General features: G+C 43.5%; 2 protein-coding genes and 1 pseudogene across 9 annotated transcripts; 2 read left to right on the forward strand and 1 right to left on the reverse strand.

Annotated features, from left to right (window-relative positions):
- Nucleotides 1-4171: 4171 nt before the first annotated feature.
- Nucleotides 4172-13621, forward strand: znf507 (zinc finger protein 507). Of its 2 annotated transcripts, XM_023995290.2 has the most exons (7): nt 4172-4267; nt 5706-7834; nt 8300-8417; nt 8824-8935; nt 10820-10924; nt 11404-11538; nt 11701-13621. In XM_023995290.2, the coding sequence occupies exons 2-7, from the start codon at nt 5708-5710 to the stop codon at nt 12119-12121; spliced, it is 3018 nt and encodes a 1005-aa protein (XP_023851058.1). In that variant the 5' UTR covers nt 4172-4267; nt 5706-5707; the 3' UTR covers nt 12122-13621. The 2 variants fall into 2 exon arrangements, with proteins under 2 accessions (XP_023851058.1, XP_070301482.1); XM_070445381.1 differs by lacking the exon at nt 11701-13621 and having other exon boundaries at nt 10820-10964; nt 11404-11493.
- Nucleotides 13622-24164: 10543 nt separating this feature from the next.
- dpy19l3 (dpy-19 like C-mannosyltransferase 3) lies at nt 24165-54352 on the forward strand. Of its 7 annotated transcripts, none has more exons than XM_023995294.2 (19): nt 24165-24273; nt 25433-25553; nt 32707-32834; nt 36953-37043; nt 39167-39288; nt 39397-39542; nt 39854-39977; nt 40200-40334; nt 41499-41630; nt 41783-41884; nt 43898-43971; nt 44284-44442; nt 45396-45524; nt 45913-46024; nt 46309-46365; nt 46642-46724; nt 50591-50723; nt 51950-52108; nt 52861-54352. In XM_023995294.2, exons 2-19 carry the CDS (start codon nt 25442-25444, stop codon nt 53071-53073), a joined length of 2211 nt encoding a protein of 736 aa, XP_023851062.1. In that variant the 5' UTR covers nt 24165-24273; nt 25433-25441; the 3' UTR covers nt 53074-54352. The 7 variants fall into 7 exon arrangements, with proteins under 7 accessions (XP_023851062.1, XP_023851061.1, XP_023851064.1 ...); XM_023995293.2 differs by having other exon boundaries at nt 24172-24286; XM_023995296.1 differs by lacking the exon at nt 24165-24273 and adding an exon at nt 24293-24438.
- Nucleotides 54353-58677: 4325 nt separating this feature from the next.
- Nucleotides 58678-72089, reverse strand: part of LOC111969271 (neural-cadherin-like) — a 224035-nt pseudogene continuing 210623 nt past the window's right edge.

The raw sequence follows: 72089 nt of genomic DNA on the forward strand, positions 1-72089 counted from the left end.
CTACAAACAAAGTCATACAGTGGACAAATCACCACCATAAACAGTGTATGATAAAAGCCTGGAAATGTAATTAAAACAATAAATCCAGCCAAGGCATTACTGGACCAACTCACGTCCTCTCTCCTCAGCCCTGTATGAACGTCGCTCTCTAGTGACCACCAGCACTATGCTCAGTCCAGTACACGCCGAGACACTAAATCACTGGATTGGCTGGACCCTGAGACTAGGCCTTCGTCTGCAGCATGCAAAACCCCACACACTCAGATGATCTCATTCATATTTTACAAGAAGCTCAAGGGAAATAGATGTACACTGAACGAACACCACATCAGGTAATCCCGTTGGACCATGCTATCCAATCCCTGGACAGCAGGACCACGCATTTTTTACCAGGGTCGGGGTCAATACCATTTCAATTCCAGTCAAATCAGGAAGTACACTGAAATTCCAATTCCTATTCTCTTCAATGCTTTTCAATGAAGAACATTTGTAATTGAATTAGGTTTACTTTCTGAATTGACTGGAAATGTAATTGAATTGACCCCAACCCTGATTATTACATAGACGAAAACCTAAACGTCCCTTGTTTGTCAAGAATGTTGAATACAAGGTTTTTGTCTATGTCATAATGYGTGGCCCTGCTGTCCAGGGATTGGATAGCAGGGTCACGTCAGGACTACACATCAGGGTACACAGACCCATGTGACATAGACTGTGTTCACTCACCCTATGGACGTCTCGCCGCTGCAGGGGTTCCACTGCGCTATTCAAAAACTCACCCAACAGCATGGTGACCCAGGCCTTGACCAGCAACTGCAAGTGTCCACAGTCCTTCTCCACAGCCACTCTGTTTATTGATAGTATTGCAGTTAATAACAAATCCATTGAATCTTTCCCTCTTATTTCCTCATTTTAAAATCTAGATGATTTTTGTCAGACAGGCCATCTCATATTTGAAATAGAATAATATTTATCATATAACATGTTCTGGTATCACATCGATATGGGATTGGCCTATTTTTTCATGTGCAAATATATGTGACAGTGGTGTACATGTGTAGCCAGCTCTCGAGAACMCAAGGGGGGTATACCCAGCCTTTTAGTTCTCAATTGAACGTACGGACCACAGCTGGATCAATGGACTGCAATTCCGATGCATTGTTTTAACATTTAGAAACTGCATTAATCCTCGCTAGCAATACAGTTTTGGAAACCTTTGGAACTTAACTTTTATATAAGCTTGAAAGAATCTTTCAAAAACAACATATACACTTACTGAGTGCAGTTTAGCAAAGGTACAACGGGCTTTATTCACAAAACGCCTCGGCTATGACACCCTCTCACCTTGCCTAATAACTTTGATACAGATTCTTGGTACACAGTCTGAAACGAAGCACTGCAAAAATCATGGACATTTTCCTTACAAGCCAGAATGTTTAAAAAACATTATATTGGAACTTCTCTGTGCGGTTGGTCCTTTAGCAGCTCGAAGTTGAAATTTCTATCACCTGGCATATGCACAAAACCATTTAAAAACCTGTTAGTATGCCTGCATCGCGTGCATGTACTTCCGTCTTGCGCACGTGCCTTCAGTCATGAGCAAACACATCTTGATTGCCACACACATAGATAGACCTGTGTTTTAGCCCTTCTGCTTTGCTGAAAATAAAGTATGTCATTGTGGTATGGGTCAGATTGACCCGCACACTAAAATAATCAAGTAAAAACAGYCCAAACTTCATTTTGTCTTGTCAGACTTTTCAGATAGAAGAAATACAAGAACATTTGATTTCAAAAACTCTATTTTTAAGAACTATTTGTTGAACATATTTCCTTTCTCACAAACAAGCGTTTTCTGTTTGGAGCTCATTTTTGCATGTCTGTGTCAGAGATCTGCTGCTCTCGCACTGAGAAGGAGAAGCTTGGGAAAGCTCCTTTTCACCCAAACATAATTATAAAAGTGCAACCAGAACCAGTCAAACAAAATACATCAAAGCCACGTGTTTATTTTGGACCTGTGCAAATATCTATACACATGAAAGCCTCTGGGTCAAAATGACCCACAACATCATGTTCGTATACAAAATCTACACAGACATTGCAAAACACATCAGTATGGCCACATTTTGAAGTTAGGTTCATGACCCTAAATGAGGAAAAGTAATTTAATGTCATGGAGAAAAAGAGAGGTTAACTAGTATTTTAGACAACTCTAAAGTAGAAATATCCACTTTCCTGTCGACATTTTGTAAAAACTTTTGACCAGCTGAAGGACCAAGACCACGGACAATCGGCAGAGTAAGTTCAAATATTAATTTTGTATTCAACATTTGTATTGTATTCAACATTTGTGACAGACAAGGGACGTTTAGGTTTTTTGTAAATGTGCGTGGTGTTTCCTACACAATTGAAGGCATTGCCACGTTTAATGACTACTTCTCACCTTGCCCTCGCATTTCCATTGGACCATTCCATTCCACATTTTTGGCTGAATCACGTGATTTTCCTAAACTGGGTAGTGTATTTTTTAAATAAATAAGTATGACATATATTAAATATGAAAGTTAAGTTCCAAATGTTTCCAAAACTGTATTGTGTGCGTGGCGTAGTAGGCCATTTGCGTTTCGACAGAGCATTTGGGCAGGGTCGGAGCGTCTGGCCATTCCCCTCAGTCCAATAATGGCTTCAATGGAATTGGAGTCATGAGTAAGGATAACTTTGTATGGAAAGCCGTTTTAACATTACATTAATTTCATTTTTTACATCAATTGTATTTTTTGTTTCAATAATTGAGTTTTGAAATGTTTATATCGATATTAGATTTTTTTTTWWATCAACACTTCAAATATTTTGTATCAAAAATTGTTTGGTATCAAATATTTCACATTTTTGATATCGGAAATAACATTTTTGAAAAAATATATATATTATTGATATTGATAATTAAAATGTTTATATCAATAATTGTCGAATGACGGATATATTAGCATATATTTAGCATTATTAAGACTGAAAACAAATCAGCTTCAAGAGCCTTGAGTGTCAATTAAGTATTTAAATTATATATAAGGAAGTGGCAGGATGGCCATGTTGCTCACCTGTTACTTCCTGTCAGTGGGAGAACCTGTCAGGAGCATGCAAATGTGATCCCGCCCTCATGAAGGGCGGGACCTATGTTTGTTTATATAAAAAATATATATATATAAAAAATGAGAATTATTTATGTAGATAATTGAATTTGATATAAAACTGTGTAGCCTACTTTTACAACTATGAATTGAAGACATTCAGCAGGTCTTGGAGGACAGTGAAAATTGATAAAAGTTTGCCAATTGTTAAAGGTAAAATCAACGCGTTTGCGTTTCGGCCCTAGGATTTCAAAGTCCTCTTCCTCATTTTTGTGTTTCATGGCGGTGTGCAAACAATGTCAAGGTGGTTAAGTTATTCAGAGAGATTAACGAAGGAGGTTTTTATATATATTTTAATGGCCTACCCAAAGTCGGTCCTGGGTGCATGTTTTTGCCCTAGCACTACACAGCTGATTAAAATATTCAAAGCCTGACGTGCACCAAGGGGGGTCCACAGGACCGACTTTAGGAAACCCTGGGTTAAGGACCAATCACAATGGGAATTACAAACAAAACATTATGCGATTGGTAAATTAATTGGTAAATCTGACCTATTGGCATGCACGCAATTGAACAAGCTTTTCAATGTCATTTAAAATGCAGCAGATGGCAGCATTTTATCATGTTAACACCTTTGCGCGCGATACAATTACAGATTTACACAAACTAGTGGGATGAATGGTGAATAGAAGTTGAAGAGCAAGTTTTAGATTTAAAATATATTTGGGAGAGAAATGAAGGTCATGATGCACGACATAGCACATTTAACATAAACTCCTCAGTGACAGAGTTGCACCTGCACTTTACCTCCGTTTGATATGCGTTTACATTTTGTGCTTAATTGCATTATACTAAGTCATATTACTTGTGAATTTACACATATTACACACTCATAAACCAATTCTGTCAGTAACTGTTCAGTGGATTTTTTGGGGGGTCCTGGTTCCACCCGATGGTTCTGTCTCTAAACACGGATTCCATGTTGGCCACCTGACCATTTGGGTTTGAGTCACGTGATCCGTTCTCCATCCTCGCCATTTTGCAGTGTGAGAGACAGAGGCCACTTTTTACTGCTAAAGGATAAAGCACAGTTTTTTTAAATGTTTTGAGGCCAAAGATCACTCAGAATTGCCGGATCAGTAAGTACTTAGCTAACCGACACATAAAAGTCGCATGACCCGTTGTCATTTATTAAACGAGAAGCCAATTAAATAGCTAGATGTCTTTTACAGTGTGTGTGGGGGACTCGTGTGCTAGCTTAGCTTCAAGTGGTTGGCTTGTTGTCATGTACAGTGCATGTCCTGTCCCTTTTTCCAGATTAGGAATGTATATCTCTAGCGTTGGACTCCATTTTATCGACACACCTACGCGATTATTGTGGCTATGTTACCCGGCATTTAGCTAGCTATAAGGTTTTACAGATCATTATTTTGCTTTCGTCAACCATCCACGCCTCGGTGTATGACATTTTATTTTTAGCCGGTTATGTCAGAGGGCATTCCCCCTAGTCATGCACACATATCGATATCCCTGGTCAACTAGTTAGCTAGCTACTAAGCCAAAGTGGTCAGCTACCAAACCAAAGCGAAAACCTTAATATTTCTTGAAAGTCTTTGATTTTAACAATCACTTAACTTACATTAGTTTGTGGATTGTGCAAACGGGTGGGTATAATTTGTGGATCGTTCCAACAGGAATCTGTTCCAAAAACGTCGTAAAGTACGTTGAACTAGTTGACAAATAGGCATCAACTCACCACGTAGCTTATTCTTAATGTTTTGTCCATGGGCTACCAGTGTGAGGACATACATTTGCCCGAATAAACGTAGTGAGTGAAAAAAACGTATTTAAATAGCCCACTCCATACCTGGTATCATATTCTGCCGCTATACAACTTTGTATGCGTTGTTTGTTGACAACCTTGTTATTTACGAAGTTTTTGGAACTTGCCTACCCAAGACCTTTGTCACTTTTGCAGAATGAACACTAGGTAGTACAGTACTGGAGAAAGTTCAGGGATATTTAGGCATAGGCTATTCCTTAAAAGCAGAACCCAAAGAAAAGGGAACCTGATTGTGGTCAGAAAGGGGAAAGTGTGGTACCAATTGCAGACGTAATGTGCTTAACCACAGGAATGTCTTCCTCTAATGTGGCACTGGTAAATAATCATTCATCCTTATTAAATTATCATTGATCTGCTTGACTGAATTATCAAATAAATTATCAAATGTTTTCTATCAAATGTAATTATTGGATTTAGGAAGGGTAAAACTAAATTAGGACTTTGATTGGGACTTTCAAAGTTCARTACTGTACTCTGTGTGTACTCTGTGACCACACTTGCCCCAGCCAGGTCATGAACCTAGTAACACAACAGGTTTCTTTCTCAGTGTAGGCCTAAACAGATTTAGTCAACATTTGTTTGTGTGTGTCTAAGATGGAAAGAAGCACATTTGCAAAGAGAGCAATACGATATTTGTAAGAGACATTAAGAGTTTACTAGCCGTGGTCATATTCCTGTGCTATGCATGCCATGCTGATTGTGGTAGTTTAACAAGCTTGTTTTGCTTCCTCCAGGCATGGAGGACAGCAGTGGAGTTGCCATCCTGCTCCCCCTCTCTAGAGGCCAACAGGAGACTGTCTTCATCCCTGAAAGGGTGGAAATGCCCCCTGGTACCCTGATGGAGCCTAGGGATGATGACCAGAGGCAGCAGCAGGCCGCAGACTCCCTCATCGAGGTGATTGAGAAGCTCAGCAAGATCGTGGAGAAGCGCCCACGTCGATGTACCCTGGCTGGGAAGAAGAGAGCCCTCATGTCATGTGCCTCCATCAGAGTCCCAGAGATCAGGGAAGGCAGTGGTGGGTCCTCCCCCTGCAAGAGAGTCCGGGAGTTGGAGGAAGAGGTGAAAGAGCAGGAGATCCAGCCAGACAACAGTGCCCCYGCTGGCAGCAGTAGGACCATCACCTGTTACCAGTGCAGCCTGTGTCGGTTCCTGTCCCCGACCTTGAGCCTGCTGAAGGAGCACCTGCGGCAGCACGATGAGCAGCACAGTGACCTCATCCTCATGTGTTCTGAGTGTCGCTTCACTTCCAGCCACCAGGAGGAGCTAGAGGCCCACGTCAGGCTCCACTTTGACGGCAGCAACTCTAACAAGAACCCTGTATCCAGCCAGCARGCCAGCGAGGGAAATGAGGACTTAGGGTTAGGGATGGGGGGTAGTGTGGAGGAGGCTGTGTTCAAAACCGCCATGGACTGTGCTGAGGAGATCCCTGCTAAGAAGAAGTGGTACAGCTATGAGGAGTCTGGGATGTACCGCTGCCTGATATGCAGCTATGTGTGTGGACAGCAGCGAATGCTAAAGACTCATGCATGGAAGCACGCAGGTCTGGTGGACTGCTCTTACCCGATCTTTGAGGACGAGGCAGTGGCACCTTTCAGACAAGAAGCACCAGCACCTCCTGTAGTTCCTCCTGCAGAGGAAGCCATAGTGGTCCTCACCCCGGTTCCAGAGAACTCCCAGAACCTCAACAAGATGTCCACCTTCCAGATCGACCTCTGTGCCCCTGTGGCGGAGTGTAGGAATGAGGCCAGGACAGAACCAATCACAGAGGAGAGCCCAGTGGAGAGGCTATCTAAAGACTCAGAGCCAATGTTGGAGGTACAGGTGACCACAGAGACGGAGGTGGAACTTGTGCAGGACTGTCATCAAATTACAAGCACAACAGACAGCCTCCTGTCATCAGCCCAGAAGATCATCAGCTGCAGTCCCAACAGTGYCGGCCATGTCAACGTCATAGTGGAGCGACTGCCGTGCGCAGAGGAACCCGTGGCCACCCAGCCCCTCCTCCCCAGCCCAGAGGTGGGTAGAGACGAGAGCCTGTTGGCTGCAGAGGAGGCGGGCCATGTGGAGAACCAGCCAATGTTTGCTTACAAGGACGAGCAGCAGGAGGTGGTGATTGGCTGGAGCAACAGCGAGAGGCAGCAGACCACCACGGACCCTCCACGTGACGAGAACGCTCCCCCAGCCCGCAGGAGGACCCACTCTGAGTCTCTGAGGCTGCACTCCCTGGCTGCTGAAGCCCTGGTGGCCATGCCCATGAGGACCGCGGAGCACATCAGGAGCATCGTGGGCCCTGACACGGGCCAGAGGCTCCTGGAGATGGCCACGGCTGCAGCAGTTGCAGCCGACAGAGCCCCTGCAGCGGTAGAGGAGCTGGCAAGCGTGGGGTCAGCCCTGGTAGACCTGGAGCTRCAGGGGTCCAGAGAGGACGGGCTGGCCGAGGGCCCCACCAAGGCTGGCATCAGCCTGTCCCTGCTGACGGTCATAGAGAGGCTGAAGGAGCGCTCGGACCAGAACGCCTCAGACGAGGACATCCTGAAGGAGCTACAGGACAACGCCCAGAGCCAGCACGCTGGGGAGGTCAGCGACTGTGTCGGGGGGGACCCGGGTAACCCTGGTGGGGGTCTGGTGGACTACATCCCTGGCAGCGAGAGGCCCTACCGCTGTCGCCTTTGTCGCTACAGCAGTGGGAACAAGGGCTACATCAAGCAGCACCTGCGAGTACACCGTCAGAGACAGCCCTACCAGTGTCCCATCTGTGAACACATCGCCCTGGACAGCAAAGATCTAGAAGGCCACATGATCAACCACTGCAAGACCAGGGTGTACCACTGCAAGCAGTGTACTGAGGCCTTCTATTACAAAGTGAGTAGAAGGACTGAAGAGAGCGGAATTAGGACAGACTGTGCGCCTCAATGTCCCTGGGCAGGAATGTATTATTGAAGTGGCTCCTCCTCTAGGAGAGAATATTGCTCTTGAGTTTTTATTTCTCCATGACCCAAATGACAGTCATTTAAGATGAACTGATTGTTGAAGTGAGAGTTGAGATGGATGTTTGTCTGGTTGGTGCAGTTGAATAAGTTTAGTTTGATTCAGGGAGCAGAGAACTAGCCTGTTGATTTCATTACTTTCATGAGACACCTCGTCCATTTCTGCAGACGTCATTAAGTCCGTCATAACATTCTGTGGGKTTTTTTCGGACTCCATAGATATCAGAGATCATTTTTTTAGAGAGGGGAGGGTAGCCTGTGTGTTTTTTCTAGCCCCAGAAGATATCGTTACGTTTTTTTTATTTTTTACTGTTGGTTTTATTACTGACCCTTTCCACAGAGTCAGCTGAGGAACCACATTAGAGACCAGCACGGGTTGGGCGACACCAACGCAACACTAACCCCTGTCACTGAAACCACGGCAACCATGGAGGAATCTGAAAAGATGACAGTTGACGGTGAGGAATTTGTCAAATGTATTTTTCAATGGAAAGAAGTGGAGGGCGCTCGACCAACGTGAGTCGAGGTGCAACCCCAAAAAATGTTTTATTAATTGAAAAGTTAAAAGGGCACGCTCACCATTAGAAATGCATTTTATTTAGGCGACTATTAAAAGCTTGATGTTTCAGCCTTCATCAGAACCGTCAAGCCTTTAATAAAAAGCTTGAATAACATTTTAATGGTGAGCGTTGCGCCAAGTGTGTTTTTCAACTTGACCAAACACGACCTGTCTTTTTACTCTAAATCAAAGACTGTTTCTCACTTATTATCCTCTCCGCTACCCATTTTGATCGTTTAATTTTATTGGCACCTCATCCTTTATCCACAATATTTAATGAGTGTACTTTTGTTTCCGCTCTCCAGATTCCGTCAGTTCGCAGAAGGTGTACAGATGTGACGTGTGTGATTACAGCAGCTCCACGTATGTTGGAGTTCGGAACCACCGGAGGATCCATAACTCTGACAAGCCTTACAGGTTGGTGCTGTGTGTCTACGGTCTGTGTTTTTAATCATGTCAATAGGATTCATCGTGATTGCAATCTGGATTCCTTAGGACTTGACATTCAAGTAAATTTGCCAGTGGCACACCAGGCCAGTGCCATCTAAAAGCTACTGGCCCGAATTGGGGGGGGGGGAATACTGGCCTGGGTCAAGATCTCACAGGATAGTGGATGATGTGTGCATAATTACAATATCAGGTGATTTTATCTTTCATTTGTGGCATGAGCAAGCTAGCCTGTAATAACCCACCCTCCATACACAAATAATACAATTTTAACTTCCAAACAATATCATGTTCACATTGNCAATCTCAAGAAGGGTGTTATTGTTAGCAATTTTGAACAGTCAGCAGGCTACAGTTGTAGGGTCCTGTAAAATCAGTTTAATATTTTGCTTGATATCGTTTTTGTTTTTCCGGGTTTCTGAGTTTGTTCAGGTTTTCATTCTCAAGATCACACTTTTTTAAAATAGAAGAAACAACAACGATTGGATGTTCCATTTTCAACAATGATTAAAGCAGGTCTGGTAAATATTTTGGGGAGGGTGTAGTTGCCCTTTTATTCAATTGTGCATCTAACAAGAGACCATTGTTTGCCTAGTGGTATTTCTGTACTGTACACTGTAGGCCTCCAGTGTAGCCTGCACGTGATGGCAGAGTTTGCAAAACCAATGCCATCCCGATTGATACTAATCATCATGATATCATTCTGCCAGGTAGGCCTACTTTGCAGTCACCATTTTAATTGGGAAGTTTTTTTTTTTCAAATTCAAACAGCCCATGATGACTGGATTCAACCAAGACTTCAAACCTTGTTAGCATACCCATTGCTGCCTAAGTTAGCAGTCACAGGTAGATATAAGTAGAAATATCTTATCTACCTACCCTACCGGCGTCGTTCTTCTGTGAGGTGCTCCACGCGACAACCAGTTGAGAGCTGCGTGCTCTTGCTGTCCGACAGATGATACCGCTTAAACTAGATTAGGTTAATTTTAGTTATCCAGTAATTCACTTCTTTCCATTTTACCGATGACGTAATCCTGTTGCTTACTCAAATCCATTAACCAAGACACTGCATCTCAGTGCAAGAGGCGTCACTGCACTACCTGGTTCGAATCCAGGCTGCGTCACATCCGGCCGTGATTGGGAGTCCCATAGGGCGGCACACAATTGGCCCAGCATCGTCCGGCGTAGGCTGTCATTGTAAATAAGAATTTGTTCTTAACTGACTTGCCTAGTTAAATGTAAAAAAAAATATAGAATCATGATGTTATGATACAGATTTCCAGCAGGGGCCAGTGAGTGTTAAGTAAAGATCAACCTTGGCTGCAGTCTACAGCTGGAGTATTTCTCTCAACGCAGCACCCATGTAAGCGGATCGGCCCTGCTCTGTGTACACACACTCTCGAGGCGGCGTCTGATGTCTGAGTGGGGGGGGGATCTTATTCTCTAAGGCCACACACATCTAGTTTGTTTTCATTTTTTCCCACTATAGACCCTCAATAGAGCCCTTTCATGCAGGGGAGTGCAGTCTTTCTACTCTTGTGCTTTAGTATCCTTGACTCACTTCAAGCCACTCCACAGGGAAGCACACGCCTTTTAACTAAGGCCATCTTATCCATTTGAGCCACACAGTGTATCGCATCTCTGAACATTGTGCTGCCAGCTACACTTTCAGCTTAGCCTCGAAACAAAATAGCCGTCAAGACAACAATATGGCCCTCCGGGCTTTTCCTGCTGTACCAGCCAAAACAGAATAGTAAACAGAGCATAAACAGCCAAGCACAACATGAACTGTCTAACAACTAGGCCTGTACAGAGATATTCCCTCTAACTCTGGCCAACTCTCTGGTACCCTAGGTGCTGCAGCTGTGACTTTGCTACGACCAACATGAACAGCCTGAAGAGCCACATGAGGAGACATCCCCAGGAGCACCAGGCTGTCCAGCTACTGGAGCAGTACAGGTGAGGACCGGGTCAGGGTTCAGCTTCTGGAGCAGTACAGGTGAGGACCAGCTCAGGGGTTTGAGGGGAGACCTGGGCAGGGGAGTGGGAGAGGTAGAGAAAGTAGGCCTATGTGCTATGAAAGAGTCTGGGGATGGAGGAAAAGCTAAAGTGTAAGAAGAACCCATCTCATCGACCATCAGAAAGAACTCCTAATGAACTCTCCTTTTAGTGTCAATATGGAGGATGTCTGGGTATATAGAGTTGGCTGGAGCATGATGTCGAGCAGTACAGATAAGCGGTATCAGAGCATGTGTGTCACTAGGTCTTTCCCTGAGGAGTCTTTAGTGCTGCTGATCCCTTTTGATATAATGGAGTTGAGGGGATTAGTGGACCCCAAGCAGCATATTAAATCAGCTGCTTCTGCTACAGACTTGATCCCTTTCTTTTCTCTCTCCCTCCCTCTTCCCCCCCTCTCACATACTCCTTTCGTTTTTCAGGTGTTCACTGTGTGGCTATGTGTGCAGTCACCCTCCGTCCCTCAAGTCTCACATGTGGAAGCACGCTGGCGATCAGAACTACAACTACGAGCAGGTGAACAAGGCCATCAACGAGGCCATCTCCCAGAGCGTCCGGTGAGTAGGGGGTGATGGGGGTTTGGAGTTTTAACGGTCTGCCTTTACCATCTGTAAAGCTTCTAGTCAGACTGAAGCCTATGTTTGGGTCCCAGTGAACCAGGATGTGTAGGGTCATGTCTCTGTCTTGATGGTGAGCCTGCTCTCTCTCCCTGGCTGTAGTTCCCCCAGTGCCCCGCAGAAGGTTTCAGCAGTGGCAGAGCAGTCTGGTGTGGTGCAGGGTGGGAAGAAGGAGAGGGTCTTTGTGGACCCAGCCCCCCTAGCAGAGGTTCCTGTGGACAGTGTGGTTGGCGGTGGCTCAGGGCCAACAACGGAGCTCATCCAGTGGTCCTCCAGAGAGCAGGCCCCACAGAGCGACACCCCCCAGCACAGCCCCCAAGGGAAGGAGGGGGTCCAGTCCCGGGCCGGCATGGAGTATTGTGTGCTGCTGTTCTGCTGCTGTATCTGTGGCTTTGAGTCTACCAGCAAGGAGAGACTGATGGAGCACATGAAGGAACATGAAGGAGACATCATCAGCATCATCCTGAACAAGGAGCAGCAGCAGGGAGCAGCCCAACCAGCAGAGGGCAGCACAGCACARTGAGACAGCATTTACCCCCCACCTACCCCTCCCCTTACCCCAACAAAGAACCAGGAACCTATCCACTCACTTACACTGAGTCTGATTTTAAAAGGGAAGTACTATACCGCGCATCTTGTTTTCTGGTTCTTAATTTTATGTACTTAACAGAAGGTTACAAAAAGTGTATCAGTTGGAGCTCAGACATACAGAAAATTGGAAAACTCCAATTTCAAGGCGTTGCAGTAAAATGTTCAACCTGAACAAGTTCAGACACATTTAATACCTCAGAAAACAGACATTTCCATATTTTCAAATGGAGCTCAGTCCATTCTACTCAGCAAACATATATTGACCACATGGCAGCTTWTGTATTAAAATACTGTAATATAATTTAATATATTTAATCCTTCACATTTATAGTGTATCTGTGGCACCTGCACTAGGCAATACAGAGATGCCATCTACTTGCATGTTGTGTTCATCATAGCTATATTCAAAATGGGTTAATACAAGCTGGTCTCAGAGCATTTCGTATTATTCTGTAAATTTGTAACGGCTAATGTTAGCCACCTAGCTAGAATTCGTAACATTGCGTACGTTTAGCAAATTCATAACATGTTGTGCATTTTGCAAATTCGTAACCTTGAATACAAATTGTAGTTCTTAACATATTATTACGAAGTGTGTCTGTGTGACTTCCACAAATTATGTGTGACTTCCACAAATGAATACATACCATACGAAATGTAACATATCATACCAATTTGAGTGTCCTGGATTTGCGTTTACGATGTTACGTCTAGTCTATGAGACCAGGCTGGTTAATACTATGTATCAATGTAGGCCTATGCGTGTTGGTTTCCGTTATGTCGAAGCAAAGGAAAATACTTATTTTTATTTAATTCACTGTTTGATTCTATTTTGACCTATTGGACCTCTGGTACGTTATGGGTAATGATGGGTCACTTGAGAGTGGTTTCCTAAAGCTGTAGGATAGATAGGCTGGTAACAAGTTGTTGTTTTACCAACAAGGCTTCTTGAGGCAGAACTAGGTTAGGGAGGAATTTTTAAGGTATGATCAGTCAATTATGGTGCATATTAGTGGTCATATTAGACCCAGGTGTTATGGTGGAGAGATGGTAAATGGACAATCATTGAACTTTGATTGCAGCCAACACCCAACTGTGTTTAGCTTAGGCTACTTGTAGTTACTTTAGTGAACGTATTACTATTCTGATTACGATAATCATTTCTAGATTCATGTTTTAGCAAAATAAKTGCATAGTTGATCACTTGAATATGTTAAGCAGTTTCCAAAGTTTCTCCATATAGGCCTAGCACTTGTAGATAATGGATGGCTGGAGTGATTGACATCCTAGCACAGAGCGGTGTGCTAGTATACTAAACCTATTCACGAACCTGCTATTCCTATCTCTGTGTGCTGTATTGACCAATAGCGGAGGGTGATACAGTGGGGCAAACAAGTATTTAGTCAGCCACCAATTGTGCAAGTTCTCCCACTTAAAACAGATTGAGAGCCTGTAATTTTCATTAATAGGTACACTTCAACTATGACAGACAAAATGAGAAAAAGAATCCAGAAAATCACATTGTAGGATTTTTTATGAATTTATTTGCAAATTATGGTGGAAAATAAGTATTTGGTCACCTACAACAAGCAAGATTTCTGGCTCTCACAGACCTGTAACTTCTTCTTTAAGAGGCTCCTCTGTCCTCACTCGTACCTGTATTAATGGCACCTGTTTGAACTTGTTATCAGTATAAAAGACACCTGTCCACAACCTCAAACAGTCACACTCCAAACTCCACTATGGCCAAGACCAAAGAGCTGTCAAAGGACACCAGAAACCAAATTGTAGACCTGCACCAGGCTGGGAAGACTGAATATGCAATAGGTAAGCAGCTTGGTTTGAAGAAATCAACTGTGGAGCAATTATTAGGAAATGGAAGACGTACAAGACCACTGATAATCTCCCTCGATCTGAGCTCCACGCAAGATCTCACCCCGTGGGGTCAAAATATCACAAGAACGGTGAGCAAAAATCCCAGAAACCACACGGGGGGACCTAGTGAAGGACCTGCAGAGAGCTGGGACCAAAGTAACAAAGCCTACCATCAGTAACACACTACGCCGCCAGGGACTCAAGTCCTGCAGTGCCAGACGTGTCCCCCTGCTTAAGCCAGTACATGTCCAGGCCCGTCTGAAGTTGGAGAGCATTTGGATGATCCAGAAGAAGATTGGAGAATGTCATATGGTCAGATGAAACCAAAATATAAATTTCTGGTAAAAACTCAACTCATCGTGTTTGGAGGACAAAGAATGCTGAGTTGCATCCAAAGAACACCATACCTACTGTGACGCATGGGGTGGAAACATCATGCTTTGGGCTGTTTTTCTGAAAAGGACCAGGACGACTGATCCGTGTAAAGGAAAGAATGAATGGGCCATGTATCGTGAGATTTTGAGTGAAAACCTCCTTCCATCAGCAAGGGCATTGAAGATGAAACGTGGCTAGGTCTTTCAGCATGACAATGATCCCAAACACACCGCCCGGGCAACGAAGGAGTGGCTTCATAAGAAGCATTTCAAGATCCTGGAGTGGCCTAGCCAGTCTCCAGATCTCAACCCCATAGAAAATCTTTGGAGGAGTTGAAAGTCCGTGTTGCCCTGCAACAGCCCCAAAACACACTGCTCTAGAGGAGATCTGCATGGAGGAATGGGCCAAATACCAGCAACAGTGTGTGAAAACCTTGTGAAGACTTACAGAAAACGTTTGACCTCTGTCATTGCCAACAAAGGGTATATAACAAAGTATTGAGAAACTTTTGTTATTGACCAATACTTATTTTCCACCATAATTTGCAAATAAATTAATTAAAAATCTACAATGTGATTTTCTGGATTTTTTTTCTCATTTTGTCTGTCATAGTTGAAGTGTCCTATGGTGAAAATTATAGGCCTCTCTCATCTTTTTAAGTGGTAGAACTTGCACAATTGGTGGCTGACTAAATAACTTTTTTGCACACTGTATATGAACAGCTTTTCAAGTGATGGGCCTATGTGACTGTAGACTGACATTGAAAAGTGTTTTCCGTTTGACACCTCTGCTAAAGTATTCCAAACTTCACTCACGGTCCATTTAGTTTCACACTAAACATGCTTGGTTGCAGAGTGGTGACTTGGAAATCATTTCCATGCCCTTACTGTTTTTATGTAGACAGATAGGTGTAGGAAATTATGATCAAATTAAATATCCATAATTCATGGGATTTCTGGATTGCGTTGTTGTAGCTCAGTGTATCAAATAAATGAAATCATTATCTGCTGCACGCTGAATTTCTCATTATAATGGCAGATTATTCTCACGTTAATTTACAATTCAAAATACTAATGTCAGGAAGACCGTGACGGTCTGCATTTAACCGCACTTAACCCCCCCCCCCCCCATTTACATAGTTTGCATTTTAATGAGTGGTTCAGTGAATTAAAGCAAGAGACAAGCAAGCAGAACCTCATGCTGATCATAGGCCACTTTCTACTTTTTTTTTTCACTTTCAGGGTTTATGACAGCAGCTTCATATGATTCTATTAGTTGACGTACTGTCGTGCAGTTTCTTACTGTATCTTTCTGAGGGCCTAATGATCTTCTTACCGATGCAGACCATGAGACAGGGGGGATACAGTGGGGGAAGGGAAGTGACTATGGGCCTAAGTGAATTGATTGGTGGTTTTGGGTCAGATGTGCAAATAGTTTTGGATAGATCTGACATCGTATTTCTTGTGGGAAAGCTTCAGGTTATTTTAATGTTCATTTTACCCATGCAGAGTTGGCAAAATGTCATTTGTGAAGCCAGTTTAATCTTTCAGGAGGGCTTATCTTTTGTTTGTTTTGTTCACTATTTACGTTGTCACATGTAGGAACTTGAAGCCTTAGATCCAGGACTAAATCTGTTCATTTTATGAGTGTTGAGTGTGAAAAACACATCGGCGTTGCGGTTGTTAACACTCAAACTGGTGCGCCTGGCACCTACTACCAGACGCCGTTCATAGGCACTTAAATATTTTGTGTTGCCCAATCACCCTCTGAATGGCACACACACACAATCCATGACTAAATTGTGCTAATACATTTGTTCGGTAGTTTATGTCCAGTCTGCTGGCGAAATTGCATACTCAATTAGATATACTACTATGCTTATTAATCTCTTATACTACTTGTTATTTGTCTATTTGATTTGGAAATGTTAGATTTCAGATGGTGATGCATCCATGTGAGTCTACCACTCTGGCTTTCATTTCAGAAATTAGGCGATGAACTGACATGAGAACCTGGACGGGAGGGAAAAGTTCTTATAGGGTCTGTGACATCTGACGTGGATGATTTTGACATGTTCTTTGTTTGACTTAACCAACCCGTATCCCCAGGTCCCTACTCATTCAACTACAGGGTGCCATGTGATGGGGAACCGTCAGCGTACACTGTACACTGTTAACGCTGTTCATTGTGCATTTTCAAAGACATTTTAATGTGCTATTTTTGCTCATCCTGTCAACGTTTGTGCCTTTTTTTGATTCGAGTCTCTAAGAGAGTCTCTCGTAGTCATTAGCTAGCTATTTGTTATAGGCTATGTCTGCCCCGGGGGTGCTGTTGTGCGCCCGTCTGTTCAGAATGATAATCCAAGGAGGTCATGGGTGTTATTCAGTCAAAGCTGAATAGCCTCTGTAACGCCACCCCTTGCTCTGTGATGTATCCCACACACTGGTTGGAGCAACGTTGTCTCCACATTTCAATAAAATTACATTGAACCAACGTGGGATAGATGTTGAATTGACGTCAGTGCCCAGTGGAATGGATCTGTACATAATTAGTTGAAATACTGTAGTATTGCAAACGGACATTTTTTTAATATTCTATTTTTTAAATATATTGTAAAGAAAAAACACTAAGTCCATGTTTTTTTTGTTGTTGAAATAAATACATTTTCTAAAATGTTGGAAAATGGGTGTGCTTTTTAATTGGCTATAATGTATTTCCGGGGAGTGATATTTTAATTAATTTTTTACACTGAGCTGCATGCATTTCAAGCCAAAGGAGAGAAGGTGATGCCTCTCACTTTTACACTGTTAACGCTGTTCAGTGCTTAACTTGTTTCAAGTTCTGTGTGTATTTGCTCCGTAGGCCACAGAGCGATGCTTGCTATCTATTTATTTTGTGCATCATAGACAGTATTATGTCATAACTTTGCCAATGTATTTTTGTAATAAATACTTTGTGGATGAACTGTGGTTGTTTTTCTATTGGACAAGTGTATGGGTCATTCCATATGATTTTTTTAATCACTTTTTGACTGTACCCCTTTTGATTTGAACGAAACCTTCCATACATGTTTGCCCATGGTAGAAGTGGTCAGAAAGGGACATGTTGGACCTGAATACCAAAACATTCAGGAGTTAAAGGTGCTAAAAGTTGAACATTTTGCATACCCCACCCTACCATGAGAGTCATGTCTTCATTACTGAAAAATATAAACGGTTGAGTTTGATATCATTTGAAAGTTTACAAACAAGGTTGTCAAACTATTTTATTTATTGAAAAAGTTTTTAGTAAAATTGTCATTTTTTTACCTTTATGCATTTTTTGTTAATTGTTACTAAACTTCAAAAAATTTGTTTATATGATCATATGCACAGTGTACAAACTATTAGGAACACCTTCCTAATATTAAGCTGCACCAATTTTTGTCCTCAGAACACCCTCAATTTGTCGGGGCATGGACTCTACAAAGTGTCAAACGAGTTCCACAGGGATGCTGGCCCATGTTGACTCCAATGCTTCCCACAGTTGTCAAGTTGGTTGGATGTCCTTTGGAAACCAAGTGTGAAAAACCCAGCAGTGTTGCAGTTCTTGACACTCAAACCGGTGCACCTGGCACCTACTACCATGTCCCGTTCAAAGGCACTTACATCTTTTGTCTTGCCCATTCACCCTCTGAATGGCAAATTATACACAATCCATGTCTCAACTGTCTCGAGGGTTATACATTCATTCTTTAACCTGTCTCCTCCCCTTCATCTACACTGATTTGAAGTGGATTTAACAAGTGACATCAATACGGGATCATAGCATACCCCTGATCAGTCTGTCATGGCTTAGACCCTATTTTACATCGTCAGAGGTGTTTGTTTTGCCCCCACCTTCGTTTTAGACACAGCATGCTCTTGAATACAGGGTGGGTGTCATGTTCTGCATGATGAATACTAAAATGTGAGCACAATTAAAATGTTACCTTTCAAATGATATCACAAAGATGGTTGGAGGTCCAAACGTCAGATAATGTTGACTTGAGTGAGAATATCAATTGTTCAAATTATACTGTCACTCTTCCTTAGGAAACCTATTGACATAATGGAAATATAGATCATATATCAATTTCCTTTCAAGTTGACATTTGACGGTGGGTGTACCAGCAGCCATCTTTCTGGTAGTAATTGGAAGTTTATATTTCAATTCAATTTTAATTTCAACAGTGTACCTGCTAAATTGGAGTGGTCTGAAGGAATATGTCCAATCAATTGAATTTACCACAGGTGGACTCCAAGTTGTAGAAACATCTCAGAGATGCTCAATGGAAACTATGGGTAAGGGCTATGACCAAGAAGAAGAGTGATGGAGTGCTGCATCAGATGACCTGGCCTCCACAATCACTCAACGGCAACCCAATTGAGATGGTTTGGGATGAGTTGGACCGCGGAGTGAAGGAAAAGCATCCAACAAGTGCTCAGCATATGTGGGAACTCCTTCAAGACTGTTGTAAAAAGCATTCCAGGTGAAGCTGGTTGAGAGAATGCCAAGACTGCAAAGCTGTCATCAAGGCAAAGGGTGGCTACTTTGAAGAATCTCAACTATAAAATATATTTTGACTTGTTTAACACTTTTTTGGTTACTACATGATTCCATATGTGTTATTTCATAGTTTTGATGTCTTCACTATTATTCTACAATGTTGAACATAGAAAAAATAAAGAAAAACCCTTGTAAGAGTAGGTGTGTCAAAACTTTTGATTGGTATAGTATATATATATATATATTTTAAACAGAAGTCATGTTTTTGACTGCACTGGGCCTTCAAAAAACGTTTTTTCATTAAATTATAAAATAGTTTGACAACCTTGTTTGTAAGTTTTCCAATGATATCAAACTCAACTGTTTATCTTTTTCAGTAATGAAGACATGGATGTGTCATGGTAGGGTGGGGTATGCAAATGGGTCAACTTTGAGCACCTTTAATCCTGAATGTTTTGATATTCAGGTCCAACATGTCACTTTCTGACCACTTCTACCATGGGCAAACATGTATGGAAGGTTTCATTCATCACTGGACCTACTGCCTTAAAGTGGGAATTGCATTTTTGTACTTTTAAATGAATGACATGTACCCATTGATTCTTAAAGAATATACACTATACATGCAAAAGTATGTGGATACCCCTTCAAATTAGTGGTTTTTGGCTATTTCATCCACACCCATTGCTGACAGGTGTATAAAATTGAGCACACAGCCATGCAATATCCATAGACAAACATTGGCAGTAGAATAGCCTTACTGAAGAGGTGAGTGACTTTCAATGTGGCACCGTCATAGGATGCTACCTTTCCCACAAGTCAGTGTGTCAAATTTCTACCCTGCAAGAGCTGCCCTGATCAACTGTAAGTGCTGTTATTGTGAAGTAGAAACGTCTAGGAGCCACAACGGCTCAGCCGCGAAGTGGTAGGCCACAAAGAAGGGGACTGCCATTGGACTCTGGAGCAGTGGAAACGCGTTTTCTGGAGTGAGGAATCGCGCTTCACCATCTGGCAGTCCAACGGACGAATCTGGGTATGGCGGATTCCAGAAGAGCGCTACCTGCCCCAATGCTTAGTGCCAACTGTACAGTTTGGTGGAGGAGGAATAATGGTCTGCGTCTGTTTTTCATGTTTCGGGATGGCCCCTTAGTTCCAGTGAAGGGAAATATTAAAGCTACAGCTTACACTGACATTCTAGATGATTATGTGCTTCCAATTTTGTTGCAACAGTTTGGGGAAGGTCCTTTTCTGTTTTAGCATGTCAATGCCCCCGTGCACAAAGTAAGGTCAATACAGAAATGGTTTGTCGAGATCGGTGTGGAATAACTTGAATGGCCTGCACAGAGTCCTGACCTCAACCCCATCGAACACATTTGTCATGAATTGGAATGCCGACTGTGAGCCAGGCCTAATCGCCCAACATCAGTGCCCGACCTCCCTAATGCTCTTGTGGCTGAATGGAAGCAAGTCCCCGCAGCAATGTTCCAACATCTAGTGGAAAGCCTTCCCAGAATAGTGGAGGCTGTTGTAGCAGCAAAAGGAGAACCAACTCCACATTAATGCCCATGATTTTGTAATCAGATGTTCAACGATCAGATGTTCAACGTGTCCACATACTTTTGGTCATGTAGTGTAACTTGTAAATACCTCATGAGCTTAGTTCAACTGTCCTACCCCATCAGAACCCAAAATATAATCTTGTAACAATGTAATTGTAAACAAACACTGCATTGCCTCAAAACATGGTTGAAACTATACTTTTGATACAATGGATTGTCAGTCTTTGCCTCCATACCACTGAATTTGAGAGTGGCTTCATTTCTCCAGCCCCATTCCTCAGCTTTTTACCAAAACAGGGGCAGGGTGTCGCATTGTTATTGTTTCTACTGCAGACTGTCTTTTTAAATTCTACCACAGAAGCTACATGTTAGATAAGCACATCCATCAACATGGGTGGTCCCCATCTCATAGTGGTAACACTAGTTTTGCACTACAGAGGGAAGAAGCAAGCTGACTGTATTGCAAGGTGCTACCAGTGTTATTTTCAGGTTCACATTTAGGCTAATTCAATCCTAGGCTCACAGACAGTGTGGGGGTATCCAGACAATATTAAACTGTAGATGAGCATAGCAAATTGATCTGGAATTGAACTCAATATGGTAAGGGAAGCTTTCTTTTCATATGGTTGTGCTTCTCCCCTCTAAAGTGCTGTAACCCCGGGCTGCTAGTGTAGTGATAAGCAGAGGATGGATTCTCCTCATTGGGAATCAGAATGTCTGCTTTTATAATCCCTTCATTTTACATGAAACCCTGACCACCTCTCAGAGCAGCTAAGAAAAATAATTTCACCAACTCACTCGTTTACAAGATCAAGCTTTTACCTAAACCTTTAATGGGCCCCGTGAAAGTGAAGATCAAGAGAAAATTGAAAAAAATTAAGAAAAGAAGGACTCTGGATTCACACTCAATTCAAGTGACTTTTAGGCCTTTACAGTTTAGGTCCCAAATTGCCAAGCTCTAAAACCCCTCTTTTGTGTTCAAGTAAGTAAAAAGAAGAAATCACAGAGAATGTTCTATCCCATGGCTTAAGCATTCCAATAGGGTCTTCTGGGAAAGATGAAGGTTTAACTTTTATAGGCCAAGGCCTTTCACTCGCAGTCTTACTTCTTGAACTTCCCAGAGATGGCATGAGTGAGTTGGGGAATTGAGAGAAGATGGAGCAAGGGAGAGAGTGCGCAACCTACTTTTCCTTTGTGCTTATCAAGAAAGAAACCAAGACAAACAAGCACCTTCCATGAAAAAAAGGATAGCCATTAAACATTTACGCCTTTCTTCCCCCATAATCCTGTGCTCCTACAAGCGGCAAGCCAATTTATTTTCTTAAATCTCTTTGATAATCTTCAGCCCTTTCATGTCAGCAGCTGCACTTTCTATTTTTTCCATCTGGATGCCCAGAGATTTCTCTCTTGTCCTCTACAATGTCTGATATCTCAAAGAATTTATATGGGGTCTCCATACAATGTAATGATTCAATTTGGACTTGTTTACTCCCCATCTTGGAGTGACATAACTTGATCTTTAAAAATGTATATGTCACAATAAATTACGGAGTGGTCATTATTTCAGATCGATGTAGTGAATATTGGGTAATGTAAGTATGAGATGTATTCTAATGGGGACTTTCAGATTAAAATAACAACCAGGTCAAAGAATAGGCTATGCGCTGTCCTGGGGTTTATGCATAATTCATTTCCACCAATGGGGATGTATTCATTTTAAGGATAATAAAGATGACATGCAATTGAATTAACTATTTTCATAAGGAACTGGTACAGTATTTAATAATAACTACCCAACAATATACAATAAACTAAATATATCAATATCAAACCGAAAAACTTGCCCTTTGCAACCAACAAATCAATGTATAAAAAATGTGTGACAAAGTGTGTGTGTGTACGTGTGTATGTTCTCTGCATAATTCTGACATTTAAAGCACCTAAAATAAAAACACATGCTCTCCCTGTAAAAATAAATAATTCAATAATATAATATTAGGGATTCATTGCACTATTCATAAATAATTAGTATCAGCATATGCCTCACAACCATAAGCATACATTTATTTGCTACTATTATCATCACCTGTTATCTGTACAATATTTACACATACCATACAAGTCTAAATGTTTGGACACACCTACTCATTCTAGGGTTTTTCTTTATTTTTACTATTTTCTACATTGTAGAATAATAGTGAAGACATCAAAACTATGAAATAACACATACGGAATCATGTAGAAACCAAAAAAGTGTTAAACATATCAACATTTGAGATTCTTCAAAGTAGCCACCCTTTGCCTTGATGACAGCTTTGCACACTCTATGCATTCACTCAACCAGTTTCATGAAGTAGTCACCTGGAATGCATTTCAATAAACAGGTGTGCCTTGTTAAAAGTTAATTTATGGAATTTCTTTCCTTCTTAATGCGTTTGAGCCAATCAGTTGTGTTGTGACAAGGTAGGGTTGGTATACAGAAGATAGCCCTATTTGGTAAAAGACCAAGTCAATTTTATGGCAAGAACAGCTCAAATAAGCAAAGGGAAACGACAGTCCATCATTACTTTAAGGCATGAAGGTCAGTCAATACAGAACATTTCAAGAATTTTGAGTGTGTAGTTGTAAAAACCATGTGCTATGATGAAACTGGCTCTCATGAGGAATCAAGCCTTCATGGTTGAATTGCTGCAAAGAAACAACTACTAGAGGTTTCACCAATAATAAGAAGAGACTTGCTTGGACCAAGAAACATGAGCAATGGACATTAGACCGGTGGAAATCTGTCCTTTGGTCTGATGAGTCCAAATGTGAGATTTTTGGTTCCAACCGCCGTGCCTTTGTGAGATGCAGAGTAGGTGAACAGATGATCTCCACATGTGTGGTTCCCACCGTGAAGCATGGAGGAGGGGGTGTGGGGATGCTTAGCTGGTGACACTGTCTGTGATTTATTTAGAATTCAAGGCACACTTAACCAAAATGGCTACCAGAGGATTCTGCAGCGATACGCTATCCCATCTGATTTGCACTTAGTGTGACTATCAATTGTTTTTCAACAGGACAATGACCCAACACACCTCCYGGCTGTGTAAGGGCTATTTGACCAAGAAGGAGAGTGGAGTACTGCATCAGATGACCTGGCCTCCACAATCACCCGACCTCAACCCAATCGAGATTGTTTGGGATGAGTTGGAACGCCGAGTGAAGGAAAAGCAGCCAACAAGTCCTCAGCATATGTGGGAACTCCTTCAAGACTGTTGAAAAAGCATTCCAGTTGAAACTGGTTGAGAGAATACCAAGCTTGTGCAAAGCTGTCATCAAGGCAAAGGGTGGCTACTTTGAAGAATTTCAAATATAAAATATATTTTGATTTGTTTAGTGGTGGTGGTACTTAGGCTACATTCTGGATGTAAGATGTATACAAACTGTTTACAACTGTGTGAGTTGCTGTCTTTTTTAATTGATGTTGACATTCAGGTTAATAATGTGCTATTGTGTGTTCTGTGTATCGATTTTTGTAGGACTAGAATTATACATATTTATTTATTCATTTATACATAAAAAAGTAGCAGTTTTTCGTCTCTGCATATTAACCAAATATTTTTCCCCCCTTTGTTTCAAGTTTCTCTCGTTGTTTCAAGCCTGTATTCGACTAAACTATAGACTCTACGCATGTATCGAGTGTCCGTGGGAGGGAGAGAGTAGAAACCTTTGGACATCCGATAAGGGATTGCAAGCACTGTCGAGGGTGAGGCTTAAATGTATGAACAAGTGTAATCAAATCCTTTTTGTTGCTATCAAAAGCGAAATTCATTATCGAGCGAGCATGAAACCGATGCTGATGCTGTCCATTCGAAGAGACCGAGATTAGCGAGTGATGGGATCTGATATTTCATTACATTCTAGCAGCGGCGTGAGTAGGAAATGCCGCTGCAACCCAGGCCTGTGTGAATGAATGAAAACAGCGAATGAATGAAAAGCATGAGACAATTGTGTAGTTTGTTTTGCGGATTTTCATGGGTTACCACAATTTTTTTTGTGTTTAGTTGTTTTTCTTTTTGCAAAATTGTAACGGTAGCATAGGACGATGGAGACGCGACACACTTTCGATAGATGACATCGGGGGACACGTTGAATTTGCAGTCCGACCCATGGGGTAACGGTGTAAACATTGTTTGCTGTTCAAATTAAGTCAATAGTACCTATACAATGACACATGATAAATATGAGAGATGCTTTGCATTATACATTATGATTCCAAATCCATAGCCTATATAGGATGGGATATCATTGGACAATAGCCTACTGAAGGAGGCAATGAGCCACATTCAGTCTCGCAGCATCACACTGATGTTGTTTTAACTGGTCTTTTTTTWAAAATTGTGTTTGAATGGATGGTTCCCTCTTAGCATGTTAGGCATTTAAATGTACGTTCTGCTCTCTCTCTCTCTGTGTGGTGTAAATTTACATTCACTTACTATGTACCTATGTTTGTCCTCTTGTTGTGTGCCTTTCTTTGTTTGCTGAAATCCATACTTTTTAATAAAATGTTAATCAAATACAACTGAGTTGAGTGTCAATTCGCAGGTGTGCCGAGTTGCTATCTTAGAGCAACAGCAATGAGGAAACCGTCTGATTGTATTTGATTAACGTTTTATTAAGAAGTATGGATTTCAGCAAACAAAGGCATTCAACAACAGGATAAACATAGGTACACGGTAAGGGTTTAAGAATTAAACATGTTTATGTATCAGCGCATAGCAATTAGAGAATCGAAGGAGTCAGAGATATATATATATTTTTTTAATCTAGTCTGGTCTCAACTCCGTGGAGGAGTTCAGGTACTTGGTTGTGTGTGTACGTCCCTATCTTGTGTGAAAGACTAATAGCTGCCCCTCCTTTTTCAGTGAGCCACCATGACTGCCCTTAGGCAGAGGAAGGGCAGCAAAGGAAGTAAGGAGCCTGGTCCAGAAGTCCTGAACCAGAGGTTCAACCCTTCAGCAGAGCCTTTAGAGAGGTCTTCAGATGGTTAGTGTCATGCTCAGTGTTTACATTTTGCTGATGGAGCCATCCAACTTGTACCTTAATGCGTGTCTCCACCCATTTGAATGTTGTCAAGGAGGGTGGTCACGTGTGTTGCGAAGCAGAGGTTCACTGGTCTGAGACCAGTATGGGGCAGTCGGACAGTGGAGGAAGCTAAGCTGTTAGCAGCACAACGATCCCAGTTACATATACACATCATATAGAAATGAGGACATGACACATTGCTTTTGTTTCTTATAACCCATACATAACTTTATTGCTGAAATACTATCTTGCCATTTGTTCTCATCATTTCTCTATGTTGAATGCATGCTTCATAGCTTACATTGTAACAGTCACTGGTATAATTTAACTCCATCTAACTTTAATTTAACCGTGATTATCAACAAACAGTAAAAGTTCTAATATAATGTCTTGTTTACCGCCGTGTCGCTGTAGTTACGAGCACCATGTCTGCACAGCATGGATGCCGGCCGTGTTCTGGTAAAGGTCAAAGCGGAATTCCAAAACTGAAGTATGGTTCCAGAGAGGCGTTGGGAAATGCTAACCCTCTATTCACCGCGGGGGAACTCTTTTCCCTTGACGTGTTAAAATAGCAATAGCAAAGTACCTTTCATTCATTGATTTTAATGCTAAAATAACTATTTAAAATCTGATCAATATGTTTTAAACTTTAGCTCATGACGATGTGTATTTAAAATGAATGTTTTGCGAACCTCCCTTCAGGTAGAGAATGGCAATGGCTACTCCCCATATATTCTCTCTGTCCCTTGTCAGTTAAGCTATGTACGTTCTGTTCCTGCACCTTAGATCTGCTGGGGTTTTTTAAAAGTTGAGACTTAATTTATCCGGTTTGTCTATTTTAAAGCACTTTGGTTTATTTTCTCTAGTCATCATTTGTATTTAGCAAATTTGAAAAATAAAACCCTTACATTGTTTCCTCCTTGGTCACCCCTAACATGGTGGCAGTGGTGGGACGACCAGTAGAAGGCACTGAGTAGAGGTAGTTTAGCTTAGATACATTTTTTCTCTTTTTGTTTTGGACAAAACAAGAGAACTAAACCATGGGACCGAAAAGGGACAAACCAGGACCGGCACCACCTCTCCATGTGGAAGGTGTGGCCAAAGACGGAGGTGAATGAAGAGAGCCCATACCAGACAATCCAGGTGGGACCTCATTGGAGGAGTTGACCCTCCTGTTCAGGTGTGCGACATCAGGCTGGATCGGGAGGCCGATCGACAGGCGCAAAGGTGGAAAGCAATGCAGCACCAATTCAGGCTTCTGCAGCTGGAGGAATAGAGCAGGATGACCCCTGTCCCTGACCAGGCACTGGGTGGCTCTTCTGAGGTCGATGGCAGGGACACTGACCTAGGAGCTGCAGGCTCCCTCCCTGGTGGCCCTCTGGGCCCTGATGACCTTAAACCCGATCAGACTGACCAGTATCCTTCCCCATCTCACCCAAGTCCACGTACAGGTCCGTATCGGGTCCAAGAGTCCAGGTTAAAGCAGTTAAATGACAATGATGACATTATCTAACCACTTTCGAGAGATTTACAATACTATGTCGGTGGACAAAAGCAGACAGGGCAATCAGATTGATCACATTGCTTACTGGTAAGGCTAGGAGTGCTTATGTTCACATGGACATTACTGAGTCACTAGTCAATGCTAAAGTTAAAGAAGGCTGTCCTAGCATAGTACAGTATCAACCCAGAGACCTACGGACAGCTTTTCCGCTCCCTGGAGGTAGAGCCAGAGGAGACGTCCAAGGAGCTCTATGTCCTTTTGAAGGACTTTAATGGGAAGTGGGTGCCGCCCGCTAACAAGACTGATGCAAGTAGGAAAGACTATTATCCTTGAACAGCACCTCCGCATGCTGGAGCTGTATGCGTGGACCAGGGAGCATGACACGGCAACCACTGCTGAATCTGCAGCCCATGCTAACACCTTTGTGGTCGCCCGATGCCGAGACCAACCCTGGAGTTATGCCAAGTGGCAAGCAGCCAAAGAACTTCCAGAACCTAAAGACTACTCCAGCCATAGGCAAGCCTATCACTCCTGGGGATAGTCATTTTATTCAAGGCCCTATCTCTAGGCCCCCAGGCAGAGCTCCCATGTGTTACCAGTATGGTCAGGAAGGTTTTTTGTACATAATGTTTCTGCAACCGTATATTACGGCAAAAAAGAGCTTCTGGATATCAGCACAGCGATCACTCACCTCAGATTAGACAAAGATTTTTTTCTACAACAAGACATTCTCCAAACACCCCACAGGGCCAACATCCCCGTTATTTGCAAGAGGAAGCGACGCAGGTAAAGAGGACAAAGAGCCGGATGCCTGGTCAGGACCCAGAGAAGGCGACCGGGAAAGCTGCCGTTACCGTCAATACTACTTGCCAACTTACAATCATTGGACAATACATTAGACGAGGTACGATCACGAATATCCTGCCAACGGGACATCAAAAACTGTAATATTCTATGTTTCACGGAATCGTGGCTGAATGACGACATGGATATTCAGCTAGCAGGATATATGCTGCACCGGCAAGATAGAACAGCACACTCCGGTAAGACGAGGGGGGGCGGTCTGTGCATATTTGTAAACAACCGCTGGTGCACAAAATCTAAGGAAGTCTCTAGATTTTGCTCGCCTGAAGTAGAGTATATTGTGATAAATTGGTCCCGCACCATATTTTAACATACACAAGGCTGCGGGGCCAGATGGATTACCAGGACGTGTGCTCCGGGCATGTGATGACCAACTGGCAGGTGTCTTCATGGACATTTTCAACCTACTACCAAAGGCTCATACATTTATTGTCTTGCCCATTCACCCTCTGAATGACACACATACAGTGGCAAGAAAAAGTATGTGAACCCTTTTAGATTTACCTGGATTTCTGCATAAATTGATCATAAAATATTATCTGATCTTCATCTAAGTCACAACAATAGACAAACAGTCTGCTTAAACTAATAACACACAAACAATGTATGATTTTTAATGTCTTTATTGAACACCGTGTAAACATTCACAGTGCAGGTTGGGAAAAGTATGTGAACCCTTGGATTTAATAACAAGTTGACCCTCCTTTTGGCAGCAATAACCTCAACCAAACATTTTCTCTAGATGCGTATCAGACCTGCAGTCAGGAGGAATTTTGGACCATTCCTATTAACAAAACTGTTTCAGTTCCAACATATTCTTGGGATGTCTGGTGTGAACTGCTCTCTTGAGCATCTCAATTGGGTTGAGGTCAGGACCGACTGGGCCACTCTAGAAGGCGTATTTTCTTCTGTTCCGGGCAGATGGCAGACAGCGTGTATGGCATTGTGTGGGCGAGCGGTTTGCTGATGTCAAAGTTGTGAACAGAGTGCCCCATGGTGGGGCAATGGTATGGGCAGGCTTAAGCTAGAGACAATGAACACAATTGCATTTTATCGATGGCAATTTGAATGCACAGAGATCGTGATGTGATCCTGACGGCCATTGTCATGCCATTCATCCAACGCCATCACCTCATGTTTCAGCAAGATAATGCACTGCCCCATGTCACAAGGATCTGTACACAATTCCTGGAAGCTGAAAATGTCCCAGTTCTTCCATGGCCTGCATGGAAGACATGTCACCCATTGAGCATGTTTGGGATGCTCTGGATCGACGTGTACGACAGCGTGTTATAGTGCCCGCCGATATCCAGCAACTTTGCACAGCCATTGAAGAGGAGTGGGACAAGGCCACAATCAACAGCCTGATCAACTCAACAAAAAAAAAAGGAGATGTGCCGTGCTGAATGAGACAAATGGTGGTCACACCAGATACTGACTGGTTTTCTGATCCCTGCCCCTACCTTTTATTTTTTAAATGCATCTGTGACCATCAGATGCAGATCTGTATTCCCCGTCATGTGAAATCCATAGATTAGAACCTAGAGAATGTATTTCAATTGACTGATTTCCTTATATGAACTGTAATTCAGTAAAATCTTTGAAATTGTTACATGTTGTTCATGTTGTTGTTATATTTTTGTTCAGTGTATTTAGGTAATAACATTGCTAATAACTATTGTTATTCTTAGATTTTATTTTCCCTTGACATGGTCAAATATCTCAAACATAGATTGGTTACTTTTGGCACACACAAACTAGAGACCATGAGTGACTTGGTCAGAATGGCACCGGTTGGCCTTATACCTGGTGCTGTTTATATGCAGTCTCACTTAAACCCTCATATCTGCCACCCTGTTTGACCTATAGACTTTAAACTTAGTATGTAGGTGTCTTTCCTCATGATGCACACATTTGCCTTAAGGTGCGTTGGGATAGATTTTGGGGAAAACCTTTAAAAACTCATGAACCGTAAGTCCAAATAACACCAATAAATACATGTAAATCCACTTCACAATGGCCTATTAACTTGAAACGTGTAAAGGTCATCAAAGACTACCGCGATGAACCATGTTAAGTTTGGCATTGATATCTTAAAAAATAAGGAAACTATTAAGAATGAACCTTTTTTGACTATAACACTAATGCTTAAAAAAAAAAAAAAATCAAACGTATTCTCATGGACTAAAAGTAATATTCATTCCAAATGTGGTCTTTGGACTCATCACAATAGTCCCTAAAGAGTTTGAGAAAATGACGTGTTCCGCTATACCAGTAGATGCATATTAGCTAAAAATACTTATTCACATGAACCATAGGACCAAATTGTGGTGCCATACAACTTCAATTAATAGTGCAGGCATTTATTTGCTTAAATCACTGAACAGAAGTGTTATTGCAGACAGGCTTCTATTTCCTCAATGCACACAGCTTTTGCTAATTTGTTTAGTTAATTGTTGAATTCCAGAATTCACTTCCAGCATTTTAATCAAATTCTTCATTTCCTGCACTAAGGTGTTATCATTTACACACTGTGACGTTTCTTTTGTGTTAGTAAGCCTCTATTTAAAAATATATATTTTCCTTGACAGAATAATTATTGTTCTCTGTGCGTTTTCGGCAGATCTTACTTTCACCACTTAAGTTGTAAAACTGAATGCCTTCAACTGAAATGTATCTTCTGCATTTAACCCAACCCCTCTGAATCAGAGAGGTGCGGGGGGCTGCCTTAATCGACATCCACGGGGAACAGTGGGTTAACTGCCTTTCTCAGGGGCAGAACGACAGATTTTTTTATTTGTCCGCTCAGGAATTCGATCCAGCAACCTTTCGGTTACTGGCCCAACGCTCTAACCACTAGGCTACCTGCCGCCCCATTTTCTGTACTCCCGAAAGTGTTAACTGTTTTTGTGTTTTTGACATGCCGTTTGGATGTCACTGAGCCCCTGCCACCTTTCAGCAGCTCATCAATCAGGTACTATCCGGTCTGTCAGATTTTGCTTCTGCCTACATCAATGATGTTGTCATCCACAGCTCCACCTGGGAAATGAATCTGAAGGTGGTCTTTCAGCACATCCAAATATGCCTTTGCCAAGACTGAGACTGAGTACCTTGGGTATGTGATCGGGAATGGCATCATCAAGCCCCAGGTGAAGAAAGTCCAGGCCATTGAGATATGTCCTCTCCCCCAGACCAAGACCTCTGAGTTCTGGTTGTTCCATGGAATGTCAGGTTGGTACCGCAGATTTGTCCCTACCTTTTCTGCCAGAACTGCCATTCTTACAGATCTGACAAAGAAAACCTGTCTAAACAAGGTCCAGTGGAAAAAAGAGGCGGAGACAGCCTTCAAGGATGTCAATGAAGCTCTGAGTAAGCAACTTGGGCTGTACAGTCCTGATTTTGACAATACTTTTACCGTGCAAACCGATGCCTCTGAGTGTGGTGCAGGAGCTGATATTCAGGGTGAGCCGGGAGACTGCCATCCTATTGCCTACATCAGTTGTTCTCGAGAGAGGCTCTGTTTTCGACAGTGGAGAAGAAGTGCCTGGTAGTCAAGTTGGCTCTGGATTCGTTTAGTTTCCATCTCCTTGGAGTTCTCATTGGAGACGGACCACCAGGCTCTGCAGTGGATGGACAGGATGAAGGACTCGAATGCTCTCATCACCCACTGGTACCTTTCCGTGCAGCCCTACAGGTCCACAATCAGCCAAGTCGCTGGCAAGGACAATGCCACGGCTGATTTCCTTCCCCCGGTGGCCCGACAGCTGGAGGGGGAGTGTGTGAAGGCCACACCGAGGACAGCGCAGTAAAAACTCCTGCCGAACAAATATCCTTTATAATTTATGCACGTTAGCACTCACTTTACACTATACACATGTTGATACACATAATATAGAAATGAGGACGTGACACATTGCTTTTGTTTCTTATATACCATACGTAACTTCATTGCAGAGATGCAGAAATACGATCTTGCCATTTGTTATCATTGTTTCTCTGTTGAATGCATGCTTCATGGTTTACATTGTCACTGGTGTAATTTCACTCCATCTAACTTTTATCACTTAACCATTATCATTATCAACAAACAGTAAAGGTTCTATATAATGTCATGTTTACCTCCGTGCGTGTCTCTGCGGTTACCGGCTCCATGTCTGCGCATCATGGATGCCGGTTGTGTTCTGTTAAAGGAGGTCCGAGCTGAATTTTGATACTCAAGTATATTTCTGGAGAGGCGTTGGGAAATGTCAACCCCCTGTTCACTGCGGGGGAACTCTTTTCCCTTGACGTGTTTAAATAGCAAAGTACCTTTTCATTCACTGATTTTGTGTACTGCTAATGCTAAAATAACTTTATGTATTTAAAATTTGATCAGTACATTCACACTTCATATCATGTATCATGTGTATTTAAAATGAATGTTTGCAAACCTGCCTTCAGGTAGAGAATGGCACTGGCCACTCCCTATATATACTCTCTGTCAAACACCTTCTTGTCAGTTGATATATGCACACTCTCTTCCTGCACTTTTTTTTTTAAGTTGAGACATTTTTCATTTCAATTAATTTATAATTTGTCTCTATTTTAAAGCACTTTGGTTTCTATGCACCCTATCACCCTGTTAGGCAGGGTGTCACATTGGTCAACGTAACATGCATACAGACGAGAACCTTGTTTAGACAAAGTTGTATAGGCTATCAATGGAGACATTTAATATTGTTTTGTGTTATGTTATTCTCTCTTCAGGCGTATGGACATGGAGGACAGTGCTATGGGTTGCCATAGGTTGGATTGTGGGAATTAGTCTTGGCATGCTGTGCTGCATCTATGTGGCTACGCTGCACGAAAATGACCTGTGGTTTTCCAACATTAAGGTGAGAATCCCCGAAGATTACCCCGAAGATGGCCTCTCTGTATGACCGTTGTTACTTGACTGTCCTGCACCCCACCCCTCGTCAAGTTCACGTTGGAAATCAGATAGTCAAGTTGTTAGCAATAACGAATTTGGTTTAGAAAGGAAGAGATCTTGATGAAGTGTAACTTATATGATAAATCATGAGTTATGATCTATGTCCTTCGTTGGATTTCCTAATGTCGTAAGCACCTCATGCTGAAACAGACAGATGGATTCTCCACGTCTTTCAAATCAGATCGACTTTTCACACCTTACATAACCAAAGTCATGAAATTCAAGCCAACGGTTGTTACCAAATCCACCCTGAGCCAGTAAAAGAACCTTCCAGAACAGTATAAAAGAACATATGATTCTGTCCAAAGCTAGTATGTCATGTTCAGTCTGACGTGAAGTGCCTTTCCTGTGGTCTGGGACGTCATTAGATGGACCACATTTTGAGCTTATTGTCAGGCCTCCCTCCTCAATAATTCTCGGGCGTTGATTTTGTCATGAGCCGTGGTATTCAACAGGTTTTCCATCACGTTGCTCTCTTCTCCCGGTGCTGTGTTTTCTCTGAGAGTCCAGGTGTATACCTCCCACACAAATGCACAGCCCGACTCAGCTCACACACGCATCCAAGCTGTGAATAATTTGCCAGTGTGTCATGGAAATCTAAGCGCACACCTAATTGAGCTAACCTGCGTGGGATTCACACATTTGATTCTATTCGGTTTCTTGTCTTTGTGTTGTTTTCCAGTTCTCTGCCTCTGTCTATCTGTGAAGGTAGAGAAGGTAGACAGATGTTCTCATTTATAATAAATGCGGGTAACTTTACAGAGCTGGCAGCAGCGACTCCCCTGTATTCAAACTCCATGTGTTTATTTAACACAGTGTTCAGGAGGATGACATCACTGCACATTGTGAGCCTAGCAGTTTCCCAGAAAAGTGTGTGTGTGTGTGTGTGTGTGTGTAAAGCCTGATGCCTGTTAATGCTATTCTAGTTGTGGCTTTCTATTAAATCCACACTGGAAAAAGCAACAACACTGAACAGCCTAGACGACAGTGGTATCCTATGACTACCGGGACTACCTTATATGATTCATGCTTTGTTCTGACGTCGGGTAGAGATCACCATGACCGGGATAAACAATGCGATAAAGACATGATCCACTTTTTTCCTCTCCTTATGTTTCATCAGCTTTCCTCAGGAAGCCTCTTGACTGAATCAGGGTTTAGTGGGGACTAAAACATGCTGGTGATTCATTTTCATTTCTTGGTGCCAGTGGAGTCAGTGGTGATTGTTGCAGTTAATCTATTGTGACTTCAGAGGGCTGCATGGGAGAATGCCGGCCATGTCTGCTTTGTTTGGTAGTCTGCTCGTTTTGAAAGAGACCGAGTCTAATGATTCCATATGGTTTTTAAGCACAGTCCACATGTTGGGTCAGTTTTGGCTCAGCGTTGACTGAATGTTACGGTAGTGTTTCTGAAATGCAGGCGTGTCACTTAGTTATTTCCTATGGGACATCGCTGTTCACAGAGAGGCAGCTGCGTCCAGGCCTACTAAATTCATCACGTGTGAAGTCATGTCGGTGACAGTTATAGCACCTACCGGAGCTTATTTCAGTCCACTTCTCTCTCACTCCGCTTTTGGAAATATTTAAGCGGTCTGAAAAAACATCTTAACATTTTCCAAATGGTGTTCCAGGCTTTTTGTCTATGGCTATTTCCTTTCTCTCTCTTTTTTTATAGATGTGCCGAGAGGTCACAAGTTGTGGGTTGATTCGCCTTCCCTATCCGGCAATATCAGTTTTCTTCTAGATCACGGACCGAGCTGGTCCCTCTGACGTGTTTGCTGCAGATTGTTTTGCTTTTAAGGGCTTTTTAATGACCTTGTAAAACTAATCTGATTGCTTTCTTTTATTTTTTTTAAATCAACTGGTTATTAGACAGATTGGGCAGTTAAAAAGAGTGACTGGGAAAAAAGAAACAGAGTGAGTGGCCTGTTTTCCTCAGACTGTTTGCTGGACCGTGAGAGGAGTGAGCTTGGGAGTAAACCTTGGTCACATGGAGAGGTTCTTATCGTGACTCCACCTGGGTACGTTCTCATCAGTGGGTGACTGCTGAATGTTAGAGACAAGACGTGCATGAGAAACCCTGCATCCAGACATGGAAATACGCAAGAGAGGACTGAGCAAGCTGGCGAGTTACTGGGGCATCTCTCGGGATGATGTGTCTGCTGAAAGTTGTGGTGAAGCAAGAGGGGGTTTAAGGGTCAGTGAAAGAGAAGACTCTGGGAGAGATTCCCAGAATTGGTACCGTCTGAGCATTCCACCTCTGTGGCCTTGGCAGACTGTTGTCATAGCAGCAGGGTTGGTATTGGCTGTGCTGACTGGGCTGGCTCATGCCTGGTGTGTTTACTCCATACATGAGAACCTGCTGTGGTTTTCTCACCTCAAGGTAAGCTGTGCTCTGCTGATGTCATCAACCCTGACAGGGAGCCCGGTACACCCCTTTTGTATAATGGGATGATGTTGCCTTTTCAGAAAAGTACTTGCAATACAGGTTAACATTCTTTAAAATATTAAACTGTTGAAGAAATGGTCATTGGCAAGATAATCTTTGTTAACCCAGAACTAAAATATTGTGAAATGTGGTTAGACGCTCGATTTGGTCAGATACTCGACTGCGGTACCATTTATTTAAGTGATAATGCCAGAAAAGCCGGTGCTTGGGAGATATATTGGCAGGGGGGTTGTTAGGCCCGAGACGAAGTCGAAGGCTGGCAAACGGTGCCAATATATCCCCCCAAACACCGGCTCTGAGGGCATTATCACTTTTATACAACGGGTTACCAACATATTCAAATAATCATTTTACATATTTTCATTAAAATGTTATTTTGATGAATTTATTCATACTATTTCATCCTTCCACAAGATATAGTCCCGACACAAATCTAGGGTTGCTACTCAAGCCTGCTGGTTGTTTGTTCTATCGGTTCGGTTGCCATACTGGCTGGCAACGTTCTTATCCTTTTCTTGCTAGCTAGCAAACTACGGCAAATTTACAGTCAAGTCAAACAGTGTAGCCATAGTAACAGCAGAGTAGCTGCATTTTCGTTTGTTTAAGCTGTTTTCTAGTGACATTTATTTGGATACATCATATAACATGGAGCTAATGATGCTTGATTTCAGCTGGCAAAGAAAATGTGCTCTCTCTTCAGGACACTGTTATTTAGAGGAGCTAGCAAACAACACAGCTAACACAATCACTCTATTGATAGTTCTTTGTATATATCCACAATCATGATGCTGATTCATGATTTCGACTGTCTGGAAAAAAGAAAAAAAAAGAAGTTCCCTGCCTGTCTTTTTAAATGTATTTTATTTAACCTTTATTTAACTAGGCTGTCTCATGTCTGTCATCCTGACTCCCAGTATTTTCGTTACTATGTGGCCACTGGAGATTGTTTCAATGTTGCAAATGTTGGAGGGGCTGTATTGTGGTTACGTTTTCAGTTTTTCTTTTTTGAATTCTATAAGGTTCTTTTATATTCTTCCCGTGTGCGTCCATTAGCAGGCCTCATACTATCTGTCATTTCCCACAGGACGTCAGTAATGTAGCGTATCCAGCACGATGTCTCAGGGGAGGACGTTATATTTCACTTTCTCATTCTTAACCAAACATTTTTACTGCACCTGTCTATTGTAGTCAAAATGTTTATGGCCCAGATGGTATTAACGGCTGTACATGCATTGAACATTTTTCTGTAACGTTTTGCCATATACAGTGCATTCGGAAAGTATTCAGACCCCTTGACTTTAAATGTGATATTTCAGTTTTTTATTTTCTATACATTTTTAAAAATCTTTAAAATATGTTTTGATTTTTTTTATTATTTTTTGTTTGGGGGGGGGGGGGGGGGGTGTTTAATCAATTTTAGAATAAGGCTGTAACATAACAAAATGTGGGAAAAGTCCAGGGGCCTAAATACTTTCCAAATGTACTGTACCTGTTTTTCAAATGAGGAACTCATCTTTTGTTTTCTATATTGTTTCATGTTTTGTTAATGTATTTCCATCTCAACTTATATTTCAGGAAGTTGAGCGTGAAATCTCCTTTCGTACAGAATGTGGCCTGTACTACTCGTACTATAAACAGATGTTGAGAGCTCCCTCCATACAGCAAGGTATGGTACGATGACCGTTACTCCCTGCACGCCACAGTAGATATAGGCTAGCCCCCCCCTACTCCCACATTCCCCTTAGGATATTCTACTGGTCATCTCAGGGGAAAGAACACAAAGGCCACTGAGAATCATAACCTTTTATGGTCACAAGTGCTCTTTCAGAACTCAATGCCCTGGAAATGAGCCCATTCACTTTTTGAACATTTCGCTCTGAAACTGGACAATCATCTTTTCGCCCTCATGAAATTAATTCTCCCTGTTTTAATTATGCAGCATTTGCTGAAATAAAGGTCCTTAAATAGTGAGACAGAGGGCATTGGCATACCCCTTAATCCACATGTCTGTCTGGTCGGGTCCCTTCATCATTATGTAATGGGAGAGGTATTTGACCAATGGCTTGTTGTGTAACCATGGTAACAAAGCTAGTTAAAATGGAGACAATGAAATGGCAAATGGCATTGTAAGTGACCTTAGTCATACTTTAATCTTTTAACAGGACCTCTCAGGATGGGGTGCTGTTGTATTTATGCATGGATATAGCTCAGTCATTTTTGCCTGGCTCTAATCAAAAGGCATACTCAAAGTTGTGATGACATTGCCAGGGCTGGAGTGAAACCTCAGATCTTTATTGCTATTTTCGAGGTACTGTTTGCTGAAACCAAACATAATTCAATAACGCTCTTGCCCAGCAGACTGGAAACATGATCACACTTTGTTTACATGACTCCATCTGCCCAAGTTAGAGTGATCTTATCCCGGCATTATGACTCAGCAGAGTTTATGTAAGATCCCAAATGTGACATTAGTATCTCAGACCCTATAACTCTGGAGAAGTTAGAGCCTATTTATTTTTGAATGAGTTGCTGTATTAGACTACATACTGAAAGTGGACCAGTCACAGAAAGTTTAAAGTTACTGTCCAGTGAAAATCTCACTTTTAAAAAGTTAGACCGTCCCAAAAAATGCTTGCTATTTCCTCGTAAAGGATGATGACATCCTCCTGAGGAGGATGAGCTGGCCAATCAGTAGTCTACTTACATTCATATTTTGAATGACCGGTTTATACCCACACCATAGAGTAGTGAGGAGGAGCTCCGCTGGCCGTTCGTGTCCCAAGTAATTTAGCCATTCATTGTAGCCATTGGCACTCTGTAGAGTTGCGATTTTTCTCTATTTTCTTGTGTCAATTATCTTGTGACATTCCTGGATTACTTATTATACTAAGAAAGTCAAATTTAATCAACAAATACGATAGTCATTTTAGAAAAGGTTAAGGGTACAAGACTGTATACATATATGGCTGTGTTGGCAAAATCACTACATATCCCATTGAGCCAAGCAGGGAGAGGCTGCCCGTTGTCACGGTTGCAAGACCAGTCAGAAACGTCCAGCTAACCCTACGCCAAAATTTTACTTGGATCCGTGCTAAGTAGCAATGATATCCTTCGCCGCCATTGTTTTACAACACAACAGGTAGCTCAAACCAGTCATGACTATTCAACAAAACAATAAATCAGTTTCAAATTTCTTTCCAGCGAATTTCTTAGTTACGTGATTGTACGTTTTGAAGTTGAGGGTGCAGTATTTGGCAATGAGGACAAAAACTAGTAGCGTACTTCAGCTAGTTTAGCCAGGGAAAACCGGGGAAAACGAGCCCGGGACAGGATATACTGTTGCAGGGCACAGATTGTAGTTTTTATGCCCTGATATCAGGAGCTGGCGGCCAAAAGTTTGAACAATTCAGAGACTGAAACGAATACATCAGATGACAAATATTTAAGGAGAGCGAATCGATATACAATCCCGAAATCAGCTGTCACTGTCAATAGTGAAACAAAGCTTCAAATTATGTTTGATTGAAGCTGAATCCAGAAATGAATGGTGAAGTCACTTCCGGACACGGTAGACTCCTCCTCCTCACCACTTTGTTATGTTGTTAGTGTACACCTATACCATTCCAACACAGAAAAGCTGCCTTTTAACATACTTAATTACCATTTTTGGGGGGAAGGAGAACTATTTCACTTCTATTGTAAGTAATTATAGGTCATCATTCATAGAAATCTGGAAACATGGGACAGTTACTTTAAGAAAGAACCTCATTTCTGTCTGTATGTGATCAGGTCTTTCAGAGCTCATCAATGATAATGCCACTGAATCCAAGAGAACCATCAACCTCCTGCGACGCATGAACATCTATCAGGAGGTGTTCCTAGGTGTTCTCTATAGGATTCTACCCATACAGGTAATACAGAGAGCACACATCTACTAACATGGCATTTCAAATAATAATGGAGATGATTGATGAGATGATTGGTCATTATCTCATGGTGTGTGTGTGTGTTTGTTTCAGGCCTACCTGGAGCCAGTGTATTTCTATATCTACACAGTGTTTTCCCTCCAAGCGGTGTATGTCATAGCCCTATTCATCACCAGCTGGCTGCTCAGTGGTTCCTGGCTAGCAGGGGCTCTCACTGGAGTCTGGTACATCCTCAACAGGTATACATCTCACCATGCACACCCAACTAATGATTCATTGTAAGGCTAAACGTATTGGCCTGGTCCCAGATCTGTTGGTGCTTTTGCCTACTTCATTGTCAACCTAAACATGACACAAGTCCATAAGGACTTGGCAAGAGAGCAGAAGCAGACTGGCATACAGTTTATACAATTATAACTACTGGACAAACTTGATGACCTACTGCAAGCTGTCACAAGTCCAATCCTAAAATGCCCCCTTCGACCTGAGATCTGAATGGACATTTAAATGGTGGTGGTCTGAGTGTTCCATATGTGTGATTGTGTTCCAGAGTGGACACAACGCGGGTGGAGTTCACCATCTCTCTCAGGGAGAACTGGTCCCTGCCCTTCTTCGCTCTCCAGATAGCTGCCATCACTTGCTACCTGAGGCCTCACCTCAAACCCATCCAGCAGGTAGACACTCACCTAGCAGAGGACACCATCTCCTCTGTTCTCCACACATACACACACACACACACACACACACAATTAGACCAGAATAGGAGAATGAAGAGAAAATCTGTGGAAATAGACAATGAATCACTATCAAACTAAGTATCTTATAAGTTGTTTTGAGGTCTAGTGGCTGGTTATAATGGGATCTGTGTTGTCCGTCTACTCCTTTCCTGTGAGCAGAAGGTGGTGTTGTGGCTGATGTTCCTGGCCACGTTGTGTTTCTGCCTCACCTGGCAGTTTAATCAGTTCATCCTGCTGGTTCAGGCTCTCATCATCTTCACCCTGGATTGTCTGGACCTCATCTCCACAGAACAGGTCTGTGACATCATTCCTCTCTCATCATGCACATCACCATCACAGCATTCAGACATATATATATGTATATATATATATATATATATATGTTGTGTTATTTTGTTATTTTGATTCAATCCGTCACAGATTAAGGACCTTTGCATGATGAGAGACCACGTTCCCTGTGGATGGCAGCTAAAGCAATCACAATTGAGGGTTAGAGTTGAGCCGGGATGTGCACATGAAGCTAGGTTCATGGTTTTGGTTCAAATACAATTTTACATGCCAAATAAAACAGGTGTAGACTTTTCTGTGAAATGCTTACTTGTGAGCCCTTTCCCAACAATGCAGAGTTAAAAAGTTTTTAAAAACATAGTATGTACAAGGAGTTCTGGTACCGAGTCAATGTGCAGGGGTACGAGGTAATTGAGGTAATATGTACATGTGGATTGGGGTAAAAGTGACTAGGCAATCAGGATAGCTAAAAAACTGAGTAACAGCAGTGTGTGTACGTGTGTTGGAGTGTGAGTGTAACGTGTGAGTAGAGTCCATTGAGTGTGCATAGAGCCAGTGCAAGAGATTCAGTGCCCCCAAAAAATGGTGACAATGGAAATAGTCAGGGTGGCCATTTGATGAACTGTTCAGCAGTCTCATGGCTTGGGGGTAGCAGCTGTTCAGGAGCTTTTTGGTCCCAGACTTGGTGCTCCGGTACCGCTTGCCGTGCGGTAGCAGAGAGAACAGTCTATGACTTGGGTGGCTGGAGACTTCGACAACTCTTAGGGCCTTCCTCTGACACCGCCTGGTACAGATGTCCTGGATGGCTGGGAGCTCGGCCCCAGTGATGTACAGGGCTGTACGCGCTACCCTCTGTAGCACCGTACGGTCTGATTCCAAGCAGTTGCCATACCAAGCGGTGATGCAGCCAGTCGAGATGCTCTCATGGTGCAGCTGTAGAACTTTTTGAGGATCTGAGGGCCCATGCCAAATCTTTGAGCTATGGTTAGGGTTGAGCCAGGGTATGGACTTTGTAGCTCTGTTGGTAGAGCAGGGTGCTCTTAATGCCAGGGTAGTGAGTTCTATTCCTGGGACCACCCATACGTAAAATGTATGCGCACAGGACTGTTAGTCTCTTTGGATAAAAGCGTCTGCTAAATGGCATATGTTATTACCGATTCCTCTCTCCAGGTGACCTGCCTGTACCTAGTCCAGGTAAGCAGCCTGCTGTCCGTGTGGCTGCTGCAGTTCTGTAACTCCATGATCCTAGGCTCTCTGGCTCTCAGCTTCATTGTGTCCGCTCTCTTTGTCAAGCACTTCCAGGTGAGACCAAACACATACCATATGTTCCTCTTAAAAACCCAGGGATTGGACTGGTTTATTTTACAGTCTTGATAGTCGATAAGTGTAATATCAGTGGTCACTGATATACTGTTTGTATTTTTGAAAGCTCTTTGTCTTTGTGTTCCATGGAGAGAGGGCTGAAGACCGGAGGAGTCGCAGCGCGGCTGGGAAAGCTGCTCCTTCACACGGTCCTCGTCCTTGCGCTAACATTCACCATTCATTATTTAGCCAAGGTGAGCCCTGAGACTTGTACTACTTCCTCCTCCTGTCACCAGGAATGAATAACAAGTCATCTATGTGTGTTATGAGCTGTGGAGAAGCCAGGAGAAAGGCTCACAGGAGTCAGGAGGACATCGTGAAAACATTTACAGTACCAGTCAAAAGTTTGGAGACACCTACTCATTCCAGGGTTTTTCTTTATTTTTACTGTTTTCCACATTGTAGAATAATAGTGACGACATCAAAACTACGACATAAACATATGGGATCATGTAGTAACAAAAAAGTGTTAAACAAATCCAAATATATTTTAGAATTTATATTCTTCAAAGTAGCCACCCTTTGGGCTGCCGAGTGGCGCAGCGGTCTAAGGTACTGTATCTCAGTGCAAGAGGTGCCACTACAGTCCCTGGTTTGAATCCAGGCTGTATCACATCCTGCCGTTATTGGGAGTCCCATAGGGCGGCGCACAGTTGGCCCGGCATTGTCCGGGTTTGGCCTGGGTAGGCCGTTATTGTAAATATGAATTTGTTCTTAACTGACTTGCCTTGTTAAATAAATGTAAATAATGTGTACACTCTTGGCATTCTCTCAACCAGCTTCACCTGGAATGGTTTTCCAACCGTCTTGAAGGAGTTCCCACATATGCTGAGCACTTGTTGGCTGATTTTCCTTCACTCTGCGGTCCAACTCATGCCAAACCATCTCAATTGAGTTGAGGTCGGGTGATTATGGAGACCAGGTCATCTGATGCAGCACTCAATGACTCTCATTCTTGGTCAATTAGCCCTTTAACAGCCTGGATTCATAAATTCAAAAAGCAATTAGACCATGAAGGCCTGATTCACGCAGTCTCCACTGAACAGTTGATGTTGAGATGTATCTGTTACTTGAACTCACTGAAGCATTTATTTGGGCTGCAATTTCTGAGGCTGGTAACTTTTTTTTGAGGCTGGTAACTTTTTTTTAACCCCCTTTTCTCTCCAATTTCGTGGTATCCAATTGTTAGTAATTACTATCTTGTCTCATCGCTACAACTCCCACACGGGCTCGGGAGAGACGAAGGTCGAAAGCCATGCGTCCTCCGAAACACAACCCAACCAAGCCGCACTGCTTCTTAACACAGCACGCCTCCAACCCGGAATCCAGCCGCACCAATGTGTCGGAGGAAACACCGTGCACCTGGCTACCTTGGTTAGCGCGCACTGCGCCCGGCCCGCCACAGGAGTCGCTGGTCTGCGATGAGACAAGGATATCCCTACCGGCCAAACCCTCCCTAACCCAGACGACGCTAGGCCAATTGTGCATCGCCCCACGGACCTCCCGGTCGCGGCCGGCTGCGACAGAGCCTGGGCTCGAACCCAGAGTCTCTGGTGGCACAGCTAGCGCTGCGATGCAGTGCCCTAGCCCACTGCGCCACCCGGGAGGCTAGGCTGGTAACTTTAATGAACTTATCCTCTGTAGCAGAGGTAACTCTGGGTCTTTTACCAAATTGGGCTATCTTCTGTATACCACCCCTACCATGTCACAACACAAAGAAGGACATTCCACAAATTAACTTTTAACGAGGCACACCTGTTAATTGAAATGCATTCCAGGTGACTACCTCATGAAGCTGGTTGAGAGAATGCCGAGAGTGCGCAAAGCTGTCATCAAGGCAAAGGGTGGCTACTTTGAAGAATCTCAAATATCAAATATATTTTGATTTGTTTTACACTTTTTTGGTCGCTACATGATTCCATACGTGTTATTTTACAGTTTTGATGTCTTCACTATTATTCTACAATGTACCTAATAGCACAAATAAAGAAAAACCCTTGAATGAGAAGGTGTCCAAAATGTTGACCGGTACTGTATTTCCATCTGTTTCAAAATACGGCATATAACTGAAATTTACATGGGAATAACTATGCGTCTGTAATGTACTTTATGTTAACTTGCCTCTAAGGAATGTTGTTTTTAAATGTCTGGCTGTTTCATGTTGACTCAGACATCTCTTTTCCTTGTGTATCTTCATGTTTGTACAGCAAGCGTTGCAGCTCCGTTCTGATGAACACATCTTTAAATTCATAAAGTTCAAATTTGGCTTGGGCCCTACGAGGTAGTATACACTGAGTTCATCGTGTTTTAATTATTCACTAACTGACACTTACTTAGTGTAGAATCCTGAGATGATAAAACCCCTTTCATTGATCGCATATTAAATGTAATTTATACACACAGAGGAAATGTGCTGTACTATTTCAGATTAAGTATACAGCAAACGGAGGGAAACAACTGCTATGTCAATACTCAAAGCCAGTGTTACAAGAGCTTGCCAACATCTCTCTCTCTCTTTCTGTGTCTTTTTCTCTCTCGCTCTCTCTATCTCTCTCTCTCTCTCTGTCTTCGTGTGTGTCTTTCTCTCTCTCAGAGATTTCGATGCCAGTCTGTACCTATGTGAGGAAGCCTTTGGGCTGCTTCCCTTGGACACGTTTGACCGCTTGGCTGGCACTCTGCTGGCATACCCTTACCTCGTCACCCTGATTGTGCTCCTGGTGATGCTGGCGCTGGTAACACTGGCCAACCTCTGGTATGTTGGATATCCTGTGGACTGAGAATGACGTTCGGACACAGCCTACATATGGTTGAGTCATGCCCCGTACATAACGGGTCTCTGGCTTCCAAGCTCCATCAGCCTTAATCCCATGTGCATATTACAACCCTTATCCACATTTCTGTTGTGATGTCATTTATTTTCTTCATTCTGTTTCCTTTAAATTCCTTCACCATCTGTCATGCTGAGGCCTGTCTTATCTGGCAAAACACTGAGACAGAGTAGAGTTCAAGAGGTTGCTTGTTGGTAGCCCACACATCTATCACACATCATTATTATTTTTAATTAGTAATTCATTAATTCTTCTTAATAATTAGTAAAAGGATCTCCTTTTTGTGTTTGTATATGCTTTATTTAGACAGTTTAGCAACTGACGGGGAGGTAGATGAGGAGGAGACACCGTAGGAGGGTTGAACACCACCCAGGGATTGAACCCCCGTCTCTAGGGTCGTAGTACAGTATGTAATTAGAGCCCACCTACTACTCAACCACAGTCTTTGCACATATAATAATGATTTAGCCACTCATATGCCACCGCTGTCAGTTAGTTCCGTAATTCTCCAGCTGTGTGGAGACCTAATAGAATGTATTGAGGTAGTGGGTGGCAGGCAGCATCACAACAATCCTCAGAGTCCTCTCCCTAAAGCCTGTGAGTATCTGAGCATGTCATGTCTCACTGTGTGGTTCCGTCCCTGTTTGATGAGAGAGAGAGAGAGAATCCTGGTCCTATCCTTTTGTCCTGTTCTCATTCCAGTTATCAGAACCCAGTCTGGACCCCCAGGCACTCAACCCTCGCAAAAGCTAATCATTACAGGCTCATTTCAGATACACCAGTTAACCTTTTGGAGGAGAGCGAAAGACAAACTGAATAATCTGCCTAATGTCTCCAGCCCTCGCCTTTATRTATTATGCATCAATGTTATTCTCAGTGATTCTTCAGCGGTCGGGCGGCCGCCGAAAGGCCGATGCGAGGCGCGGCCGATCTGTATGCGGGCAGATGTCGCCTACAATCTGTTACACACCGTCTTCTTCGGCCTCCTGGCGCTCGGCACCATGAGGTGAGCACCGCTGCTTGTTCAAGATGATATCTCTCCCGACAGGTCTGGAATTATGCTGAATAACCAACATCGACTTTCTTTATCTCTCTCTTCATCTTATTCTTCCTGTTTCATCTGCCCATCTGTCCTCTGTGTGAGTGGCCCTCCCCAGGTCTTTCGGGGTTTTTCCCCTCCACTCTTGCTCTCGCCAAACCGCTCTTTCCTTATCTGTCAAATGTTTTGATTACACACCATTTCCAATTTGTGATGTTTATTTTGCTGCCCCATAATATGAGGAGAACGCTGCTGATAATATCCTTATAATGCAAAGTACATTTAGCAAAGTTCAGAAAAGAAGTTTAAATAAGGTTGATCTGATCTTTTAAAGACACTGTTCTTCTCTCTCCAGAATGAAATATCTGTGGACTGGCCATATGTGTGTCTTTGCTGCCTATGGCGTGTGTGGCAAGGAGCTGTGGTCCCTCTGCCTGAACATGATCCACTGTAACACTAAAACAAAGGTAAAGGCAACAACTCCGATCCCTAAGGTTTCTTTTACAGAAGTATGAGCACAGTACCTGTTAGCTGGTTCTGCGTTCCACCATGAGATGGTCCAGTCCTACACTGAGGCAGCAGGAACACGTTGGAATGGTAGCGTGCTTATACTGCGCTGAACAGTTACAACCTCATCCAGTAGGTGGCAATATGGTAACAACCAACAAACACCAACATGTCAGAACAGAGAAACTAAATATCACAACAGATTGCAATGTTCACCCTGGTAATTTTCTCTCTCGTTTTGCAGCTGAGGCTGATCAGGTACACGCTTCCACTTGTCATTCTGTGTTTTCTATATTACAAGGTGAGACATTTGCCTTGCTATTTCATCACAATTTGCAGTACAATATTTTCTCACCCACAGAAATTGCAGTAACTGTGAACTGAAATGGAGTTAAAAATGGAAGCAGCAACCGGCTGGTGACTAGTGTGTGAAGGACTTTGGCTCTCTATCAACTGTACAGAGACATTGGCAGTCATCGGGATGTGTGAATGGATGTGTTTGGTTTATATGGAAGTGATTATTGTGAGCTGATGTGTTTCTGTGGAGTTTGGTTATTTAGAGTCTTTTTCTTCATAGTTCTGGCCCAAACTGATGACGGAAGTATCAGAACTGAGAGAATTCTACGACCCTGACACCGTTGAGCTGATGACCTGGATTAGGTAAAATCCGATGTATTTCTGCTTTAATGTACGCACATACGCAGACATACATGCACACGTGCGTAGATGTCAAACAAACGCAAATCAGGTTAGCTTTGTTCCACAGATCCAAGTTCCACCATCGTTGCCTGTGACTGCATGTGTTTATGTGAAATGTAGATTTGGTGAGCTGTGGCGCATGAATAAGTAATGGAGGTCTGGAGAGGACCCAGCTGTTGGCAGCGGTTCAGCCCGTGGCCCCGGGCCCCTGTGGAAGGGTTTTATCAAGCCAATCAGTCCTGATGTGATCGGAGATGGAGGTGAATTTGGCGTGGCTCCTTGGCTCTGAGAGAGACTGACTTGGGAGGACAGACCTTAAAAACACTCTGTGAAATAACACAGGCTCTCTGCCTCCAGAGAAAATCCAATTTGCTCGRAGGTTTAGCGTGTCGAGTTACCTTCACTGGTGCTAGCGCATTAAGCCTCTTGCCATGCGCTAATTACATTTAACATGAAAGAGTTGAGCAGTGATCGTGTTTCATGAGACTTGGGCATAGCAAAGCTGATCTTGTTTGTAGATTATCACAAATTCAGAGGGAATGTGAACAAAAAAACGGGGAAAATATACTTCTGTCTCATTCACAGTATTTACACGAAGTACTTATTGGTTTGTTATGGTAATCTTGCCGGGGAATGTACTTGAACATACCATGTATCCATGGGCGCTTTTTAAATAGTTAAATTGTAATAAATCTGAAGAGTTCAGGAGATTTAATCAAGAGACATTAAGGAGAGAAAAAGAAGCAACAGAACGTACAGCTCCAGAATACTGATGTACTCCTGCTAAAACATCAATACATTCGTGGGCATCACGGTTTGTCTAGCAGCTCTTCTGGCAGCCTGGACTTCCTTGATGAAACTGGTTTGCTGACGGTTTCTTTTTCAGTTAAAGCTGAGTCTGTAATTGTGAGTCCCTCCAGCTTCCTCCTGCTAAATGCACATTCAGATGTCAGTGGAAGCTCGCCATTGTGTGTGAATATGCTTGATCATTTCTCTCTCTTGACTTTGCTGGCTCCACGCTTGACGGTGCCCTTTATGTTCTGCTGGTGCCTTGTCATTACTGTCTTGGACAGCGTTGTGAGGCACCGTCATCAGACACCCTTATCATTTAGAGCATTGGCTGCCATGCCATTAATTTCCCCTCTTTTGTTCGGTGGTTAATATTGTCGCGCCATCCTTTGATTCTGGAAAGCTGAGTAATTTCAGAATGTTGCCTTGTTTTTGAATAATGAAGACAAATGACGCTTTTGTTTTCCCAGGGAAACTTCTGTAGCTGTAAGAGCGGCTGTAATTTCGGCTCACTACTGGAACAAAGAGGACGTTTTCACGCTGTAAACTGTGGATTTCTTCGTGTCTTTTCACACTCTCATATCCTCTACTTTCATCTCCTTGCTAATTGTTGTTCTGTCAGCTTGACTTTTCTCTTCCTTATAATTTGTCGAAATTAGAAGTTTCCCCCTTATTATACATAGTCTCCAGAGGATGTCAGTAGCAATAAGTAAAACTCTGTCTATCCTCGTATGAACCACAGTTATTCCCCTCCTCAGGATATTATCGATAGAAAGCTTGTAACTTCGCCCACTGTGAAATTGCTTATAATGAAATTTTGCCAACCTTCCCTCTCTCAACCGATCAGTCAGTCAATCAATCATCATCACCCTCCACTCAGTCTCCGAACTCTGTGGCGGTTGAATTGGCCATTATAGTGGCTGGTTGGTGTAACAGCCGATATCTGTGGTGATCCATCTCTTCTAGCTGGGAGCAGAGCAGATCGACCAGTCAGATAGGATGAGCGGAGCTGTAGGATCTTAGGATGGACGTGACAGGCCCATCTCTGTTTCTATCTCCATCTCTGCCGTACCTGAGCTCCCTACAAATCCCAGCCGTTAGCATCTCAGAGCTGTTAGCATCCACCTCCCTCCCGTACCTGCCTCTCTTGGACTTGTGATGTGTAGACATTACTAGGCTATCCTCCTCCTCCAGTCTCTGATTGGTAGACACTGAAACTTTCCACCTATCTGTTCTCTTTCTCTCTCTCCCACTTTAAAGTGTGCATCAACAGGTGTACAATGCTGTTAATTTACTGCATGACATAGTCCCACCTCTGCATGTAGCAGAAGTAACGCACAGGCACATTCATGCATACCAATTTCACGCTTAGTCACCATCCGTGTCCTCCTCCACCCACTATTAACAGCATTAATATGTTTTTGTAATGTCACCGGGGCGACAGGCATTTTGCTACCAGAATATACATCTGAAATGAAATAGAAATCAGYTGAGGTCTGAGGAATCCCACTTGAATATGCAGTAATTAAACGCACACTCCCCCGGAGAGGAGGAAGTGACCCGAAGAGCATGTCAGAGGTCAGCCCCATCACCTCATCACACACAGCCCCGGGTGGCTGGCGATTAGCCCCGCAGGCTGCTGATGTTCCTAGCGGGGGCGTCCTATCTCTCCCCCCACAGCCCAGAGGGAGTCAGCGGTCTCAACCTATCCCCCTTTTTCTGTAAAATGGATTTGAAGGGCAAATCAACATGAGGAATGGAGGAAATAATAGCTGCTGTGAAAGAGGCTCTGCTATGATCTCTTACCGAGTTAGAGAGTGATTTGATTTCCTTCTCTAATATAGATAATACAATGGCTCCTCCACCAGGGAATGAAACTGAAATAATTTAATTCAGGGAATTAAACTGAAATAATTCAATTCTACCTGTGTGTGTGTGTGTGTGTTTGAGCAAACAACCTTTTTCTTATGCTCTTTTGTGCTGTTCTCGTCTGCCTACTTGATTTGTGAAATACCTGAACAACAGCTCGACAGGTGGTTCTCAACCAGCTATGCACACACTGTGCTGCTTGTTTCTGCCTGAAATTACCTGATTCCTCAGTTGTTACCAACAATTACCACCAATATAATTATTACTGGAAATTGGTGCCGTGAGTGGAAACGTGCGCTCTCTCTCCACACGAGTGTATCCATGCAATCAGACTTGCCGGGTTGAGGGAGAGTGTACACAGCCCAGATTGTAAACATAACGATTGTTCTGTTCTCTGTGTTGTGGCTCGTGTTAGATTAAAAAATGCCCCCAAGTTGTGTAGCTGGTCAGAGGGGCTCTCAGGCATGTGCAGTCACTGTGTCGATGAGCAGAGATCAGTATTATGAGAAKGCCGAGGTTGGGCTGTGGTAACAACAAGGCTCTACTTAGTCAGGCTCTCTAGGCTGTACTAATGTAAAACATTCCACACTGGGCTTCGTCCTTCCTGTGAGTCCTCACTCACCACCTCTCTAGAAACGCCTTGAGAAAGATTCCTTTGCGAAAGAAAGATAAACATGCTTTATTTGTCCGAGGTCAATGTCATGTTCCCAGCAGCCTTAGAAGGCTGTCCTTTCACTAGCCTTAGAATCTCTCCTTGAAGTTCTTTCTCCGCAAAACTTTCGGCTGGCTTGTACAGTATTTGTTCTTTAATAAAGAAATAAAATAAAGTGTCATTGTAGCTGTGAGGAAGAAAAGTCTTTGACATCTGCAAAGGTTATTGTAAAAGAACTTGATGGCATTGAGTAAAGAATACCTGCAGTGTCCAAGTACAGACATCAGTATGGTACTAGCCTGCTACTGAGTCACGATAAACCAACCACATTTCCCATTTTGATAAATACACAAACGCAGCGGCTCTACAGCATGTTAACATCTTCCACCCAGGTTTGAGAAGCGGCTGTAGCATGCCGACGGGGGATCTTCTGTGGTGGATAATGCTGGCACGCGTCGTGGCCCTCTGTGTCGCATACAGCAGTATAAACGCCGATATCTTCTTCCTTGTCTTGCAGCTCAAAGACCCCCAAGAAGGCAGTGTTTGCTGGCAGCATGCAGCTGCTGGCTGGGATCAAACTGTGCACAGGGAGAGTCCTGACTAATCACCCACACTATGAAGACCGAGATCTGAGAGAGAGGACCAGACAGGTAAAACAAAACCCTTTCATCCTTTTCCTGCTTCTATACTTAAAGTGTATGTCTACACAAGACCTGACCTGAGAGGAGAGTAAGATGGAGAAAACAGTACACCTGTAAATATGTGATGACCAGGGTCGGGGGTCAATTCCGTTTTAAATTCAGTCCAACCAGGGAATTAAAACTGTCCACGTGGAAAGGAAAAGGGCCGTGTTCAAATCGTCTCCACAATTGTAATGGAACTCAGAAGGCATGACGCCACTCGGGTGATGATCCTATCAAGGAGAGGACACCATTTCCGTATACCTGTGCTGTGATATTAGCATGGAKGGGACGTCAACCGCGGCGGGGAAATGGAGTCCCATAAGCCTCAGCATGAGCGCATGCTATCAGTCACTTATATTTCCTGTCTGGCTTTCCCCTCAGTTTAACAGAAGCGTGCGACTTTATCAGCCAGACAACGCCATGTTTTCATCTCACCCAGGGATGGCAAGTAGAATTTGTCAGATGCATAGATGAATTGTGGTGGTGTGAACCGTCGCTAAAGCTCGTTAGACAGTGCAGCGCGTGGGGCTAGGTGCGGGGGAGGCAGGCAGACAGGAGAGGAGATGGTGCACGGCTGCTGGATGGTTGGGTACAGAGCGTTCTGCCTCTCTGTGGGTGGCGCTCTACGGCGTGTGGTGCTGTGCCGTGCGGCGGTGCGAGGGAGAGGGGAGGGGAGGGGCTCGCTCCTCAGATTCGGGAGCTCTGGCTCTGCAGCTGTGGGAGGGAGAGGGGAGGGGAGGGGCTCGCTCCTCAGGTTCGGGGGCTCTGGCTCTGCCTGGGGGACGTGAGCGGAATGCTCCCTCCACACCACCCTGCTGCGCGTCTGTCTGCCACTCAGCGCCACAGAGGCGTCAGCCCCCAGCACCAGCACGGCCCACTTAACACTCATCACAAGGTCTCTCATAACCAACTCTCTATCAATAAGTCATGCCTGCCTGTGTGTGTGTGTCTATCTGAGCCCTGTGTTGTGCTGTGTTGCCCTCCATGTTTACAGGTGTGTGTGTGTGTGTGTTGTGTGTGTGTGTGTGTGTGTGTGTGTGTGTGTGTGTGTGTGTGTTGTGTGTGTGTGTGTGTGTGTGTGTGTGTGTGTGTGTGTGTGTGTGTGTGTGTGTGTGTGTGTGTGTGTGTGTGTGTGTGTGTGTGTGTGTGTGTATTGTCCCCTGGGTGTGTTTCTCCCCTCCTGGTCGTTTCAGGTGTATCAGATCTACGCGCAGCAATCCCCAGAGGAGGTCCACGGGATCCTGCGCTCGGCGGGGGCCGATTTCGTGGTGATGGAGGACAGCGTCTGCTACGAGAGGAGGCATGGCCGGGGCTGCAGGCTCCGAGACCTGCTGGACCTGGCCAATGGACACGTAGGTGTCGTTTCTGGCAGGGGTTGGGATTCTGCCACGTGATGCCAGCTCTTTCACGAATGTATGACTGCACGTGCGTGCATGTACACGCGTGAGTGTTTTTGATGTGCGTTTGTTTGAACAGGAGGCAGATTGTTTGGTTAAAATACCGAGAGCTGATAGGAGGAACATTGATTGGACTGCTTCAGAATGAGAGAAGGGAGGGATAGATTCTCTGGGTGTTTGTGAGACTGGGATGGGGAGGGTTGTTTTGGGTGTGTGCGCGTGCGTGTGTTTGCATGTGCTCTCTCTAAATCACATGTTGTCTGTCAGCTTCTGTCAATCATAGACACATCAAAGTATGATTGCTTTGAAAGGGCTCAATTACAGGCAGCATCGGGTCTGGAGATTCATCCTCCTCTGATCTGCGTATCACCGCTGGTTGAAAGATGTATTTTTTCTCCTCCCGCTTTTGATGCTAGGAATAAATGAGTCACTGGTTATTTGGGTTTCTGGAGGCATGCTTGTCTTGCATACCGTCTCATCCTTCCCGAGTGGTGAATGTGGGGTTAGWAATCTTTCACTGTATGTGAACCACACATCCACATCACCTAGTGATTGGCTCAACTCAGAAATCTTTATTGAGAGAATAACAAAAACAGATTTTTGTTGTCAATTATTGAATTCCCTGGATCCTTGTGGTACAAATCTAACTCGAGGGTACTATTTGAATGCATCTAATGTTGAATGCATCTAATGTGTTTTTGGATTAGATCATGGATGGCCCTGGGGACAACGACCCAGACTTGGTCCACGCCTCCCACCCTCGCTTCTGTGAGTCCATCAAGACAGACGGCCCTGCATACACAGCCCTCTTCACCCGCGTTTTCCAAAACAAGACCTTCCACGTCTACAAGCTGAAGAGGGGCAAGAAGAGAGCCAAGGCCGACAAAGAGCCGGTGGCCATGGAGGATAAAAACCAGTAATAAGACCCTGGGGACCCCATAAACAACCCCTGCCTACCCATATCCAGCAGCCTGCCCCGTCTCCGACTCAGCCTCCTGCTCCCTGCCATGTTGATAACCTGATGACTGCTCTGTGCTCCCTGCTCTCTGGTCTACTCAACTTCATCTGGAACCATGGCTGCACTCTCCCTCCCTCCTTCCACCCCTCCCTGCGCCACGGCAGCCAGAGGCAGGTAATCACGGCCGGCTGACACGGCGCTGATTTGAGCAGCGTCTGATTGCGGCGGGCGAGCAGATGAGCACATGCATATCAAACCAGGGCTTTGTGTCAGGAAGCTCATGTTTAAACAGGAGAGATGACGGCACATCACAACAACATTCACGGCTCTCTCTCGCTTTCACCCAGACTAAAGGCAGAGCAGAGGAGAGGAGAGAGACCTTTGAGAGGGAGCTGATTGAAAGATAGAGCAGTGGGGGTAATTATTGCGAAGGCCAGTCTGGTCTCTTTGGTGGCTGCGTCTGCAGCCTGACTGCACAGCTGCACCCTGTGCCATTTCCTTGTTTTTTAAACCGTGCCATGTCTCGTCTCCACTTGTTCATGAGGACTCCTCTTTTGATGCTCTCTCACAGACACACAAAGTTCTGCATAAGTTGTCTTGTTGTGGTGTATCAAGGGGAAGTGGCGTTCTCATTGTGATGCATAACAGTCCTATCACTGTGAAGAGTATTTGCTTGTTCATTCCGTTGCATTGAAATTGGATGTTTCATTTAGGAGTTGGCTAATAAAAAAATGTACCAGGGAGAAGTTAATTTCATTATGTTTGTCTAATAAGTGCATACTAATGTAATGTTTTTGAGCATTGACATTCTTCATTTTCATATTTATTAATAATTCAGTTTAGATGCATTGGTCATTTAAACCGACAGTATTTTTTTAAATGAGCAAATGCTAGAGCAGATAATTTAACTGTGTGTATTCGCTCACAACTCATCACCACAGAATCATACAGTATTATGTAGAAGGACTGCATTGTGGGTAAACCATGACCACTGGTCAATGTTGAATTAGGTGAATGGTTAACATATTCATGGCAACTGGTCTATGTAGGACTGGCTAACATACAGTGGGTATCAGAAGTATTCACCGCCTTGGATTTTTTCACGTTGGTGGGTTACAAAGTGGGATTGAAATAGATTTAATTGTCATTTTCCTGTCACGGATTTACACAAAATACTCAATAACATCAAAGTGAAAAGAATTTAAACAATTAAATGACTAAAATAAAGTTGTTGCATATAAGTATTCACCCCCTTTGTTTAGGCATGCCTAAATTAGTTCAGGAGTAACATTTGGCTTAACAAATCACAAGTTACATGTGAAACTTKTAAGTCGCTCTGGATAAGAGCGTCTGCTAAATKACTTAAATGTAAATGTAAATGAAATAATAGGGGTTGACATTATTTTTTAATGACTACCCCTTCCTCTGTCCCCCATACAAGGTCCCTCAGTCAAGAATTGAATTTCAAGTAYAGATTCAACTACAAAGACCAGAGGGGTATACAATGACGCAAGCTACAGTAGATCTACTCAGGGTTTTCTAAAGCTAGCCAGCTTCAGTTACTTTCCCATTCCAGCTCAGGCTTYGTCTGTACTACGACGGGGGATATTGCTTGTCCGTCTACCAAACTCTAGCAGGCTTGAAAGTGCGTGTGCGTGTTGCACGTGGCTAGTCCAACACCAAACTTTTCATWGAGACAATGCTGAAACAATCCATGGGAAAGTCGGTGCCATATTTTCCATTTGTGCCGAAATCGAAATGAAAGAAAAGGTATAAATTCAGCGGGCTTTCGTGTGAAATAGACTTTTTGAAGTGGTGTCTTTTTATTACTTTGGTGTGGTTATCAACACAAGTCATTTTTCCCGCACTCCTATTGATCAAATAATTGTATTAAGTCATACAAATGTTTTACTGTGYGTGACGTTTCAAATGCATTTGTCATTACTAAATGTCTAATGTGATTAGTGTGACCATGTTAAACTGCCTATTTGGATGGTCCCATCTGTAGATGCTCTACAAACGGTCATACTGTCAATATGCTATCAAGGTCAAACTATCTGTTGATAAGCAACTGCGGCTTCGTGTTATGTTGCGGTTAGGGTTATGTTTAGAATAAGGGTTAGGGTTAGTAGATAKTTAGTTGAAAATKTACAGATGCTTTACTGACTACCCACCCGAAACACGGCAAAGGAATACACTTTTGGKCCTAAATGCAAAGCCTTATGCTTGAGGCAAATCCAACACAACTCATCACTGATTAACTGTATCATTATTTTCATCATGGTATGGGCATGCTTGACATCGGCAAAGACTGGGGAGTTTTTCAGGATAAAAATAAATGAGATTGAGCTAAGCACAGGCAAAATCCTAGAGGACAACCTGCTTCAGTCTGCTTTACACCAGACACTGSGAGAGGAATTCACATTTCAGCAGGACAATAACCTACAACACAAGGTCGAATATACACTGGAGTTGCTTACCAAGAAGACAGTGAATGTTCTTGAGTGGCCAAGTTAGTTTTGGCTTAAATCTGCCTGAAAATCTATGACAAGACTTTAAAATTGCTGTCTAGCCATGATCACCAACATCTTGACAGAGCTTGAACAATTTACTGTAGAAAATAATAATTTTCAAAAATCGAGGTGTGCAGAGCTCTTAGAGACTTACCCCAAGAAGACTCACAGCTGTAATACTTATCTGATCAAGGTTAAAAAAAAGTAATTCATCTAAACAATATATACAGTTGATGTCAGAAGTTTACATACACCTTAGCCAAATACATTTAAACTCAGTTTTTCACAATTCCTGACATTTAATCCTAGTAAAAACTCCCTGTCTTAGGTCAGGTAGGATCACCACTTTATTTTTAGAATGTGAAATGTCAGAATAATAGTAGAGAGAATAATTTATTTCATCTTTCATTTCTTTCATCATATTCCCAGTGGGTCAGAAGTTTACATTCACTCAATTAGTATTTGGTAGCATTGCCTTTTTAAATTGTTGAACTGTTTCGACTAGCTTCCCACAATAAGTTGGGTGATTTTTGGCCCATTCCTCCTGATAGAGCTGGTGTAACTGAGTCAGGTTAGTAGATCTCCTTGCTCGCACACGCTTTTTCAGTTCTGCCCACAAATGTTCTATAGGATTGTGGTCAGGGCTTTGGTATTGGCTACTCCAATACCTTGACTGTGTTGTCCTTAAGCCATTTTGCCACAACTTTGGAAGTATGCTTGGGATCATTGTCCATTTGGAAGACCCATTTGCGACCAAGCTTTAACTTTCTGACTGATGTCTTGAGATGTTGCTTCAATATATCCACATAATTTTCCTGCCTCATGATGCCATCTATTTTGTGAAGTGCACCAGTCCCTCCTAAAACAAAGCACCCTCACAACATGATGCTGCCATCCCCGTTCTTCACGGTTGGGATGGTGTTCTTCGGCTTGCAAGCATTCCCCTTTTTCCTCCAAACATAACGATGGTCATTATGGCCAAACGGTTCTATTTTTSTTTCATCAGACCAGAGGACATTTCCCCATGTGCAGTTGCAAACCGTAGTCTGGCTTTTTTATGGCGGTTTTGGAGCAGTGGTTTCTTCCTTGCTGAGCGGCCTTTCAGGTTATGTCGATATAGCACTCGTTTTACTGTGGATAAAGATATTTTGTACCTGTTTCCTTCAGCATCTTCACAAGGTCCTTTGCTGTTGTTCTGGGATTGATTTGCACTTGTCGCACAAAAGTACATTCATCTCTAGGAGACAGAACGCGTCTCCTTCCTGAGCGGTATGACGGCTGCGTGGTCCCATGGTGTTTATACTTGCGTACTATTGTTTGTACAGATGAACGTGGTACCTTCAGGCATTTGGAAATTGCTCCCAAGGATGAACCAGACTTGTGGTGGTCTACAATGTTTTTTCTGAGGTCTTGGCTGATTCATTTGATTTTCCCATGATGTCACGCAAAGAGGCACTGAGTTCGAAGGTAGGCCTTGAAATACATCCACAGGTACATCTCCAATTGACTCAAATTATGTCAATTAGCCTATCAGAAGTTTCTAAAGTCATGACATAATTTTCTGGAGTTTTCCATGCTCTGTAATTATAMKTGAAATAACCAGTCTGTAAACAATTGTTGGAGWAATTACWTGTGTCATKYACAAAGTAGATGTCCTAACAGACTTGCCAAAACTATAGTTAACAAGAAATGTGTGGAGTGGTTTAAAAACGAGTTTTAATGACTCCAACCTAAGTGTATGTAAACTTCAACTGTGTGTGTGTGTGTGTATATATATATATGTATATTATATGTATATTGAGAGTATTTTGTGTCGATAAAAAAAAAAAAATCCCACGTTGTAACACAATAAAGTGTGAAGAATTCCAAGGGGGTGAATGATGATATGATATGCACTGTAGTCTAAATCCTGATGTCAAAAAATTCAGGCTTAACAGGGAAATGTCAAATGATTCAATACTGTAAACGGTTAATGTGTGTTATTTTATGGCATATTGGCAATGTGGATTGCATCATGGTATTATTTAAATATGTAACAACTTTAGAGTATGAAAGTACCTTCAAAGTTGTCTATTTCATCTCTGTGTTGATGTCAAATGTGTCTGTTATTGAACCTAACAGTTGCTTGTAGTGCTGAAAAAGGAAATTAATCAACAAATGTACACCTCATTTTCATAGTTGTAGTTTGCATGATTTAAGCTTCATGTCAACTTGAGACTTTACAGGGCAAAATCTTAGAGGTTTAAATATCAAATAGGCATCATTTTGGGGATTGAATGCAGACTGATTACATTAATGTTTCCAATATTCTGTCGACCGCATCAGATATTGTACCATCTGGAAATCATTCAAAGTCATGATGACAATTTTCTTCATTACTTAACACTGTGTTTAAACTAGAAGACACCCCTCTGCTAATCTGGTGTTTGTGGTATTTCCTTTCCTATTGTTCTGTGTCTGTCTGTTCACCCAGTAAATGGGTTGGTCCTGTTTGACGTGCCAGTGGAGAAATTGCACTAGTTGGGGTAGCATATCATGTTTTATGATGTTTCATCTTCCTTGTGAATGCAGTTTGCCATTGATCAGTGTTCCATTTTCTCGTCGAAAGGGACTTTTTGTTTTCTGTTTTGTGTGAAGAAAAAAAAATATGTATTCACATGTGGTATTCTGCTGTCATCATTTGTCCGTTCTTTTKATGTTCACACCAAAAAATTCATTGCAAGACAGAATCTCCGTCATTGCATTTATTTGAAGTCCAAAAACAATATATTTTGCTTGAGGCTTTCACTTTCTTTCCTAGTCCTGTATAGCATAAACCAGGCATCATCAACTAGATTCAGCTGCGGGACGTTATTTATTTATATACTTGAGTGGATGGTCAGGGGGCAGGAACGTAATGACAAATCATTTGTAAATTGCAAATTGACTGCAAGAAGCCCAAACATATATTTCAAACCTTGCATACATTTGTATACGATCACAGACTATATTATGCGTGGGGATACTTGGGAATAGATTTCCAAAATTAAAATAATTTGGAGCTGATTTCCTGGTGTTTTTATATTTTTTTTATGTAAAACAATGACATTTTTGCTCAGAAAACTTGGAGCACAAAAATAAAACCACACGCGGGCCAAATACAGCCCGGGGGCCACCATTTGGAGAACCCTGCCATAAACTCACATCATGCTTAATGCAAACAATCAGGAAAATCACTAATTCAAATAAATGAATCTTTATTGAGAAAAAAGATTGATGCAAATACAAAACACCAAGATATCTATATTCAAAGCCGGTCATGATAATGATTTAAAAAAAGATAAGTTCACTTTTTCTTAAAGAAGCAGTACGTGATCCATAGTTCTTCCATTGACACATTAAAAAAGCAATGACTTTATCTTCCAATATACAAATGAGGTAAAAACATAAAATTCCACAATATGTTTGTATCCATTAGACAATGTTGAAGCCATTTATGATACAAATTAAAGTAGAATCTTTTCTCTCCAACCCAGAGAGAAATCCTGTGAATCCCAAACACAATCTTCACATTTTAATCATTATTATTTTTACTAGCTCCTCTATRARCCAGGTTCCTGGCCAACCGTGCTCGGAGGATGAATCAGAACTCCATCCCTTGAGGAGCTTTTGATGTCTATGAAAAAGCATTGCATTGCGGCAGCGCTCCGTTCCCTCACCTCCCTATCCTATTTTAAACTCACGTTGTTGCTGCCTTCAGAAAATTGGCACGTTTGAAATCCGTAATCAGAATGTCGACTTCTCAATCGACTTTTAAAACTCCCGTGATCCTTTGGTTTACAGCATGACAGCGCCGCCATCAACTCCCATTAGGATTAGTGCGCTGATGTGTTTTTAACACACTCCTACCCTTTACTGTTGTGCCGTCACGCTCAACATGCAGCGTCTCTGCACTGATTTTTTTTAAAAACTAAATCAAAATAATGAGAAGGGTGTGCTGATGCTACCTCGAAATACATGAAATACAATGTTGGTGTTTAGTCTATCGCAGAGGAAGGTAACATTACTTCTTATTTATTCCATTTGCTGTGCAACAAACCATTTCCAAAACCCTTTCTTGTCCCCTTCTCTACTCCCCATGGAGCTTCACAGCTCCTCACACAAGCACATTTAACTCAGAGTCCCGGAGGTGCTTTGAATCAGCACAAACTCTCCCTCCTTTCCGCCCCTCTGCATTCTTTGGCTAATTTCACCTCCACTCTCCACTCCTCTCTCAAAGGTGAACAACACAAATGCAGTGAACGCTGGCTTCTGAAGCGTTTTTAGTTTGGGCAGATTGGTCCTGGTTTATATGATAGGGGAGAACTGTTTGTGGGGGCATCATCCTCCAGCTTTGGGGAAGATAAATAGCTGAGCCCCACTGGGTGAGATCCTTAGTATGAATACCCATGTAGCTGGATCATTTCCCTTGGGCTCATACTGTTTACTGTGAACGCCCCCACCACCTCTTTAACACAACTGGTAAACACTCCCTTCCAGACATATATCAGTGAACACAGTCAACTATAACTGCCTCCACTATCACAACGCCATGGCAACAACAGCGAAGGTCAAAGGGTGTCCACTGTCAATTCTATAGGAGGCTTCGGCGCGACCCTCTCCACTTTTTTCACCTTGGACCGCCATTCACGATGAATTTGTCATTTGTATTCATAGCATGGTCCTCTGCTGCAATGGTGGTGTTCAGAATGTTTGGTATTCCTGAGAAAGAAGGTTAAAGCTGAGAAACAGAAAAGGCCCTTTCCTCAGCTCCTCTGTCCTTTCTTTTCTTCTCTCCAGCTTGATTTCGGAGCTCTCTTCCTCCGGTGAATATTAATGAATGGAGGGGAGAGTGAAGTGAATAGAAAACCAAATCAAGTAAGGAGAAGTTTAGGTATAACATACGAGCACAACTGTTAACTGTGACTGCACAACCAGCAAAGAGATTTTGGAAAGAAAGCCCACTGGAAGGCCACAGAAAAAATCTTCCTGTATCAAATGTCTAAGCAGTTTTTAAAACACTGATGTATCACAGACATAGAGAACAGAATATGGTATATCAAGGGCCAAGAGGTGCGAGGCAATCCTCACAATTCATTTCACTGACAAATATAATAACATTTTCACCCGAATTATTGTCAACCGCAAGCCACTGCAATAGGTCTGTGTGCCATGCTCGGTAAGTGCCATAATTAATCTGTCCGTGTCATTGATTGGCAGCTCCCATTATCCAGTGAACAGTGAGTCTCAGCTATAGGCCTGGTTAGGTTAACATCAGTCCCAGCCTCAGCCTCTCTCTAGGCCCGTTTAGAGAAAAAACCCTGTGGAGAATAAGTCACTCCCAGAGAGGAGAGAGGCCAAGCTCTCTATCAGTCTCTCTCTCCTTCCTGAACTTCTCTCTCTCCTCCTATGCTTCCAATTAGTTTCCTGTAGCTCTGTAGTTTCCTGCTGTTTGGTGGTCTCTGCAGCACGGTAGCTTGGTCGGTCTCCCTCAGCGTTCAGAGGTCGCTGGCCTCTGTCTTCTCGTAGAGGGCTTTGACTTTCTCAAAACGTGGGCCCCAATCCTTCAGGGAGTCTTGGCYCCTAGCCGTGTCCTCCTCCAGCCCGGCTGAGCTGAAGGAGCTGAGGGACCCGGCCAGCGAGCCTCCCCCCTCCGTGGAGAACACCTGCAGGGAGTCGAAGGGGGCCGACTCTGGGGCCTGGTCAGCGTCCCGGATGATCTCACACAGGTAGCGGGCCAGGTCCTGGCTGGAGAAGGACAGGCTCTTTCTGGCCAGCAGGAGGGGCCTGCTCTGGCCCTGGGCGGGGGTTCTGATGGGCGGCACGTCCCTCCGCAGGGTGGTGGTGAAGGAGGAGAGGGCGGTGTTGGCGCCCAACCTGCTAAGAGTGTCCTGGGGCTGGGGATGTTGGTGCTGGGTGTGGTGATGTTGGTGGATGGCCCTGGAGCGGCTGTACTGGACAGACTGGGCCGGACTGGGCTGGAGAGACTTCTGTAGCTCGGCCATATCATATGCATTCTACACACACACACACACACACAGAGGGAGAGAGGATGGAACGTCAAAATAGAGAATGGAAAGGAGGAACAAATGGACAGATGGAGCAATCGAGAGTATTTCGTATTTTATTAGGATCCCCATTAGCTGTTGCCAAGGCAGCAGCTTCTCTTCCCGGGATTCAAACAGAAATAAAACATCACATCATAGAGCGTGATGGTGAGTGAGGAGAAAAAAAGAGCAGAGCTTCCTCTGCATATGCTCTACCTGTCTACATTTACACTCTGTCTTCATTTTCTCCCTTAGTGAACGAAATCCAGATTAATTCTCTGCTAGTGGAGAGGTGACAGACCGTATTAGCCGAATACACTAAGTAATCTGAGGGAATGTGAAGGGGGCGAGGGGAGTGTTTCACTTCAACAGAGCACAGGGAAATATTGGACGAGGGCTAGAGAACATCCATTTTTATATAACACATAATCACTTCAACATTCATTTGATTCAGGCGAGACTGATTCACCCTCGTTACCACGGCAGCGCTTCACTCTGGAGAGATGGAAGCCTGGGCCCTGGAGGAAAAGAGGATGGAGGAATGGTAGAGTGGAGGAGTAAATGACACACGGGTGGGTGTGCTCTGTAATTGATTACCTCAAATAAAATGGTATTTGTCACATGCTCCGAATATAACAGGTGTAGACCTTACCGTGAAATGCTTACTCACAAGCTCTTAACCAACAATGCAGTTCAAGAAATAGAGTTAAGAAAATATTTATTGAATTAACTAAAGTAAAAAAAAAATCTAAAATCAAAAAGAAAATTACATAACAATAACAAGGCTATATACAGGGGGTACCAAGTCAATGTTCAGGGGTACAGGTTAGTCGAGGCCATTTGTAAAGTGGCTATGCATAGATAAACTCAGAGTAGCAGCAGTGTAAAAACAAAGGGGGGGGGGGGGGGGGGTTCAATGTAAATAGTCCGGTGGCCATTTGATTAATTGTTCAGCAGTTATGGCAGTTTTAAGCCATTAAGGAGCCTTTTGGTCCTAGACTTGACGCTATATAGGTCCTGAATGTCAGAAAGCTTGGCCCCAGTGATGTACTGGGCCGTATGCACTACCCTCTGAAGGTGTTGTCGTGCCCTCTTCACGACGGTCTTGGTGTGTTTGGATCATGATAGTTCGTTGGTGATGTGGACACCAAGGAACTTGAAACTCTCGACCCACTCCACTTCAGCCCCGTCGATGTTAATGGGGGCCTGTTCGGCCCTCCTTTTCCTGTAGTCCACGATCAGCTCTTTTGTCTTGCTCACATTAAGGGAGAGGTTGTTGTCCTGGCCTGACCTCCTCCCTATAGGCTTATCATTGTCRGTGATCAGGCCTAACACTGTTGTGTCGTCAGCGAACTTAATGATGGTGTTGGAGTTGTGCTTGGACACGCAGTCGTGGGTGAACAGGGAGTACAGGAGGGGACTAAGCACGCACCCCTGAGGGGCTCCAGTGTTGAGGATCAGCRTGGCAGATGTGCTACCTACCCTCACCACCTGGGGGCGGCCCGTCAGGAAGTCCAGGATCCAGTTGCAGAGGGAGGTGTTTAGTCCCAGGGTCCTTAGCTTAGAGATCAGCTTTGTGGGCACTATGGTGTTGAATGCTGAGCTGGAGGCAATGAACAGCATTCTCACATAGGTCCAGGTGGGAAAGGGCAKTGTGGAGAAAAGTGTGCAAAGCCTGTGTGCAGCTGCAGCTCTCACATCTAAAGATCCACCAGAGGACCTCTTAAAGGATTTCAGCATCACTGAGCATCTGATAATCACGTTATGTGTCATCGTGTGTAAGGAGTTCATGAATATACAAACACTCCACTAGTTGCTTTCTGGTTGGAGTAGGAGGTGAACCAGAGTGAGAAGGTGTTACAGTGGCATGGTGGGGAAGAKGAGTGTGCTTGAGCTAGTGTGTTACCCATAATGCCTAGCCTCCAATCCAACCTGAATTGTTTCACTTCACAAACTCAGTCTGGAACTGCCTTCATTGAAACCGTTTGTGACAAGGGACAAAAAGGCACACAAAGTATCACATTGTGTGTAAGTGTGTCGGAGACATAGATGTGTTAGCGCTTACCTGGTCCTCCTCTCCTCCTCCTTCCTCGTCGTAGTTGAGCACGTTCTCTCTGATGTCCTCCCAGCCGTCATGGTGAGCTGACACGTGGTAAACGCCCTCCTTTAGGCCCTTGTAGCTGCGCCAGCGGGTGTACAGGAAGATGCCCAGCAGCAGCACTAGGGGGCGGCGGAGAGCACAGAAAGAGGAAGAGACAGACGCACACAGAGAGAGAGAGAGAGAGAGAGAGAGAGAGAGAGAGAGAGAGAGGAGAGAGAGAGAGAGAGAGAGAGAGAGAGAGAGAGAGAGAGAGAGAGAGAGAGAGAGAGAGAAAGAGAGAAAGTTCCTGGTTCAGTTTGATTAGAAGTGACTGCGTGAACTGTTTCCACTGTGTTGATTTGACATTGCATTATCAGCATGATGGCTGTGCTGAGAGGCCTGACAGGTGGAGTGCTGGCTGACTGCTGGGACAGCTACTCAATAAGGTCTCTCTCTGCAGAGTTGCAAATGGTGTTCTCAAAATCAATCCTCCCCTATAGACTGCTGTGACCTTTAGAGTATATTATCTACCCATACAGTTCTTCTCCATAAATCTCTCTATACTGTACACCTCCCTCCCCCTTCCGTCACACCTTATTTGACTCAACCTCTCTGCTTTGATCATTCCTCAGATTTCTCTCTCTCTCTCTCTCTCTCTCCTTCGGTTTCTTCAAATTCCTTTTCTCTATCCCTCTCAATTGCCCTTATTTGTTATGGTTCTATCTGTTGATTGTTGTGTGCTCACCAATCATTAGTTTGATAAGGTGTCACTTAGCAAGGGGACCAGAGCGACAGGGTGAGACAGATCAAATTGAAATCTCCCAATTATCAGGGCAATCTCTGAGTGAACTCTCCATCTCCAGAAGTTAGGTACTGGTACCGGCAAAAAAAATCTATATCAATTTACGAACACAATGTTCACCCTCCTCGCACACGTGTCACAAGCAAATCAAGTCGCTTTTTAGAGGGCTTTGTAGCGCTGGGTCTATTGYACAGGAATATGCGATCCCATGTCTGTCTGTTACTCTATTACTCCTGTGAAATGTTACAATTGTCTTCAGACAAGACATGTTCATCTAGGTGAGAGTGAGGTGTTAAAAAAGCCTCAGAGATTGACACGTTTCTGTTCTTAGGTGTGGGAATAGGCTGCATATCAAGTTGTGTGATATCTCAAGACCACTGTCTCTAACTCTGAAACACAGTGTTTGTGTATGACGGTCTGTCATCACTTGGATTGAGAGTGTTGTGTGACTAAGACAAAGGTTTCTCTGAAGTTAGTTCAGGTCAGCTCTCATAGAGACTTCCCTATTTGGGTTGTGTGTCTTCAAAGGCCCTCTCCGATTTAGAAATGTGTGTCTGTTCTCTCCAGGAGTGGAACTGTTGCTCTGATTACCAAGCAGAGGAGGTCTGAGTGGCTGGCTAGCTGCAGTCTACCTCCACGCCTTTTTTCCTCTCTCCTCCTCTCTCCTCCTCTCGTATCAGAACCCTACCAAAGCCTGCACTATCGATTGCATCACCCAACTAATGACCTCACACAAGCTTCTCCATAACCCTAAGATAGACACATGCATCCCAATGTCTAACACACACCACCATCTATATACCAGGTTATGGAATATCCCAAAAGATGATTGATTCTGTCTGTACCACACTCGTTTAAAAATTCATAGACACTGTAACTGGCATGTGCATCATGCTGAGTCCTGTGATGCATTCATTTGGAGTAGAAAAAAAAGTAATCTCACTGAAGAATGTTTGTTTGTTTTTCTGCACCACTTGGGGTCTTTTTGAGTGGAAAAAAGTTGCAATTTACTAGTCAGGAAATACCTAATTATAAGACAAGTGTACAATTCCACCAGGAGCAAAGCAGACTGTTTTGTATACCGCATGGCAAAATAGTGAAACAGTTACATTTCTGATTTCAGCACTAATGCCTATTGTGTAATGATAGCTAGATTCTGTATACAGTAATGCATGAGGACAGTATATACTGTAGACTTTTCTTAGCTCAGACCCATATGAACGTGGATAAAGGAAGAAAAGCCTGTTTTCCTTTCTCCTCTGTTACACCATAGTGAGAGCATCCCCGTAGCAAGAGCATGGCGAGATGAGAATCTCAAAATAAATCAATCCTAGCCAATAATGAGCAGGCTCAAGGCCATCAAACTATAATGCTGTTTGCTGCAGCGGGCCTAGCAAAGCCTGCTCTCGCTCCGTCCATTCCTCATTCTATTACTAAGTGTCTGTGTCTTTCCATTTCTCTCTTCCTTTCTCTCATTCTCTCCCTTGTACCCCTAATCCCTTTCACTGTCTTTCGGTGTCTGTGTACCTCTCCCCTCCTTTCTCTGTCATTCTCTCTCACTGTATTTCTGTCCTCTCTCATTGACTCTCTCTCTCTGTCATTCTCTCTCACTGTATTTCTGTCCTCTCTCATTGACTCTCTCTCTCTCTCATTCTCTCTCACTGTATTTCTGTCCTCTCTCATTGACTCTCTCTCTCTGTCATTCTCTCTCACTGTATTTCTGTCCTCTCTCATTGACTCTCTCTACTCTGTCTTTTCTCTCTCGGCTGTATTTCTGTCCTCTTCTCAGTTGACTCTCCTCTCTCTGTCATTCTCTCTCACTGTATTTCTGTCCTCCTCTCATTGACTCTCTCTCTGTCATTCCTCTCTCACTGTATTTCTGTCCTCTCTCATTGACTCTCTCTCTCTGTCATTCTCTCTCACTGTATTTCTGTCCTCTCTCATTGACTCTCTCTCTGTCATTCTCTCTCACTGTATTTCTGTCCTCTCTCATTGACTCTCTCTCTGCTTCACTTTTTGCTCATCTCATACCTCTATTGGTTCCAGGTTATCACTCACTGGCTAAATGGTTTGCCATATAACCCTCATTCCATCCCTAGCAAAGAGCCAGCTGAGGCTCCAAACCCACCGTGTACTCTTAAAAAAGTTTTTCAAATGAGCTCCATGTAGAACACTTGGTGGAAAGGGTTCTACATGGAACCCAAACAGGTTCTTCAAAGGGTTCTCCTGTGGGGACAGCCAAATACCCTTCAAGGTTCTGGATAACACACTTTTTTTCTCTCGAAGAGAGCATAGTCTACTCTCACAGTCACTGTAAGAGACCACTGTGAATAGCAACAGGTCCAGAGGCACCATCAAAAGGCTCCAGCCAACATCGCCGTCCAACAGCTGTGGCATTTGTGCCTGTCACCGTGGTAACTAATCCAGATACAGGCAGGACAATAAAGAGGAGACATAAAAGAGGGATATTTTATTGAGTTGTATTCCTCTCTCTGACTGAGACTACTTTTTCAACCCCACCTCACAAACAGACTCAGACTTTAGGATGAAAAGCTAAACTAATCTGGAACCGTGTGCAGGACAGAAGGGATTAGGCCGCGTCTGCACTCACACGCACGCACACGCACGCACACACACACACACACACACACAAAAGCACACACACGTGAATACATACACACACACTGAGAAGTCAGACTGAACAGTCTGACCTCCCAGTGTGTGTATGTGTGTGTGTGTGTGTGTGTATGTATGTGTGTGTGTGTGTGTGTGTATGTATGTGTGTGTGCATGAGTGTGCATGTGTATTTGGTGGACGTCAGTGATCCAGAATTATCAGTCAACACCTTGAAACAGTGGAGAACCCAGCTGTTCCATTCCTTTCACCATGAATGTTCAGTGTGTAGCCTCACCTGCCAGTTGTACAGTCTTTTAGAACCTGTTGTTACACACACAGCTGGTAGACAACACTCAGTACCAGTGTAGTTAGCAACCAAAACATTCTCTCTGTAGCCATACAGCTTAATGATGGATAATGGAGATTGTATCTTGTTAGAGATCAATACGTTTTACATTTAGCCAATAACAGGTTTACTGTGAATTATTGAACAAACAATGTAGGATATGCAGACCTCAATCAACAAGCAGTTCAGTAACAAAGTAGGGAGAAGACACAACATAAATATGACTGATTAAAGACAAAGACACCTTAAGAACAAAGGTTGAATCAGAACAGCGGAAATGAGAGAGAAAGACGAGGATAGGAGTATGGAAAACAAATACGAAGAGGGTTTTGAGAATAGTGTTTAAATATGATTAAAATATCTTAWGSCACAGGGCTTAACATCGTGATAAAAGGATGCTTGTAATTCACAAGTCAATTCAAAAGTACATGRAATAGCATCCCTCTACTCTAACATTCGTCCGCTGAGTAAAATAGACTCTCACAAAAAATGTTTAGAAAAGTGATTCAGGTAGCAGTTGGTGATGTGACTTGCTATACGATTTCATGTAATAAAATATATTGAGAACTACATCAATCTCTACTCCAGATAAGACGCCGTGTGCGCTGCATTGTGTGGATTGCCCTGCCCATTGCGCTTCTAGTGTAGTGATTTGAGGTGCAATTTGGTGTAATAACCATTAATAGGATGATGTGTGTGAGGCCTCTCCATCTCTCCCTCTCTGTCAGACCCAGTGGTAGGTTCATTCAGAGTTCTGACTCACTATGTTTTAATAAGGAGCCCTGGCTGCGTTGAGAGGAGGCTGTAAGACACTGCTCGTCAATTCACTTCCACATCAGCAACCCTAAGACTTTTCACGGACACACAATCCCTCCAAACAGATCCTGGCATCACATGGCCCAAGCAATCCAGATCCATGGGTTCTTCTCGCGGACGGAGAGGATAGGCTGGCAACCACAGCCTGGTACCCAATCAGGTACCACTACTATGGAGTCAAAGAGGGATTTATTCTGTACATTCCAACATGTAGCGCGTTCTTTCTGTAATTCCTACTTCTGTACATTGTGGACTCTGTGCCTTTTGCATTTGTCTCTTGTCATTGAGGTCACTGGACAACCGTGAAACATCTGCAGACTAACAGACCGTACTCATACAGTAGATGACGTCATTCTACTGTAATCGTTGATCGTGCCCATGACGAGCCCTCTGGCACAGTGGTGTAAAGCCAGAGCATAAGCTCCTGTAGTCATAGGTTAGAGCCCGCTGGATGGCTAAGGGGCATACTGAGACATACAAACAAACATAGCCAGAGGAGAGGCTGCAAGTCTGCAAAAAACGAGGCATTATTGCCTATTCGCATTAGGGGAATATCACAAATATCGGAGGTATCTGGAGAGATGTCCTCTCTGTCCCTCGAGATAAGGCCCCTTGGCAGCACACACCCGGTGCACTACACTTGATATTATCGCTGTGGGTCTATGGGCCTAAGCAGATCATTTAGGGCTACACACTCATCTTTATTTATAGATCGATCATTGATCTAACAAGCTGGACCCTTTAACTGAGCCTGTAGCACCACCCTCCTACAAAGGAACACCGACTGCAGTCAAAAGGCATAGCTTATTCCCAACAAAAATCACTTTGCTTTTAGTCTACGACAGCAAAACTGAACATTKGGTAATTTTCACGGATGCAATTTGTCCCTCTCCAATACAGTTCTGGCAAGCTTTACTGAGATCTATTTTTCGGACAAGGAGAGCAGGCCTCCTGCTATTTCCTCACAGCTGTAGCTAGCTGAGAACGTGTGAGACAGTGGAGAGGTTCCTTCTGCATCCAGCGGAGGAGGGAGGTGGGTGAGAGGAGGAATTGGAGTGGGTGAGGAGGTGGAGGCGTATAGCGTTCGCATCATGCCATAAACCTATTAACCGTTAAGAAAAGGAAGCTTCAGAACGAGATGCTTTTGTTCGGCTTAATGTCAAGAGAGCCATAGCCCTTTACACTCCCAGTTATTCAACTGCTTGGATTCACTCCAAACAAACTGGATTGAATGCAGCTGGGAAGAAAACCTCTCTCTCGATACTGAAGTTGCTGTGAGTGGAATGCTTGGCTGATTGAAATTCTATCCAAAGCCATAGTGCATTGATCTCAAATTCTTTGGGCTTCGGTAAACAACACATTGTGCGCCTACAAATCAAGTAATTAACAAGTAAAAAGCAACAGTGGCTGTGGATGATCAAGGTCATGTTGCCTTTAAAATTAAGCAAAGGTACGAGAGGGGAAATTATCATTTGAGCTTAGCAATAGTTTTTGGTCTGCTTTGAGCGACGGCTAGAAGTTGAACGCCCGATGAGGATAGAGGTCAGGACAGCCGGAGACAGCCAGCGCATTAACACCTGATCTAGTGACGGACTATGACTGGCTGACACTAGATTGACCAAAAGGCATGTATCAAGGTGGACTACTGGGTACTGGTCAAAGATCAAAGGGACTCATTTTCACTGCCTGTTATAACTAGAGTATAAGCTGGACCTTGCTACCATAGCATGGTTCATACGCTGCCCACACACTGTCACTGTTAGACTGAGGCAATTTCTACTAGACCTGTCAATGGACTTACAGTACAGTGCTCTACCTCAGCAGACAAAATGATAGGGGAGATGGACACGACAAGAGGTTGAATGGGAAGAGGAGAAGAGTCAAGAGGGAGGATTTGATGTCCAGTGTTACCATGGAGATGACACAGACAGACGGACAGACGGACAGGCAGGCGGGCGGTCGATCACCAGAGCCAGAGCAGGCAGTAGTTGGTATAGCTGGCTATCAGAGCCAGAGCAGGCAGTAGTTGGTATAGCTACCTATCAGAGCCAGAACAGGCAGTAGTTGGTATAGCTACCTAGCAGAGCCAGAGCAGGCAGTACATTTACATTTAAGTCATTTAGCTGACGCTCTTATCCAGAGCGACTTACAAATTGGAAAGTTCATACATATTCATCCTGGTCCCCCCCGTGGGGAATGAACCCACAACCCTGGCGTTGCAAGCGCCATGCTCTACCAACTGAGCCACACGGGACCGTGGTAGTTGGTATAGCTACCTAGCAGAGCCAGAGCAGGCAGTAGTTGGTATAGCTAGCTATCAGAGCCAAGAGGCCAGTAAGTTGGTATAGTACCTATCAGAGCCAGGCAGGCAGTAGTTGTATACGCTAGCTATCAAGCCAAAGGCAGGCAGTAGTTGTATAGCTACCTATCAAGAGACAGAGAGGCAGTAGTTGGTATAGCTAACTAGCGTAAGCCAGAGCAGGCAGTAGTTTGGAAGCTAGCTATCCAGAGTCCAGAGCAGGCAGTAGTTGGCTATATGCTACCATAGCAGACCAGAGCAAGGCGTAGTTGGTATAAGCTACCTAGCAGAAGCCAGAGCAGGCACAGTAGTTTGGTACTAGCTACCTATCAGAGACATTGAGCAGCGCAGTAGTTTGGGTATAGGCGTACCTGGCAAGCCAGAGCAGGGAGTAGTTTGGTATAGCTAAGCTATCAGAGCCAGAGCAGTGGCAGTAGTTGGTATAGCTACCTATCCAGGCCGAGCAGGCAGAGTTGGTATAGCTACCTAGCAGAGACAAGACCAGGCAGTAGTTGGTATACGCTACCTATCAGGCCAGAGCAGGCAGTAGTTGTATGGCTTGGCTATTCCAGAGCCCAGAGCAGGAGTAGTTGTTAATATAGCTGGCCTATCAGAGCCGACGCAGGCAGTAGTTTGGGGGGTTTTTTTTTATAGCTAGCTATTCAGAGCCAGAGCAGGCAGTAGTTGGTATAGCCTCGCTATCCAGAAGCCACGAGCGCAGGCAGTAGTTCTGGTAAAGCTACCTTACTCAGAGCCAGAGCAGGCAGTAGTTGGTAATACGCTAACGCTTAACCAGTAGCATCATAGGTTATCCGCTAACTCGAGCAAGAGCAGGCCAGTAAGTTGGTATAGCTACCTAGCAGAGCCAGAGCAGGCAATAGTTGGTATATGCTAGCCATACAAGAGCCAGACAGGCATGTGATCATAGTATGAGACGACACTAGTTGGTATGCTACCTAGCAGAGCCAGAAGCAGGCAGTAGTTGGTATATAGCTACCTACAGAGCAGAGCAAGGCAGTAGTTGGATATAGCTACCATAGCAGAGCCAGAAGCAGCAGTAGTTGGTATAAGCTACTATCAGAGCCCAAGCAGGCAGTAGTTGGTATAGCTAGCTATCAGAGCAGAACAGCAGGCAAAGTAGTTGGTAATAGCTACACCTAGCAGAGACAGAGCAGGCAGTAGTTGGTATAAGCTACCTACAGAGCAGACAGGCAAGTAGTTGGTAGTAGTCGAGTAGCTACTCAGAGCCAGAGGCAGGAGTAGTTGGTATAGGCGTACGCTACCAGAGCCAGAGCAGGCAAGGTAGTTGGTAATCAGGCTAGCCTATCAAGAGACAGAGCAGGCAGTAGTGGTAAATACACCCTAGTCTATCAGAGCCAGAGCAGGCAGTAGTTGGAATAGCTTACCCTAAGCCAGAGACAGAGCAGGCAGTAGTTGTATA

The sequence above is a fragment of the Salvelinus sp. IW2-2015 genome, linkage group LG10 (genome assembly GCF_002910315.2).
Source record: "Salvelinus sp. IW2-2015 linkage group LG10, ASM291031v2, whole genome shotgun sequence".
Taxonomy (NCBI): Eukaryota; Metazoa; Chordata; class Actinopteri; order Salmoniformes; family Salmonidae; genus Salvelinus; species Salvelinus sp. IW2-2015.

Bases quoted from the DNA above. Each gene is read 5' to 3' on its own strand.
- dpy19l3 (XM_023995292.2), top strand. From the start codon at position 35,021: ATGGAAATACGCAAGAGAGGACTGAGCAAGCTGGCGAGTTACTGGGGC. The intron at 39,289-39,396 runs GTAATACAGAGA...TGTTTGTTTCAG, and splicing joins ATAGGATTCTACCCATACAG to GCCTACCTGGAGCCAGTGTA. The intron at 40,335-41,498 runs GTCTGTGACATC...TCCTCTCTCCAG, and splicing joins ACCTCATCTCCACAGAACAG to GTGACCTGCCTGTACCTAGT.